The following is a 72,089-nucleotide window of genomic DNA, read 5'->3' as shown; positions in this document are numbered from 1 at the left end:
GGTTATAAAGTATATTTATATAACAATGTTGATTATGCAAAGCTGAGAAATGGGTAGTAAATACATTATCTATCTTTTTAAACAATAAAACAATCAAGTAGACTGTCACTTTAAATCAGAGAACCCCCTTTTCAGAACACAATATACTAAAAGTAAAGACTGCCTTCATAGTATCAAGATTTCTTAGAAAGTCTCACAAACACTGGGAGCTTTAGATTATTGGAACCTAAGGCACAGCATGAAGGGAGATAGGAAGGAGAATACAAGTCAGAATTATTTTTCTTTTTTGGATGCTTGAAAGTTGGCACATGGCAACATACAGTCCAATTTACCTCTTTCTTACTGAGGGCCTGATGATAAAAGATTCTCCTGCTTGGGGGGCGGAGCCAACTTCCACTGAGATAAGTCGCACATTTCCAGAGCTCCTAAAACATTATACAATTTTTAGGACTCTATCAGCTATTTTTGCCCTATTTTTACTCCATTCTACAGACACATGGAAAAAGGTATCTACTTGTTATCTTAACAGCAGCTCAGCAGAGCTAGATTTTTTTTCTGGTCCCTGCCCTTGGACTTTAATGCTACGCCACAGGTACAGAGCTATGGCTACACTAATCCTCAACCAGATGACGGAACTGCTGGGTCGTCACCACGAGGCTCTCTCCAACGAAATGGCAGAGGCTTTCAAGCCCTCTGCTGCACTTATTGGCGCCTCGGGCACTATGGCTGTTCATGAGGAGAAGAGATCAGAGGCAATAGCTGCGCCGCGAGAACCGCCATCCCTGATCGCAACATCGACAAACTACACATTGCCCTATGGTTTGGATGAAGTGAGGGGGCGGTATGCTGGCGCTGCAGCGGTTACTACTAAAGATCCTCACAACCCACCATCGGGAATGCCTTATCAGTATCAGGATCATGGGCGTACCGGCAGAACCCTCATGCTGCATAGTGCACAGCTCCTCATCTCAACACCGGACCCGCATGTTTCCCGTAATGCCTCAGAGCCTCTCTTACTATCTCCGGCACAAGACCGCACAGGTTGGAGGGGACATTTCATCCTGCTACTGGAACTTCTCTTACCCCCGGACTACCTTACTTGGTGTAGCTCACTTGCCACCCTTCAGAGTTTTAACATGCAGACTCAGAGACTTTGTTCAACTTCTCGGTCCGGTGTGGGGTATGGGAATTCCCTTCTTAGACAGCGATTCTCAGAGACACAGGCTGGAGTGACCCATCGCATCTGCTATAGTTAATTCCAAACTCCATTCTCCATAGCCATCTGCCCAGCCTGCCTTCAGTTGCAGCCTACAGGTTGAAAGACTATGGGGACTTAGCTGCCATGTTTGTTTTGTTTCTGCTTTGACATATGTTTTCTTACAATTTATCAGTATGCGTGCTTACTGCCTGTTTTAGACATTCTATTTTCATAAGGTTTGAGATTTACTGTGGAACTGCATTTTCCTTATTATCGCATACGTAGCATACCTATGTTATAGAAATGGACACAGTTAAGTTCACAAAGCTACGGCCATCTTTTCTCAGTTTGCTTGGGTATTTCTAACATCACAGTATCTGGCAGTCTGTTTATGTATCTCAACAGCCATTTTTTGCTAGTTTTTTGATATATTAATAGATTAAAGGAGTCCTTACATATAAGTTAAAATAGCCAATTCAGCGCCATCTCACCCAAGGACGCTGCTCCTTAATAGGGTCACCTACGTTGACTGGTGTCACATTACGCCCTGATTTATATGCCCCTATAGACCCTATTTAGATTGAGGGACATTTTATACCTTAGTTCTTTTAGTCAAATTCTCTTTTGCTGTTAGCTTACTCTTGATGTTATACTGATTACACATTTTCAATGCTTTCTGCTCATTTATTGTGGGTTATCTGTGTACAGACATTGAGAGTGAATCTGTATAGTGTATGTATTTCAATGCACCTTTTTTAGCTTCAAGAACTAACTGTTTGTAGTACTCTCTTAATAACTTTAGAGGTTGTTTGCTTTCAGCTATCCTTGTGTTTATGTTAACATGTCCACAACCTTAAGACCTGGACACTTCCAGTTCCCTATCCATATATGTGTATGATTTACACTCTTAAGCTCCCTGCATTTTCACACACTCTATAATATAAATAGCATTTTTTATAAAATGGTATCTTTACTACACCCCCATGTCTGTTTGGGCAAGGCTGGACCTTTGCCTTTCCATGTACTACCCAATTCTGAAAAGATCTCTACTGTAGAAGTCACACTTTTGGAGCTACTGTGCTGCCTATACTTAGGACACCCTTCTGCTAGCTGCCGAAGCAGCGGGGGCCTATTTTTTTTGCAAGCATGTAGTTCCATAGCGGAATTTTAGCTTTTGCTACTTATTGTTATTAATGCATGGTTCACTGCTATGTAATTTGAGCAGATGCATATGATTTATGCATTTACCCTTTCCATACTTGATAAGCGATCACCCACTGAGGTCTCCTATTCATATAAACAGACTTGGTTTGTCCCGATAAATGTCTACTATATCCCTCTACTATGAACTGTCTCCCCTACCTTATCTTGATATATATCCTTGTAACACTATTTATCCTAGTCCATATTTAGTATCTACAGGTCCTCATTATAAATTAGGCTACACGTCTCTATTATTATTTGCCCTTACCAGATGTTTTAATAATGCAAAGTATATTTTCTCATACCCACCTTACTCAAATGCCCACCTCCCCCCCCCCCGTTAATGTACCCCCCTTCTTTGGGAGGGATAACTACGCGGTTTCTCTTGCCTATACCGCATCATAGATTGTACACCATACTTAGTTACCATACTATATTATCTTAATTTATAATTGGCGCCTTTATTTTTGATACCATTTGAATCTAATTATTGCAGAATGTCTACATACTCTAGCATTATATTACAGCAGTTGACTGGCGCTTACAGTGTTCATATCTCATGGCACACTACATGCCAACCTATTCTAGATTCCCTTTAATCTCTATCTTGTGTTTTGTGTGTTGTTCATATAATTGTAAAAAAAAAGGTTCCAAATTCTTCCATAGTATTGCCTATGCTGTAAAATGTATCTATTAAGATGGAAGCAGTATACTTGAAAGGTACCATTTATATTTGCTCCGTATTATATTACCTTGCATATGTTGTATTGGTTTCAGCACAACCTTAATAAAAATCTTTAAAAAAAAAAAAAAAAAGATTCTCCTGCTTGCAGAGGGGCTGAACTCACTGAATGCTATAATAAAAAGGTGAACCCTCCAGCACTGTAAGATCTCACAAGATTTTACACGGGAACATTTTGCTATACTTGTGTTCTCTGCATTTCTGTATGTGAGGGAGAGACAAGCCCAGTACAATATAGTGCATGATACAGTGCATGATATTTGAGTTTTGTTACACTTACACTTTTTGCTTTGTATTTTATGTTACTTTACACTTCAGGTTGGGCCCTTTTAGTATTATTACATTTAATCATTGCACTTTCTCTTTTATATTTTAATACATTTAGATTTAGATCCAGCAGTGATTCTGATTCGGTTTTGAAAGTTTCTGTGTTACTTTAACATAGTAGGATGCTACTTGCTAGACACTTTAGTCTAGCAAGACTAGATAGACAAATCCTTTTGAATAAGAGCAACAAAAAAGCTCAAAATAATACGCAAAAATTAGTGAAACAACCAAAGAAGAGATATATTTCATGACAAAGTACAGTAGCCAATTCTATTCTATCTCCAACATCATTAAGAAATACTTACCGATATTAAATGGTGACATCTCTTTAAGAAACAAATTTGAAAACTGTATAAAATATGCGGCCAAAAGAGCGCCAACTATCTGCGACATGGTCACTAAGAAATTTCATAAGAGAGTAGATATCACTACCAATTGGCTGTCATCCATTAAAGGCAACTACAGATGTGGACGAGTCCCATGCAGACGTTGTTCATACACTAAGAAAAGTTTGGCATTCAGTTCTACTCAAACAAATTAAATATATCACATTAGACAGAGAATGGATTGCACATTTACACATATAATATACCTCATCACATGCAAACAATGTTTACAACAATATACAAACATAACAACTCGTCCATTGAAGTACAGAATTAGAGAACACCTCAATTCAATAGAAGAAGAAATACCCAGGACCCCAGTAGCTAAACATTTTCATTTACATAAACAAGGTATATTCAATTTCTCTTTTACAGCCATAGAACACATAGAAAAAGATCCATTGGGAGGCGATCTTCTAAAAAAGCTTCTCAAAAGAGAAGTATACTAGATTTTCACATTACAAACTAAAATGTGTATTTGCGCACATTTCAGAGGATCGCCAGTTTGCCCTACTTACGCCAGTTTAGCATCTAACGGCGCAATATATGTAATACCCAGATGTGCGAGGTGAAAATTACGGGCGAAGCGGGTTCCCACGCTTGTGCCGAAACCTGCGCCGTACATGTGATCGCGCTCATAGAGCACATCTCTGTTAAACTTAGGGAAATGTTTGTAAACAAAAAATTAAAATACTATTTGTGTAATATTCAATAGTATATCAGTAAGTCATAATCTTGTCATAGTAAGAAAACACTTACAAACCTTGAAACATTGTTTATTATTCAATATAATGCCCCTTCAACTCAACAAACTTCTGTAAATGATGTAGCATTTTTATGCTGAACAACAAAAGTTTGTTGTTCACTGTCCAGCTCTCATTAAAAGTCCCATAACTTTATAAAAGATTGCAAAATCCGTTCCTTGCAAGTGATCCTTCAAACTTGGGAATAGGTAATAGACGACCCTGGGGGCAAAGTCTGGTGAGTATGAGAGGTGATCCAGCAATTTGAATTCAGTTTCAGCTGGAAATTTTTCAATGAAATTGGCATAGTGTAAACTGCTTTCCTGGCTGGCATCTGTCTTCACCGACATCAGGTTAAAATTTTGCCATTTTACAAATGTCAGGACGTTGGAATCAATGGCTGAGAGGTCTATCTTACCAAATACTCTCAATACAATCAAATTATTACAGAAAAAAACACAGATATGGCACATAGTAGTCACCTGTTATGGTCTCTCTATTTTTCAAGAAGTCAACATTCAACCTCCCCCTCCTATATTTTAAAACACAAATTACACAACCTTGCCTATACTTGACCTGATGCAACATTTCTAAGGAGAAGAGCTATGATGCTTTTACTGTTTCAACTGTGCTTTGAATTCTTGTTAACAGTTCTTGTAAACTCCTCATCTACTGTCTATTCTGGTCTTCAGACATCATCCAGGGTACCCAATAGCCATCATGCTGACAATATTCTCATGTCAAAAACACCCATGAAAATTGACTGTACTGTGCCATGTGACATCTCTGTGGCTATTTTGTTAATTGCCAATCAGTCATCATTTATCCATCACCATGTCATTTTTTTCATGGTAACATTAGTGAAAACTGTTTTTGGTTGAATGGAGCAATAGGGACTTTCATATGACTGCCAACACCACTTTTTATAACTGTATGTATCATGGCATATTACTATGTTCATTATATATCTGATGACTGCACAGTATTCACTTTGCTCCCTTTTCTACAAATATCAGCTCACACAACGTGTCCTGTAAATAAGCAAAGGTTAACTTGAAATATGGCATCTGTACCCTGTAAATAATATAGAACAATATACTTTCACTGCAATATTGTAAACCCAGAGCTTCCCAGTTAGGATTTATTGATCTACCTTTGTATGTATGAGTATATATAAGTATATATAGTGGTTATGAAGTTTTAGTAATATGCTCTAAATATGAAACACTTTCTGGACTTTGTGCCAGCGTCATAATTGGTTTGGAACCTAAAGAACTTTCCTGATATACCTTCTGCATTATATCTGCATAGTATTGAAAGGGAAAGTCCACTCCTGAATTTGTATTGTTTAAAAAGATAGATTATCCCTTTATTACCTATTCCCCAGTTTTGCATAACCAATACGGTAATATTAATACTTTTTACCTATGTAATTACCTTGTATCTAAGCCTCTGCAGACTGCCCCCTTATTTCAGTTCTTTTGACAGAGTTGCATTTTAGCCAATCAGTGCTCTCTCATAAGTAACTCCACGGGCATGAGCACAATGTTATCTATATGGCACGCATGAACTAATGCGCTCTAGCTGTGAAAAACTGTCAAATGCATTTAGATAAGAGGCAGATTGTTGCATCCTGTGACAGAAGCAGTGACGTTGCTGGCTATTTGACAACTGCACTCGAGGTTTGGATTAGCTCACACAATAGAAAGCATAGGAGATAAATTCCAAGAAAAGCACGGAGGAGTGGCCTGCAGTGGCATAGAAATAGGCAATCTCAGAGGTTATAAAGTATATTAATATAAAAATGTTGGTTGTGCAAAGCTGTTTAGTAAATGAATTATCTTTTTAAACAATAAAAAAAAAATCAAGTAGACCGTCACTTTAAGACATTCAATTGATCTTAGGTGGTGGTTAACACTACAGACAACAGCTCTAATTTCTCTTGAACTAAAATGTAACGCTAGTGCAGCAAAAAAAAATGTTTAGCCTATATCAATAGTACATATTGATTATTGTTAAACAGTGGTATATTTAATTTTTTATGCTGCTGTAAGCACTGGAAAATCTGTATCCCCCAGACCTCCCCACCCACAGCAATGTTAGTTCATATTTAACTTAAATATTTCTCCTAACCAGAGACCAGGGATTTGTGCAGAGGTTATGCACTATCATAAGAAAAGCAACCATCACTGATTTGTAATACTATTAATAAATACAATATTTGAGCATATCAGTGGGAATGCATAATGACACAAAACTATCTCTCAGAATGTGCTGCCTCTGTAAATCCTGCTTCCTTAGCCACAAGGCTAGGTGCCCAAGGTCAAAATACACCTTGATTTTAGAATATGGACCCATATGTTTAAGTGTGAGCTTGTAGGGTGTAGCTGAATCCTAACATAAGCAGAGATCTAAACTATCTTGCATACTGCAGGACTGTCAAGGTTTCCAAGGGCTGCCCAGACCCATAACCCAAATAAACCACAGCCAGCTCAATCTCACTCAACATGTCCAACCCACTGTCATGGTTCTGCCCACATAACACTACAACTCCTCACACAAGTCTCACTCTTTAAACCTATTCTTCCGAGCCTTACTCTCCCAACATATGCTTTCCAGTCTCACTAGCTCAACCTGTGCTTCCCAGCCTCACTCTCACAAGCTATGTTTCCCAGTCTCACTAGCTCAACCTATGCTTTCCAGTCCCAGGTGGCATAAGGTAAATATTGGGAACTATGCTTTAGAGCTGTGCCTCATCTGACCGTGATTTTCTTCCTCTTCCCCATGGAGAAACTTGGACAACATTTCATTATGAGCTAGCATTTGCTGATGTTGTTTTCCTCAATGAACTTGCTCTTTGGGATGTCAACCTTTCAGGCAGCATAGTTTGTGTTTCTACATGGGTTACTATAAATTTACTTAACATCTGAACTATACTTGGTCACCATAGTCAGTCTTCTCGAATGATCTTTCTTACATTTTGTTGTACATTCTTCGCCTTCCTTCTGATCATTGACGCGTTCTGTTAAATAATGCCAGTTGTACCCCTGTGCTAAAAATGTATTGGCCATCTTGCTTAATTGTTCGTCTCTTTTAATCGGGTCACTATTATTGCGAGGGACCCTAGATAGCTGTGCCTGGGGTTTAGCCTTTAAAAGTGACGTAGTGTGACAGCTTGTCGCATACAACAATGAGTTACGGTCCATAGGTTTAAGATATAGTGTGGTGCCCAATCTATTACCATTCTTGAATATACATAAATCAAGAATTCAATCTGACTTGTATGGTATTTCATTTTGAAGGTTATTTGTTGGTATTGATTGTTTAGGGTATCAAACCACTTACAGACCTCTTCTGATGTTCCTTCCCAGATAATGAATAGGTTGCCGATATAGCAACAGTAGAAAGCCACTTCTGCTTTTTCCATTATATGTATAGTATTCAATTCGTGTTGTTCCATATATTAATTTGCAAATGAGGGTGCCACATTCAACCCAATTGCTGTCCTGTTGACCTGCTGGAAGGATTGGTTTTCGTACCTGAAGTAGTTAAGTTTGAGACTCAAATCTAGCATTTCCAAAAGAAATGATACTGGTGGCCCCACATAAGGGTATCTGTTACCGCTCTTTTGCCATCCAAGTGTGGAATTACAGTAGAAAGGCTGTTAACATCTGCGGTTACCAATAGCCATTTATTTTCAATCTCAAATTCCTTCATCTTATCAATTAGATCCATGGAGTCACATAAATAGGACTTTATGTTCTTCACTATGGGTTGCAACTAGTGATCCACAAACTTGGATAGCGGTGTTGTGATGGACCCTCTCGCTGAGACTATGGGCCTTCCTGATGGGTGTGTCAGATCCTTGTGGATTTTTGGTAAGGTGTATAGCATAGGGCATTTGGGATACCTTGTTTACTTTGGATACTTTTGTTGCGGAACGGGGTAATGCCATCATCTTCATTTGTCATCTTCCTAAAGTACTCTTTAAGGCGTATTGTCCGCTGGAATTTCTGTAGGTCAATGTGTAAGTCAAAAGGATTGTGTTTTTGTGTGGGCACAAACTCTATTTAACAGGCTTTCCTCTGTAGATGTTAAACTCTGATCACTGATGTTAATGACCAGGTTCTGTTTGCTTTCTTCGTCTAATGGGGGGAGGGGGAGACAATTGTGATGAATTGTTGTTCATATATTGTTTGTGATGATAGCATGTTTTTGATAACACTATGTAACAAAACTAATTATATTATGGAATACACAGAGAGTTGCTATGGTTACTTTTTTCCTTCCCCCTGTATCAAGTGAAAGCCATCAGCCAATCACAAAATGCATAAATGTATCTACTTTGAAGTTTTGCACATGCTTAGTAGAAGCTGGTGCCTCATAAGGTGTGCATATAAAAAGACTGAGCACATTTTGATAATGGAAGTGAATTGGAAAGTTGTTTCACAATTGCGTGCTCTATCTGAATAATGAAAGTTTAAAGGGACATGAAACCTATTTTATTTATTTTATGATTCATTTTAAAACAACTTTCCAATTTACTTGTATTTTTAATTTTCTTTTGAATTTTTTTATTGAAGGAGCAGCAATGCAATACTGAGACATAGCTGAACATATCGGTAAGCCACAGAAAAAAAGGCATTTATGTGCAGCCACCAAACAGCAGCTAATACACAGTTCTTGAGCCTACCTAGGTATGGTTTTCAACAAAGGATACAAAAAGCAAATTAAATAATAGAAGTAAATTAGAAAGTTGTTTAAAATTGTATGATCTATCTAGCTCATTATGACTTAAGTGCTCCTAAATTATGTTTACATTGAAATGAAAAGTAATGTACTGATTTTGTACTTCATTCTAAACCTCATTGGCTGATGACAGCTGATACTTTAATAGTGGAGTGGAACATGTCTCTGCAATAATGGCAAGAAAACATTGATTTATTCAGTACAGGAACATGAGTTTTACAAACAAAAACAAAAAAATGAACTGCATTTTATGTCCTCTTTTAGATGAATCAAAGAAAAAAGTTAAATAATATGTCCACTTTTACTGTGCTAAAATTGCTCCCAGAACAATGGAATCTAGACATATGAATGAAAACTCAAATTGTTGGTAGATATAACAATTTGTCTATAGTAGCAAATCAGTAAAAGTGTGCCAGAAATCCTTAATATAGCATCTATTCACTCTTGTCATCATAAATCTTTTTTGGTTTAAACTTTTGGTTGAATTTGAAATTTAAAGAGATATACAATTTAAGCTTTAGCTGTACAACTTCAGAATACTATCATGAATAGGCTGCTAAATGCTGAGATTGGCACCATGTGCAGTACCCAAATTTTATCAATTTCAATGCTTACTGCAGCACTGGTATATATGATCTTCTGACTGGGTAGGGCTCCTATATACCAATCAACACCCTGTGAGCAAAACATTACATATACCTATACTCTAAACTATATGCTTTTTTAATAAGCAAGCCTAGATAACTATGGGCTAGATTACAAGTGGCGTGCTAACTTTCTCATGCGCAATGTTAAAATATTGCACCCACTTTAACTTGCGCAAGTATTACAAGTTGAAAGTATACGCAACCGCAAACTAATTTGGCGTTCGTCTGGTTAGCGCAACTGGAAGCCTCATGTAAAGGGTTAGGGCTAAAAAAAAGGCACATGGTATATGCAAAAGGAAATAAAATAAAATAAAAAAGGGTGCTATATATTCCATTTTTTGCTGTTTATATTAAACATTTTGGGCCAGATTACAAGTGGAGCAATATTTAAAGGGACATAATACTTATATCTGTAGACAACATAAGAGGAAAGAAGCGCCGCATGGCCCAATATTGTATGATAAGGTATGTAAGATAATAGCAGTGTAAAAACGCACTCACATTTGGTGAGACACCCCTAGTGGTGTAGAAAATGCGGCCTGGGATCAATACAGTCACTCAGCAGACTAATCTCCAATGACTGGTCAGCAATATTTGGTGAAGCACCTCCCTTGATGCACTAGAGACAAGCTGGGATCAAACAGTCACCCAGTAGACTGATACCCGGTAAGGCAGGAACTCCCAGCAATCCAAACATAGTTTAGTGGCTAATAAAGAGGTCTGGCAGCAAGTATAACAACTTTCTTTATTAAAATATAAAATGCTAGCAACGCGTTTCTCATCCAACCAATGGATGTTTCATCAGGCTGATGAAACATTCACTGGTTGGATGAGAAACGCGTTGCTAGCATTTTATATTTTAAAATGTCCTCTTATGTTGTCTACAGATTTATGATCCAGGATCTGGACCTTGATCCTTTTACAGACAGCTGCCTTGACCCTCATTATCATCTGTACCTGTTTGACATCATCGTGTCTGGTTACTTGGGACTTTGCATTTTTTTATAAAGTTATCGTTGTATTACTGTATTATCATATGTTTTTGTATTATATGTGTTTATATATGTTCTGATTTGATCTGTTCACACCTACTATATTTTTCATTTAAGTGTTAATATACAGGGAGTGCAGAATTATTAGGCAAGTTGTATTTTTGAGGATTAATTTTATTATTGAACAACAACCATGTTCTCAATGAACCCAAAAAACTCATTAATATCAAAGCTGAATATTTTTGGAAGTAGTTTTTAGTTTGTTTTTAGTTCTAGCTATTTTAGGGGGATATCTGTGTGTGCAGGTGACTATTACTGTGCATAATTATTAGGCAACTTAACAAAAAACAAATATATACCCATTTCAATTATTTATTTTTACCAGTGAAACCAATATAACATCTCAACATTCACAAATATACATTTCTGACATTCAAAAACAAAACAAAAACAAATCAGTGACCAATATAGCCACCTTTCTTTGCAAGGACACTCAAAAGCCTGCCATCCATGGATTCTGTCAGTGTTTTGATCTGTTCACCATCAACATTGCGTGCAGCAGCAACCACAGCCTCCCAGACACTGTTCAGAGAGGTGTACTGTTTTCCCTCCTTGTAAATCTCACATTTGATGATGGACCACAGGTTCTCAATGGGGTTCAGATCAGGTGAACAAGGAGGCCATGTCATTAGATTTTCTTCTTTTATACCCTTTCTTGCCAGCCACGCTGTGGAGTACTTGGACGCGTGTGATGGAGCATTGTCCTGCATGAAAATCATGTTTTTCTTGAAGGATGCAGACTTCTTCCTGTACCACTGCTTGAAGAAGGTGTCTTCCAGAAACTGGCAGTAGGACTGGGAGCTGAGCTTGACTCCATCCTCAACCCGAAAAGGCCCCACAAGCTCATCTTTGATGATACCAGCCCAAACCAGTACTCCACCTCCACCTTGCTGGCGTCTGAGTCGGACTGGAGCTCTCTGCCCTTTACCAATCCAGCCACGGGCCCATCCATCTGGCCCATCAAGACTCACTCTCATTTCATCAGTCCATAAAACCTTAGAAAAATCAGTCTTGAGATATTTCTTGGCCCAGTCTTGACGTTTCAGCTTGTGTGTCTTGTTCAGTGGTGGTCGTCTTTCAGCCTTTCTTACCTTGGCCATGTCTCTGAGTATTGCACACCTTGTGCTTTTGGGCACTCCAGTGATGTTGCAGCTCTGAAATATGGCCAAACTGGTGGCAAGTGGCATCTTGGCAGCTGGACGCTTGACTTTTCTCAGTTCATGGGCAGTTATTTTGCGCCTTGGTTTTTCCACACGCTTCTTGCGACCCTGTTGACTATTTTGAATGAAACGCTTGATTGTTCGATGATCACGCTTCAGAAGCTTTGCAATTTTAAGAGTGCTGCATCCCTCTGCAAGATATCTCACTATTTTTGACTATTCTGAGCCTGTCAAGTCCTTCTTTTGACCATTTTGCCAAAGGAAAGGAAGTTGCCTAATAATTATGCACACCTGATATAGGGTGTTGATGTCATTAGACCACACCCCTTCTCATTACAGAGATGCACATCACCTAATATGCTTAATTGGTAGTAGGCTTTCGAGCCTATACAGCTTGGAGTAAGACAACATGCATAAAGAGGATGATGTGGTCAAAATACTCATTTGCCTAATAATTCTGCACTCCCTGTATATATATATATCGCTGTGTTCAGCATTGTTAACATTTTTTAGTTTGCTAAGGGCGCCCCTAGATATTTCTTTTTTCATAATACTTATATGTTAAATCATTTGAAAGTGATGCAGCATAACTGTAAAAAGCTGACAAGAAAATATTACCTGAGCATCTCTATGTAAAAAGGGAAGATACTTTTCCTGAAAATTTCTTCAGCTCACCAGAGTAAGTGCTGTGTGAACAGTTATATTTCAGCTGCTGTCCAGCTGCAAGATGGAAAAAAAAACAGAAGCCAATCAACATCAGCCGTGCTGAGGTAATAATTTGCCTTTGCTGTGATCTCATGAGATTTTACTGAAATCTCATGAGATTTTATAGAACTTTCTTAAACTGAATAGTAAAATAACAGGACTGTGCCTCGCTAGCTTGTCCTGGGACAAATATCCTGACTGACTGCTTAACCATTATTGGTTCAGAACCAGGAGTTATGCTTGCTTATTGGTGGCTAAATGTAACCACCAATAAGCAAACGTTATCCAGGGTGCTGAAGCTAAAATGGGCTGGCTTCAAAGCTTTACATTCATGCTTTTTTAAATAAAGATAGCAGGAGAACAATGAGAATTTGATAATAGGAGTAAATCAGAAAGTTGCTTCAAATTGCATAAATCATTAAAGAAAAAAATTGGGTTTAGAATCCCTTTAACGTCTCTTTGAAGTGGGGTGTGAATACTTAGGACATTTTGATGTAAAATATCTTCCTTTTATACATAGAGATGTTCAGGTGATATTTTCTTGTCAACTTTTTACAAATATGCTTCATCACTTTCATGTGCCTCAACATTTGGGTAACGTGTCCCTTTAACGCTCCCACTCGTGAGCTAACTCCACTAGAAGTAAGCATTTTTAAACGCGTTGGGTAGCGCTCATATTACAAGTTGAAAGTAAAAAAAGTTTCCGCTCGAGCGATAACCTGGTACACACAAAAAGCCATAGTTAGAATATCGCAAACACGTTAACATATTCCCCATAGAAGTCAATAAAGCAAAGAAAGTGGCCAAAACCCTACTCGTGTGTAAACCTGATCGCATATTCTCAAGTGCGCTAACCCGACATGAAAATATTAATATTTCATATTCCAATGTTCTTCACATAGCAGTCAATATATGTATACAACTATACATATGTATGGGTTTATATGTGTATATATATATATGTCTGTAAATACACACATACCTATATTATATATAGGCATACAAATAAACATATTTGTACCTTTGCTTTTATAACATTAAATTAATAATACAGTATTTTTAAATAAATGCTTTACAAATTCATATATTGCCTAGTAAAAGAAAATATGTCTTTTCATGTATTTAACAACAGATTTAGTATGCACCTCATTGCCTGGCACCTGCATAGAGCAGTGAACTAAAAAAGTGAGTGGATTAAAAAAAAAAGAATATTCTTTTTCTATAGCTTGGCTATCCCTGACACAGCCAGTTATTATTAGTACTCCTCTGCACAGAGCCCATAGAGGGCTGCCCAGAACTGAGAGATGGGGCAGGCTCCAGCAGGGAAGGGGTTACCCAGGGTCGGTGTGTGATTGCACATCTGTCAGATTTTAGGCTGATGACGTGTGGAAGCAGGAAACTGGAGTGTTTGGGACTAAAATCAATGAGACTTAGCTGTGGGCTGGGAGCAGTCGCAAGCTGGGCAGTAATCTCTGAAGAGGGAGCGATCACAATAGGACTGTGGCTTGAAAACGCAGGAGCAGCGGAGCTCATCTGCAAAGCAGAGCAAAGAAAGGCAGCTTCACCAACGGAGTCAGCTGAGCTCTACACAACACGGGATCTTGCATGGATGAGTAACAGCTCCTGATTTGTATCGGGACTAGTCCAGTAGAAAGGTAACATTTCATGAAGAACTTTATAGTCAAGCAAGAATGGTCTGCGTGCCTTTAGCATACGTTCCGGTTATAGGTCAAGGTTTTAATGTAGTTAGAGTCTAGTTTGGGTATTATATGTGTAAGCATTTTTAGCAGTTTGCTAAAAAATTAGACAATCAGGACTGAATTCATGCGTTGCATTTGGTTTGTTTCTGTAATCTAACAATTGTGTTACCTTCATGTGGCTGTTAAGCACAATCTAAACAAAGACAAAAGACAAACAGAATCCTGATACATTTTTTTATTGAAAAGCTGAATGATTTACTTAGATCCCAGACTGTGGTTGTGCTCAGTCAATTTATTGTAATGATTAATGACCACAAGACTAGATAAAGAAGATAATGCAGTAGCCTGAAGCCATGAATGTCCATTTGGGTTTGGAAAATTCTGAAGATTTGTCCAGCTCAGACCAGGAGCTAATGCACTCCCAAGGCAGGACTTTACATCCCCCAGTTCCAAGACCATCTCTTGTGTCCAGCATGACCTCTGTGTTAGATGGAAATGACTACCATCGCTCAGAACACCACCTGGCTACCTCTCTGCACCCTGGACTTGGGTTTGGGGGAGATTCCCCACCTACATCTACCAACAGTTACACTACTCTGACCCCGCTTCAGCCTCTCCATGAAAAGTTCCATCACCACCAGCATCACCAATGTGTCCCAGTTGGGAACGTAATTGGGAGTTTCACTCTCATGAGAGAAGACAGAGGACTGGGGCCACATAATAATTTCTATAGCCACTATCCCAAAGATATAAGCATGGGTCAAAGTTTATCTTCCTTACCCAGCCCTAACCTTACTACCATGCACAGCTATGGCCATGCGTCTGGGCACTTGGCTAGTGAGAAGATGGTCACTGGAAATAGCTATGATGCCCACCATACTATGTTCAACAGAATTGATCAGCACTTTTCCAGGGAGTTGTCCCCACCTCCTACCTCAGGAATGGGGTCACCCAACATGCACCAACACCATTATGTCCATCACAGAACTGAAATGAATTGCAGACAAAACCCCTCCATTTCAACACAAAACACTGCCCTTTCCAGCCAACTGGAAGAGATAAACACCAAAGATGTTGCCCAAAGAATTATAGCAGAGCTGAAGAGGTATAGCATCCCACAAGCCATCTTTGCAGAAAGGGTATTATGTAGGTCGCAGGGTACACTCTCTGACTTACTAAGGAACCCAAAACCATGGAGCAAACTGAAATCTGGGAGAGAGACTTTTAAGAGAATGTGGAGATGGCTTCAAGAACCTGAGTTCCAGAGAATGGCAGCTTTAAGGTTAGAAGGTAAGACTTTTTTATCAAGCATGCTGTCTACCTGGACCAATACAGGGAACTGTCCAACTAAAATAAATTGCAAAAGGTAACATTCACCTATGACCCCTAGAACAGATAACTTCAAAAAATCCTCAGGTCTTTAATTTATTATACAGCATCTAGTTTTGTGTTTACAGTGACCAGTGAATGCGTTTGTAATATCATTGAAGGCCTGAATTTATTATTTAATTATTATAAGACCATAAAAATAATAATAATACCTATTTATTTCTATGCAGCCTTTAAAGTCAAATTTAATTTAAGGATTGGTGAAGTAAAATCAGGAGCACATATTACATGGTGATAAAGTGTGATATAAAAGTCTTTAGAGGAAGATATGTTTCTCTTGGTATGCAAATTCTACATATTCTTATTTTTTTTGTTTGGAAAATAGCTATTTCATAGCGAAAAAAATCGAAACACATTTAAAACTTACAATTTGATCATTTTGTTTTTCCCTGTATTGCTTATGGTAAGATATTTTTTAAAATATATTTTACTATTCATATTGATAAGTGTATTAACAATATAGCTTTTATTTCATTATTTAAATGTGCACGTCTATATTGTTTTCTGTAAGTCTTATATGTCTATTTTTCTGGTAAACTATTTGTCAATAAGTGCCATTACCTAACTATACATAAAAATATATAATTTTTATTTAAGAACAATTTTTTTTAATCAAATATATCATTTCACTAATATTTTTATTAAATGTATTTTAATTATATATTTGGCTAGTTTTTTGTATTATTAGTGCCACAAGCACAAGATCGCTAGCTAAATACTAAAATTGGGATCTTTGTAAAATTTGTCACCATTAGTTAATATTTTTCTTGTATATTATAAAGCATTAAATATGCTGCTCATTTCCCTTTGTATAATTGTTATAAACAATTTAGTAAAATAATAATACAGTGTTAACAGAGAAGGGTAATTTTGTCAAGGTTAAAAGATGAAAATGACTTCTTTATGCACAATTATTAATAGAACATATTGATAGTTATTACTACAATTAAAATACTTTCATATATAGCCACCAGATTATTTTACTTCCTCATAAATCCTTTGAAATGTAAAAAAAGAAAAAAATAGATACAAAAAATATGTAATGATTGATATTTGCTTATTATTATGAAAAAAATCTATAGTTTTCCAGACATTTGTAATATTATTATAAAGCAAAAATAATAAAAATAAATCAGTTGCAGATGCTTCGACAATTTTGTTGGTCTATATGTCATGTATATTTAAAACCTCAAATATTGTTGGGCTTTGCTTTTGATGTTGACTGTAGCCCTATAGCAACCATTTTATAAATAATTGTTGCACATTGCGGTTTTATTAGTGGCAAATTAAGACTTCTCTATTGAACAGAACACACCACTGTGGCTCCTAATAAAATGTCTCTTGTAATACTAGAAATACTAGAAATTACATTTTTTATACTTTTTTTAATATATATGAATTTTAAAGAATGCACAAGTTTTAAAATGTAAAAATACCAAAGCAATGTCAGCATTAGAATGTGTGACCAAATATTGTGATTAATAGTGTATTACTTTTAATCTCATTTTATCTTTCAGTAGAGTATAATAATTACAAGGATGATATTGGTGTTTTTATTTGTAGAATTTTTAGGAGCAGGGCTTTCAACATAAGTTTAACTCTTTTCTACACATCTTGTGTGATATTAGAGAATTATTATTATTATTATTATTATTATTAATAATAAATAATAATTATAATAATAAATGCGTTTTGCACCAGGTAGCTGCCAAACTAAAGTTAGTTTATTTTGTATTCTTAGCTTTACGTATAAGTATAACACATATAAAGATACGATTTGTAATACGAACTAATGAGCACTGTAATTTTATAAAGCATTTCTGGTTTTTGAAGACGTATTACGAACTATAAGATATGTTAAAAAGCAAAAATCACATTGAAATACGTGCTTTTTTTTATTGCAGACAGCGTACCTGTGAAAGTCCTATTATGCTGAGTGAAAAGTTTTTATATTTTATTAACAAGTGGATGTAAAATAAATGCACATTAATTAGTATGTTTTTGAGCTTTATCACAACCAAAATTTAATTTTAGAGACCCAAAAAAAGAGAATGTTTTTAATATCACTAAACCTATCAATGGTATTAATTTCCATCATTTGAAAGGTTTATATGGATCTGTGCTTTGTATACAACTTTATGTTTGAGCTAATATCCATTTTCAAGGAATCTGTTCTTATTTGTCTCATATTAGGTATATCAAACCATTTATAAATTAAATTATATGAATTAGACAATGTCCTATGAAATTTTAGGTATCATACTTATCGAGGGTATAATAGGTCATACACTTTGATGAGTAGGGTCGATAAAACATCAGTTTTTCCTAATTTATCAGTTTCCTAATTTATCCTGCTTGAAATATAGAAGCTCAGATTCTTATAAATTGTTAAACATTTGTACAACAACAATAATTCATTTCTTCAAACTAGATGGCAATATTTTTCAATATTTTTTACCCCCAGAAATGTTGAGATGGTAGTAAAGGCGATAAAAAACAGATACCACAATTATTTATTGTGATTATTGCTTTAAAGTGTATTGTGTTGAAACTCACCCAATAATATTGATCTTATGTGTTAAACTGTTACTTCTGCATCTAGTTTAAAACAATATTGTGCCAGATATCTGTTGCATAAGTGCAAAGTGTTAACCAGATTATTAATTTTCATTAGTAGACGTGTTGCAGAAACATTGCTATAAAAATAATTCTCTGTGATTTTCTCAGTAAAAAAGAATAATATATATATATATATATATTTATATATATATGTCTGTATGTATATAAACCATGACATTTAGATACAGTTGTTTAGATAAACACAACACACATGCATTTTTTTAATTTGAATGCTGTATGCTGATAAGTTTATAAACATTTATAAAATGTTTATATAATTGCTATATTTATTTAATTGAAGCAAACATTTATTACATGTTTATTTAAATGTATGGTTTTGACATATTTTTATATTTATTTTTTAAAATATTTTTTCTATAACAAAATAAGTGCATTTTAATTTACTCAAATTTTCCACTGCAGGAAAAATAAAATATTGGTATATTTGTACTCTCTAAAAAAGCGATAAGTATCTTAATGTATATTGTATCTTATTTTAGATTACAGAATACAAGGTGGTGAATTCATGAAAAAACCTTCAGGTAGAATAAATATTAGTGACTAAAATTTTGTGGCAGATTTAATGCTGAGTTTATACTTGATCACAGGGCTAGTCGTACAGGCCGTTTGGAGTGATCATTATGTTAAAATAATCAGCATAATTAACTGGGAAATCAGTATTGAAAAACAACCTGTTTAAATCAACATTTTAAATAAAATAATGTTTATAATAAGAGGGCTATGATAAAGAATCTGCTACGAGTGAGACTAGATAAATGTTATCTGAGTTATAATTAGGCATTGCATGGGCCTACTGCAAAGATCTTTGAATAGTATTGTCTGTCTTATATATATATATATATATATATATATATATATATATATATATATATATATGTTTATATTGCATAGTGTAGCTGTTGGCAAAGATCAACACTCACAGGTTTTAGAATATGTTTTTTAAGGTTTCTAAGAACTGTCTTCTTATGAGGAAGGGGACTGTTAGTTCCTTGAATTGTCAATAAATATGTCCTAAATCATTTGAGTTCAGATCTCATCCAACAATCTTACACTATTATGCTTTGTATGTTGCACCCAGCTAGTTGTCTTATTATATTTAAATGAGTAGATTATTTTTATGACTCCTTAAGTAGTGAATGAATGTGTGTGTGTGGTTTATATTTATTTATATATATATAATATAATATATATAATTTTTTTATTTCCCTGAAATGCTATTAAATTGCTATTATGAATGTTAACCCTTTCGTTACTGTGCTATATAATAATAAATAATATAATTAATTTAAATTTCAGTGAGTGTGGTCTGTCTTGAGATATATATATATATATATATATATATATATATATATATATATATAAATAAGCAAAGATGATGCACTCTCAGGCTTTTCACAAATAAGTGTTACATTTATTTGATGACGTTTCAGATCTACATAAGACCTTTCATCAGATAAAACAGTGCAAAGTATACAAACACAGCACAATATATAGTGTCACAAATAAGTGTATAAATATATACTGAGTCTTTAAATAACATTATAATAAAATTCACAATGTATTCTGTTACCACATATAAACCCATACTGAGATAAACTTGAATTTTTAGTGCATAAAATGGTACAGTGACTATGGTCCAGACTTCACTGGGCGGACAGTGGCATACATGTTCGTCCCTGACCGCCCTGCATCACATCTGCCTGCATTTATGATTGCACACTATGGCTAGTGTGCAATGCTTCTCCCTGCTCAGGCGCAGCCAATCGTACACAAGCAGGGGCTAACAATCTCCCTGGTGGGAAAAATCGGGGTGATTGAGATATGCTACATAACAGTTGACGTAATAGGTTAAGAAGCAGCGGTCATCAAACTCGTGCAAAACTGCAGCCGAACGCGCTCCGAAGCTGCCATCGCAGCTTCATAAATGGAGCCCTATATATTGAGTCTGTTACCTTTTATTTATTATTATTTTTCAGCTGTAACTAGTACTTTGTTAATAATAACTTTGTTATTTTCAACATATTAAGACTTTTTTTTATTAACATTTATATATTAATTTTCATAGCACTCTTTTCCTTTTCCCATACATTTGGCGCCTGACTCTACACTACACCCTCCAAACTCTTTTCCTTTTCCCTGTGTTTTACACACATCCACCCACCCACACACACACACATATATATATATATATATATATATATATATATATATATATATACTGTATATATATATATATATATATATATATATATGGTCTGGGGAAGGGGAGCTGTTCCCTAAAACATCACCCTTGAATAAATTCCCTAGTTTTTTAATTTAAATTCCAGTGAGAGCTGTCTTTCCTGAGGTTTATATATATATATACTTAGTCTTCAAGTAACTTTATCATAAAACTCACAGTATATTCTGTTAACACATATAACCCCATGCTAAGATAAAACTGAATTTATAGTGCATAAAATGGTACAGTGTTACTATATTTGGAGACACTATTAGTATTTATACAATAATTTTTGCCGCACTTTTTTCCTTTTCCCTGTGTTATACACACATACACACATATATATATATTTCTTAAAGGTTTACATATATATATAGTCTTTAAATAACTTTATCATAAATTTCACAGTATATTCTATTAACACATATAAACCCATACTGAATTTTTGGTGCATAAAATGGTGACTATATACGGGGTCTGTTATCTATTACTATTTTTCAGCTGTGACTAGTACGTTGTTGTTTTCAACATATTAGCTTTATACTTTATTAGCATTTATACAATAGTTTTTGCAGCACACTTTTCCTTTTCCCTGTCAGTATATATTGTTGCAAGCTACTATAACATATTTTAGTACCCCTGTGTTCAACACTATTTTAGGTTAATGTTCTTTCATAATAAATGAATACAATAATATTAATATAATGATAATATATAAAACAATAGAGGCCTAGCATTTGGTAACTGCATGAGCCTGCTGAACAGAATTATGGACAAAAATGGCTATATCCATACTGGAGAATGTGCTGTTGCACAATGCATGCGACTTTATCAATACTCAGTCTGTTAATATGATTGGTAGTGAATGTAAACTGTATGTAACATGGTGAATTCACAGAAAAAAAAGGAGATAACTGAAAGCCCATGGGAATGCTTTGATTTTCATATAGCAACAGTAAAATGAATGGGGTCAAACAAAATTCTTTAGAAAAACTCATCTAATGTTTTTTTTCTACAGATAATCACCATTTATGTCTTTAGGGATTTTTTTTATAGGTAAATCATCTGATAAGATTCCCTAAAGCAGGGCACTAACTCGGGGCCACACTTAGTTGATAGTGCAACTGCCAGTAATTATGCATTCATGTTGTGTATAGAGGCCATGGGGTTAGTTAATTATACTTGTGTTATATTACTGGTATTACCGATTTTTAGTTTGTTTATATAGTAGTATACAGCGCTAAGGAATTTTGTGGCGCAATACAAATAAATTATAATAATAGAATATAGAGTTTAATAAATATATATAGATATATGATAATAATAGTATATAGAGTTTAATAAATATATATATATAATAGTATAAACAGTTGAATATATATATATATATATATATATATATATATATATATACAGTATATATAATAGTATATACAGTTTAATAAATATGTATAATAATAATAGTATATACAGTTTAAAAAAATTATATATAATAGTATATACAGTTTAATATATACTTTTATATATATATATATATATATATATATATATATAAACACACAGAGTTACAGCACTCACTTGCAAGCTCTCAGCTAAATTAAAAGCAAAAATGGAAGGGTTAGTTACCGCATTTGGCCAAATGGGACAAGCCCAGGTTCCACGTCAAGGTCCCTTCCAAAAACTTGGGACCCTAAATCAGCCACACAATGCAAACTCTCAATCCAACAAACTGGGAACAAGTGAAGGGTGCACAGGCCTATGCAATGACCTCAGACATATACATAACACGGAAGGGGACTGCACTCTGACGTGGTACCTGGGCTTGTCCCATTTGGTGGTAACTAACCCTTCCATTTTTGTTTTTAATCTTAGTTGAGAGCTTTTAAGTGAGTGCTGGACTTTCTCTGTGTGTTGTATTAATTGGTTTTGTAAATTTCCCTATGGTCCTTGCACCCAGACCTGTCCGGGGTAAACTGGGGTTAACTGCCTGTGACTCTGGGTACAGCACAGCTTCCCATGAGTGCCAGTGAGCACCCAGGGCTGAGCATGTTGCAGGGTCATGGGATGTACAGTCCCCTTCCGTGTTTTGTATATATATATATATAAATATATATATATATATATATAAATATATATATATATATATATATATATACCGTATTTTTCGCTCCATAAGACGCACTTTTTCCCCCCCCTCAAAAGTAAGGGGAAATGTCTGTGCATCTTATGGAGCGAATGCATATTGAGTCTAGGCAGCCGCCTTAGGGCACTGTCTAACTGAGTTCCACTTCCTGCGAGCGGGGCGCGAGTTATCTGTCAGTCACTGTGAGAAGTGAATGAGGAAGCGCTGCGCAATGAGCAGAGTGCAGACTATAGGACAATGAACCCACAAACAGTGTCTGCGGGACTTAGGAGCAGGGCAGAGCTTTTCAGCCCAGACTGGGGGTTGATCTGAGTGAACCGGAAGCTGCTGTGTGAAGACCTGGGGATCTGCTGCAGCTAGTGCTAATGTGGAGCAGAACTTATCCCAGTGAAGAACACTGGCAACAGGTGAGCCATATGCTGCCAAAAAATGCACTAATAGTGACCTTTTCCAGTTTTCCTGATTGTGGGCTGGAGCAACAGGTGATTTTTTTTATATATATAAGAATTTAAATCTGGCCCTTAATGTTTTAAAAATTGGCACCGCCTAAGTTGGGAATCACAGCTTTACCCGCCCTTGGGGTATGTTGTCCTGCACTACTTGGATTAGGACCTGAGGGACACACATGAGACGCCTGTAGATGTCTGGAGTCCTGCCCTGATGAGAAGCAGACTCTTAAGTTAGTTTAACCTAAGCACCAAAAGGGTTAAGGTTATGCCTCTGGCATCGGTGTAATTAAAGACTTAAAGTTCCCCTTACTGACATTGCCTTCTTTTCACCTATGGGGGTACTACACCATTTGATTCAGAATATTTTTTGTCTTGTTTTCCTCCTCTAAAAACTAGGTGCGTCTTATGGTCAGGTGCGTCTTATGGAGCGAAAAATACGGTGTATATATATATATATATATATATATATATATATATATATATATATATATTTATTTAATAAACTATACTTGTTACCTTATTTGAAAAAGTTTAGAGAAGCCTCCCTCTGAAAAGATTTGGAGGAAAAATGTAATTCATTTTAAAATACTCTTTTTGAATAAAACATAGACAAATTGCACAAGGCCTATTAAAGGGGTCACTGATTCTCGGATCTCTCATCAAATGTGCTTGTGGATTAAAGTATTTTATCTATATAACCACTTCCAGACTGATCTTAAAGGGATAGTGTATCCTAATTGTTTCTCCTATTCAGGGCTAAATTATGAGTGGAGCGCTATTTTGCGTTCCTGATTTGCTAAAAGTAAGCTTTTTGCATGCTTGTATTATTAAGTTGAAAGTAGAAAGTTATCATTTGCACGTTAACCTGATGTGTGCAAAAATCTGAGCTTAGAATATTGCACGCCCCTTAATTAATTCCCCCATAGAAGTCAATAGAGCACACACGCAAATTCTCAAGTGCACTAACCCGACATGAAAATATGAATATTTCACATTACAATGTTCTTCACATACAAGAATATATTCTCTTTATTCATAAATACATATTTCTACATATATCTGATGGTATTTTGGTACTATATACAGTGGGGCAAAAAAGTATTTAGTCAGCCACCAATTGTGCAAGTTCTCCCACTTAAGAAGATGAGAGAGGCCTGTAATTTTCATCATAGGTATACCTCAACTATGAGAGACAAAATATGGAAACAAATCCAGACAATCACATTGTCTGATTTGGAAAGAATTTATTTGCATATTATGGTGGAAAATAAGTATTTGGTCACCTACAAACAAGCAAGATTTCTGGCTCTCACAGACCTGTGTCTTCTTCTTTAAGAGGCTCCTCTGTCCTCCACTCATTACCTGTATTAATGGCACCTGTTTGAACTTGTTATCAGTGTAAAAGACACCTGTCCACAACTTCAAACAGTCCAGACCAAAGAGCTGTCGAAGATCACCAGAAAATCACCAGGCTGGGAAGACTGAATCTGCAATAGGCAAGCAGCTTGGTGTGAAGAAATCAACTGTGAGATCAATAATTAGAAAATGGAAGACATACAAGACCACTGATAAACTCCCTCGATCTTGGGCTCCACGCAAGATCTCACCCCGTGGGGTTAAAATGATCACAAGAACGGTGAGCAAACATCCCAGAACCACACGGGGGACCTAGTGAATGACCTGCAGAAAGCTGGGACCAACCTAACAAAGGCTACCATCAGTAACACACTACGCCGCCAGGGACTCAGATCCTGCAGTGCCAGACGTGTCCCCCTGCTTAAGCCAGTACATGTCCGGGCCCGTCTGAAGTATGCTAGAGAGCATTTGGATGATCCAGAAGTGGATTGGGAGAATGTCATATTGTCAGATGAAACCAAAGTAGAACTGTTTGGTAGAAACACAAGTCGTGGTGTTTGGAGGAGAGAGAATGCTGAGTTGCAACCAAAGAACACCATACCTACTGTGAAGCATGGGGGTGGCAACATCATGCTTTGTGGCTGTTTCTCTGCAAAGGGACAGGACGACTGATCCGTGTACATGAAAGAATGAATGGGGCCATGTATTGTGAGATTTTGAGTGCAAACCTCCTTCCATCAGCAAGGGCATTGAAGATGAAACGTGGCTGGGTCTTTCAGCATGACAATGATCCCAAACACACCGCCCAGGCAATGAAGGAGTGGCTTCGTAAGAAGCATTTCAAGGTCCTGGAGTGGCCTAGCCAGTCTCCAGATCTCAACCCCATAGAAAATCTTTGGAGGGAGTTGAAAGTCCGTGTTGCCCAGTGACAGCCCCAAAACATCACTGCTCTAGAGGAGATCTGCATGCAGGAATGGGCCAACATACCAGCAACAGTGTGTGACAACCTTGTGAAGACTTACAGAAAACGTTTAACCTCTGTCATTGCCAACAAAGGATATATAACAAAGTATTGAGATGAACTTTTGATATTGACCAAATACTTATTTCCACCATAATTTGCAAATAAATTCTTTCCAAATCAGACAATGTGATTGTCTGGATTTGTTTCCACATTTTATCTCTCATAGTTGAAGTATACCTATGATGAAAATTACAGGCCTCTCTCATCTTCTTAAGTGGGAGAACTTGCACAATTGGTGGCTGACTAAATACTTTTTTGCCCCACTGTATATCTATACCTAAATACATACATGATTATATATAGGTTTAGATACATACAGATATATATATACAAAGAGAGAAGCGCTCTACCAGGAACGAACAACAGCTCAGTGGCTTGTTCTATGGCGATTTACCACCTGGAGGCAGCCTCTTTTAGACCAGTGTGCTTTTCACAGAAGAAAACTTTCCTGAAGTATATCAGTCTGATCCCGCCAAGTAAGGTCAGTCCAGCCCTGAAATACCAGGCAATTCTCCTCTGAACAAGGAACATGACAACCCCAGACGATCGTTTCGGCCTCCTATGGGCCTCGTCAGTGAGGTGCAGCCACATTCCTCTAAGCACACTGGGCAAGGAGTCCACGTCTGGTTTCCCCATCACCCATAGGGAGACTTCCCCAGGGTCATAATAATTTGCATACGGATATATATAGGTATATCTATTTAAAAATACATAATTAAAAATGTATTGCACAGTTGACTCAAGAACAGTGAGTGCCTATTGTTTCTTGAAGTTACGATGATATTGAGAGCACCCTGGTGGTGGGTGAATTTATGTGAGAGTGTATCTACACTACAATTTTATATATACATATCTATATATTTAAACATGTATATGTATGTCTTTATTAGTTAAAGCCTTTGTCTGCCTTTTTTTTACAACACGTGAGATCTCATATCTTTGAGCCCTTATAACATTTTTGTGATTTAAATTTTTTTTTTTTATTAGATGGTGTTATTGTAACTGTACTTTTACATGTATTTTTGATGTGTTTTGTGACACTTTTTACTTGAGTGAAACAGTTAAACAGAGTTCGGAGGTCGTGCTAACCCAATGCTTGTTAACTTCAATTGTGCTCAAGCGATCGCGTTTCCTTTCAACTTGTAATATGCACGCTATTGCCGACGCGTGCAAATAGGAGTGATAAACCCGATATGGCTTGCACTTGACTGATAGCACGCCATTCATAATCTGGCCCTTAGTTTATTCCAAATGATTCGTTTTCGCTGCTGGAGTGTAATTTTTTTTTTTTTGCAAATTGCGAATTTACCTTTATTTCAGCATTTTAAATAGCTATTTTTGTCTGTGGTGTGGTATCCATACCTATACTGAAAGTTTCTATACTTCAGTATTGGCTATAGAAAAGCTGTGTAAACTGAGCAGAAGAAATTACATTCCCAGTGTGGTTTGGGAGAGGTAAGCTTTGGAGCTTTAAGTATTGAGCTTTGGTATACAGACATAGATAATATAAATGCATGTATGTGTGTACAGAAAGTGATAAAATATAGAGATCTGATTTCCCTGCAAGCTCAACCCATTTTAATCGGTTGTGGTTTTAAAGAGAAAAACTGCTATTTCATATACAAAAACAAACCCAAAGAAGCAATTTCTCATACATTTTATAATCTGCAGATAGTCAAACAAGTTATTGGAAACACATTAAGGGGAAAACAATTTTACAGTACACTGTCCCTTTAATATTCCTGTATATATTTTATCATCATATGTTTTCACGGACACAAATAATTTTAATATTGTAATATAAAATTGTAATTGTAAAAATTGTAATAAAAAATGTTTTACTGTATGGAACAAAACAAATTTGCAATAAATATTCATTATATATTTTGTTACCTTTTCCTTTAATTTAACTTTCTAAAAAAATGAAGAACATTCCAGTTCTAAGAATTGCCCATGACAGGCATCACAAGCATAAACCTACTACATATTCCCTACATATTTGGTCTCCACTAGGGGATCAGATAAGCAAAAAAAACAATGATAGTTTTGCCAATAAAATGACAATGGCCATAACTACTCCAGTTTCAGTCTGGATTATTTCCTTTAAAGGCAAGTTGTGGGGGAGTTTTCATATTGGAAAACAATTGCAGCAAAAAGGTGTGAAAGCATCCAAAACATTTTCACAATCACCTTTTGTGTTAATTATTTGCAAGATTGTAGGAAAAAAATGTAATGACTGGCTGCAGTAATGAGTTACAGCATTATATATTACCCTATTGCAGGGGCGTATTATGGCCTAGGCCAACAAGGCCGGTGCCTAGTGCAGCAGATTTGGGAGGGTCAGCACATTGGCCCTATCCTCTCTCTAAAAGCCAGCACACAGTACAGTGATCAATAAAGTGCAGGCTGTTACAGAAAAGACAAGGCACGTGCGCTGATTAAGGTTGCTCTTCACAGGCAGTGCTCCTTTAAACCAGTGCTTCATTTAGAGCCGCCGGCATTTTTGCAGTGGAAGCGTTCTTGGTGAGAAACTTGCCCGGGGATATGCTTACAAGGTGAGGCTGGAGGAGAAGACCTTGTGCCGATATTCTGCCTCCCCTTATCAGCTGTGGTGGGTCTGCGAGCGCAGTGCTTATTGCAGGTCTTAGTAACTAACAGACTGGATGCATCTGTGCACTGCTTAGATCAGCTTGTGATGTCTAATCATAAACTCTCAGCGCTAATGTATGTTAGCTACTAATAGCTAGCTTTCTCTGCATTCATGTGATGTCTAATCATAAACTCTCAGCACTAACGTATGTTAGCTACTAATAGCTAGCTTTCTCTGCATTCATGAACCCACGCAGTAAATAGTAAACAGACACTTCATTCCCTTTCTCCCTCCCTCCCTCCCTCCCTCAACTCACTCCCTAAACTCCCTCCCTCAACTCACTCCCTCCCTCAACTCACTCCCTAAACTCCCTCCCTTCTTTCTTTCCCGCCCTCCCTCCCTTCTTTCCCTCCCTCCCTTCTTTCCCTCCCTCCCTTCTTTCCCTCCCTCCCTTGCTCCCTTCTTTCACTTCTTTCTTTCCCTCCCTTCTTTCCCTCCTCCCCTTTCTCTCCCTCACCACTTTTCTCTTTATCTCTCCCTCCTTTCTTTCCTTCATCTCCCTTTTTCCCCTCCTTCTCTCCTCTCCCTTCTCTTAGGGAGAAAATGGTATGAGATGCATGCAATTTAACCCACCTACATGCAATTGTTTTGCTAGTTCATTTTCTTTTGAATTGTTATGAAAATAAAAAAAATTTACACACTGACCCAAAAAATATTAAGGGGAAAAAAGGCCTAAAACCTTTGGGTGTGTGTGTGTGTGTGTGGGGGGGGCGGTGGCCAGTAGAATTTTGAGTGCCTAGGGCAGCACGCCAGAATTTTGAGTGCCTATTGCTATGATATACCTATGTTTTAACCCCCACAAAGAGGCTCTGAAGCTGCAATACACTGCATATCCTGAGGTAAACACAGCCAATGATTGGTAAATTCCCAACAATAGGCCACCCCTGATTGACTCAATGGTCCTGTTCAGCTCTGGACCAGGGGTGTATTGTCAGTCTAGAGCTGACTTTAACTGTGTGCTTTACCCATTTGCAGGGGTTAACGCGTAGATATAGGTAAGTGGTAGTGCAATACGAAACGTATTAAAGGGACATGAAACCCAATTTTTTTTCTTTCATGATTTAGAAAGAGCATGTTATATTAAACAACTTTCTAATTCACTTCTATTATCTAATTTGTTTAATTCTCTTGATATCCTTTGCTGAAAAGCATATCTAGATAGGCTCAGATTGGTGGCTGCACATAGATGCCTTGTGTGATTGGCTCATCCATGTGCATTGATTTTTCTTCAACAAAAGATATCTAAAGAATGAAGCAAACTAGATAATAGAAGTAAAATAGGATGTTGTTTAAAATTGTATTATCTATCTGAATCATTAATGAACATTTTTGGGTTTAATGTCCCTTTAAAGCATTTTTTAATGTGACTTTAACATCTTACAATAAATTCAAAATTATAAGCCTGGCTTATCATATACATGAGGTTTAACAACTGATTTGCCATTTAGTAAATGGCCAACATCAGTACGTCCATAAAAGAAATGGGTCTGTTTTTTTATGTTTCCCACATAAGGCTAGATTACGCATGGCAAATTAACCGTTGCACGTCGGAAGTAGCATGCGCATTACAAGTTGAAAGTAAATGCATTAGCTCGAGCGCAATTGAATTTGGGATATCGCAACTTCAGAGCTCTGGTTAACTGTCACACTGGACTAAAAATCTGCATAAAAAAACATTAAAATTACAGTTACACTCATAATAACATATTTATGCAATATTAATATTTAACAAAGTGTTTCACTGTGTATTTACTGTAAATATTTCACATTCCAATTTTCTTAACATAAGGGAATATGTTCTAAGTATATATAAATAGATATTCCTTTTTATATATATATATATATATATATATATATATATATATATATATATATATATATATATATATATATATTTGTATATATCTATACCTATATACGATCATAAATATATGTATATATATATATATATATATATATATATATATACAGAGGATAGATAGATAGATAGATAGATAGATAGATAGATAGATAGCTATATATTTTACCAAAAAATATTATATATATATACTGTATATATATATTTATAAATAAATAGAACATATTCTGCTATGTGAAGAAAATTGGTATGTGAAATAATTATATTTCTTATCTGTTTAGCACACTAGGTTAATCGTGATCGGGTTTGAATGATTTGTTGGGTATTTTTTTCCTACTTTTTGCACTCCATTGAAGTCTATAGGAAATACGTTAACATTGTCTCAATATTCTAACTGTGTATGTTGGGTTAGCACGCAAATTAAACTTTCTTTTGTTTTAACTTGTAATATGTGTGCTACCCGACGCTCGCAAAAATCCGAAGTTGAGTGGAATTAACGCACAAGCGGGCGTTCAAACTACCGCTCCACTCAATCTAGCCCATAGAGGGTTAATTATTTTTAGCCACAAGGATGAAATTAACTGTCTATTCAGAAACACTCTAAATAAGCACATTATATTTAATAGCATTTGATAACACCATTTATAAAGCGTATCTTGTGTCCTGGCAGATTTCACTAATGGATCAGACAGACCAATCACTTAAATGGTTTTGGTAATTTTTAATGAACAGTTGATCATCGATTAATGAGTGGTTAAATTAACAGCAATTATTTACTTATCACAAATATAAATATGTTTTTATTGTGCAGGCATTGGACGATGACCTTAAACATAATATGCATTTATTTCTGAATATATTTTTTGAACAATCGTCTTGGATTGAAGAGAGTAAATAAATTGGCAAAAAAAAACAACTAGTGTTGTGGGATATGTTGGCGCATTACAAATAAAGATAATAATAATAGTTCTCTGCATGTTTAACATGATATTCTGTGTTGAAAAGATACCTAGGCAGAAGTCTGGAGAACTACATGGCAGGGAATAGTGATGTTAGTGCTCTTGCAAATGAATAACATCTTGCAAAACTACTGCAATATAGTGCTCCAGAAAGGGGCCGGCTCCTAAGCGTACTGCTTTTCAACAATGATACCAAGAGAACAAAGAAAATTTGATAACAGTAAATTAGAAAGTTGTTTAAAATTGCATCCTCTATCTGAATCATGAAAGAAAAAAAAAAAGGGGTTTCATTTCCCTTTAAGCAGTCTCACTCCTTACTTGGTTTTATACTTATTTCTTTCCTAGTCCTGGATGTCTCTGTCCTTTCTTAACCTATTAAGTTGACTTGGCTGTCTATCTCCTGTTATTCTGATCATCCCTAGTTCTCCTTGCCCTGGTAATCTCAACCACCACTATCTGTTTCTTTGCCATTGTTAATACTCTCCTACCTTTGCCTCGTCTCGCTTTCAATGGCTTCCACTCTCCTTCTTTTAACCGTAGGCTGTCCATATTGCCGATTTAAAAAGGGACACATGAAAAATACATATGTCAGGGTTCTTATACAAAATATGTCTTTAAACAGCCCTGAAAACAGCCCTGACATATGTATTTTTCATATGGTCACGGCAATATGGTCACCCTATTTAACCACCATGAACTGTTCTCCATTGTATTAAATGTCTCACCTCTCTATCACTTGCTAATCTTTCTTCTTTTGTGGCCTGTCTCTCTCATCATCTGACCTAGTTGTCTCTATTTCTGTAACAGCATTTCCCTGCAGTACAATTATTACCTCAGTGAATACCGACCAGTAATTATGGATAGATGCAGATCTGTTGGTCACAAAGAATCTTTTTTTTTTTCTTTTTGCTTTTTATAGATTGTCTGATAAATATGCATTCTTGTAAATACAAATTTATCATAAGATAGGGATCTTAAAACCACAAAATGTACCATCTACCAATCCACATATGGTTAATAATATTGAGGCAGAATTAACCATTTTGTTTTATAAGAAACTGCAGAGTCAGACTTGCAGTGAGTTCTGGCAATGCAAGGGTAACAGCAAAAAAAAAATTGATTTTTTTACAGCCGACTCAGTCAGCGCCACTCACACACAATCCACTCATAAACTACCCACAATCCCTTGCGTATGATCCCCAGGGGAGCGAGCTGTGAGCAAATTATTGATTTTTGATTTTGCAAAAATAACCCCCATTTTCACCCTATCTTATTTATTTTTAATTTAGCCTTTTCTTACAACCTATATATTTTTTACACTTGTAAAAAAAAATAGATTAAATCAACGTGACCTACAGTATATGTTAGAAGAATTGTAATACAAATATTTAAAGTCCGTGGAAGGGGTATCAATAATATGTCTATGTAGAAATGAAATGGTTTGGTTTATAAATAAATAAAACAAAAACACTTGTAGCACACAGTCATATTTCTACGGTATGGTTATCAATTAAAGGAATCATTTTTACAATGATTATTTTTGTTGAACAATTCACATATTACACCAAACGTCAGTGCCTTAAAGGTTGGGTACTAAAAGGTAATTTTCTGTGAACAGTTTTTAATTAAATTCCCCGAGGAAGTAAAGCACATTCTATTTTTTTGGTGTTTTAAAGAAATACTAGAACAGTCTGATGCCATTATAGATACAATTTATTTAAAGGGCATTAAAGGTTCTATTTATTAAAACATAAATAGATTGTTTAAAATTGGATTGCAGTTTTTGGCTTTCTAAATTTGATGTCCTTATACTGAGAAACATTACAAAAACTGGCCACAAATAGAACGGACAGTTTTGCTTATCAGCCAACCCTTTAAAGGGACATTATCCACTCATTTTTTCTTTGCATAAATGTTTTGTAGATTATCTATTTATATAGCCCATGATTTTTTATTTTTTTTTAAATGTATAGTTTTGCTTATTTTTAAATAACATTGCTCTAATTTTCAGTCTCCTAACCAAATCCCAAAGTTTTAGGAGAATACCGACGTATGCCTACTCCAGCTTGCTCTTGTTTGTGTAAATGGTCTTTTCATATGCAAAAGAATGGGGAGGGGCAGAGTGTCTTATTTCCCACGTGCAGTGGGCTTTCCAGCTACCTTTTCAACAGAGCTAAACTGAGAGCTTCTAAGTAAGTTTTTAAACAGTTTTATACTGGATTTTTATATCAGTATCTGTGCATCTTATTCTTAGTAGTGTCTATTACATGCAGTTATATGAAAATTGGTGCATACTGTCCCTTTAAGCACAGTTGTACCCAGATATGCAATCACACACACTTACCCACACACATATATATATATATATATATATATATCCATACAGTATATATGTATAGCGTGTTTCAATAATGTGCCTTCAAATGCATGGTCTACATTTTTTACCAGCCCTTTACATGAAGAAGAGAAGAAGAGAATAAGCTAAAATGAGACAAGCAGTATTTATTGTGATACAGGCATCATTTGGGAAACCCCAGCAGGATTCTGAGATACAGAAAGGTATTAGCAGCAGAAAATTAGAGGTAGTTATACCACTTAATAGATTAGCAAACTGATCCTAGACTCCAGGGCATTAGATTTGATGCCTATATCTGCATGTTAGTTTGGGGATGATAGTTATTTGGTCTGTTAACTGAATATAAAGAGGTGAGAGGATCATGCATGCTCTGAGTTCTGTGCATAAATTTTAGATGTCCTCATGATGGTGAGTTTAAAGGGAGTATGGGTGTATTAAAGGAATGTGCGCTAATATATATATATATATATTGCTAAATAAGACACACTTGTTAAAATGTTCCATATAGATCCTCTACGTTTATGTATATCTTATATATGACATACAAATGAAGTGACTGGATTGTACATGGCACAGTGATTTTGGGGAAGGGATAATTAGTTATGTGTGACTATGGTAAAAGTTGAAGAAAGAGTGCCTGTCCTTCTGTAGTATGTGGCTGCCAATTGGGTGTTCCAGTGTTTGTTTTTGAAAAAGATGGGATGTGTGATGAGAATGGGAGGTGACGTCACCGGATGGGGGCGTGGCTTATAGCCATTATTGTCTATGTCGCAGTTACTAAGTTAAATGAGTTGTACAAGCTGTATACTTCTATGCTCTGCAATAAAATAGCGTTGTACCTTCTATGCTGTGTCCTGCATCTCATGACATGGTGTCAGAAGTACTTGCCTACGCTTCTGTTTCCTGAGTAATGACGATGTTGAAGTTTACCCCACCTGAGCCTTTTGATTTCTCTCAGCCTGCAGCTTGGCCCACATGGCGTCAGCGGTTTCAACGCTTCAGGATTGCTTCCAAGCTGGATAAGGAGAGTGGTGAAGTACAAGTTAATTCTCTTTTATACTCTATGGGGAAAGATGTGGAGCTAGTGTTCAATGTCTTTACTTTCCAAGAAGGGGAAGAATTTGTCTTTGAAATAGTTATGAACAAACTCAGTGCTCACTTTGTGCCCAAAAGAAATGTCATTCATGAGAGGGCTTGTTTTCACAAATGTGCTCAGCATGTGGGAGAATCTGTGGAGTCATTTGTGCGCAGCCTGTATGAATTAGCTGAATTCTGTGATTTTGGTGTTGCTAAAGAAGAGCAAATTAGAGACAGAATAGTCATAGGAATTGCAGATGCTGAGGTCTCACTGAAGCTACAGTTGGAGGCTGAATTAACGTTAGATGGGGCTATTAGTATGGCCCGCTAGAGTAAACTGGTGAAAAAGAAAAGTGCTGATCTGAGATCTGAGAGTATTGTGGATGAAGTGCAGCAGTTCAGAAGAGTTGCAGGTGAAAGGCACAGTGTGAGCGGTAGACCAAATGTAACAGATAGGCCCAGAAGCAGATGGGCAAAGCAGACTCGCTGCACGAGGTTTAACCGTACCCATGATCAGAATGTCGTATGCCCCGCTAAAGATAAAAGATGTACAAAGTGTAACCGACTGGGCAATTTTAAAGTGGCACATAAAACTGAATACATTAAGGAGATGAAGGTGTATAGTGACCAAGAGGGTCAAGAAGTGTCCTTTGTAGGGTCTTTTTTTAAACGGTCTGGTTCAGACGAAGATTGGCAGGTTACCCTTACTGTAATGGGAGCCAAAGTTGCCTTTAAGATTGACACAGGAGCAGACATCACTGTTATGTCCCTTGCAGCATTCATAAAACTGCCTCGACAGCCTCAGCTGGCGAAAGTTACAAAGAAAGTTCTTAGTCCTGGTAGCCGCATCGATTGTGCAGGGAAATTACTTGCCAGCTGCGAGTACAAGCAGAGGAAATTCACCATGTGGGTACATGTGATTAGAGGTCAGTGTGTTAACAACCTATTGAGCAGAAAAGCAGCCTGTGGTTTGGGCCTGGTCACCAGAGTGAATGAGATTTCGGAAGACATGTCTGGTAAATTGGGCCTACTGAATTGCAACCCAGTCCGTATATCACTTAAAAGTGATGCAGTCCCATACAGCATTACCACTCCCCGTAGAATTCCGCTCATGCCTCAAGTGGAGAAGGAACTTCTGCGTATGAAGAATATGGGAGTTATTGAAGAGGTTGTTGAAGCAACTGACTGGTATGCCCCCTCTGTGCCTGTTGCGAAGAAAAATGGGAAGGTACGCATCTGCGTAGATTTGAAAAGGCTGAATGGGGTGGTGAAGAGAGAGGGATATATGCTGCCGACGCTTGAAGACATAGCTCCGAAACTGGCTGGGGCGAAGTTCTTCTCTACACTTGATACTTCCAGCGGCTTCTGGCAGATACCTCTAGATCCACAGTGCCGCAAACTGACTACCTTCATTACACCGGTAGGTCAGTTTTGCTTCTGCAGACTCCCCTTCGGGATATCCTCTGCTTCTGAAATCTTTCAAAGGGAGATGAGTTCCCTCCTAAGGAACCACAAGGGCACGGCAGTCGTCATGGACGACATTTTAGTTTATGGGTCTACATTGGAAGAACATGATCAGCGATTGAGATGTGTGCTGCAGACCATTAGAGAGTCCGGGCTGAAATTAAATAAAGAGAAATGCAATTTTAGAAAATCTAAATTATGTTACTTTCGGCATATCATCAATGGAGATGGCATCAAGTTGGACCCTGATCAAATCCTTGCTATTGAGCAGATGAATGTACATGAGCTGAGACAAATATTGGGCCTTGTGAATTATGTGGGAGGTTCCTTCTAGATCTATCCACAGTATTACACCCTATGACAGAGTTGTTAAAGAAAGATGTTGCCTGGGTCTGGGGTCCTTCACAGGAAGAAGCTTTTGTATAGGTCAAGTCCTTGCTGGGGTCTGCCACAGTGTTAGGGTTCTATGCTGTGTCCTGCATCTCATGACATGGTGTCAGAAGTACTTGCCTACGCTTCTGTTTCCTGAGTAATGACGATGTCGAAGTTTACCCCACCTGAGCCTTTTGATTTCTCTCAGCCTGCAGCTTGGCCCACATGGCGTCAGCGGTTTCAACGCTTCAGGATTGCTTCCAAGCTGGATAAGGAGAGTGGTGAAGTACAAGTTAATTCTCTTTTATACTCTATGGGGAAAGATGTGGAGCTAGTGTTCAATGCCTTTACTTTCCAAGAAGGGGAAGAATTTGTCTTTGAAATAGTTATGAACAAACTCAGTGCTCACTTTGTGCCCAAAAGAAATGTCATTCATGAGAGGGCTTGTTTTCACAAATGTGCTCAGCATGTGGGAGAATCTGTGGAGTCATTTGTGCGCAGCCTGTATGAACTAGCTGAATTCTGTGATTTTGGTGTTGCTAAAGAAGAGCAAATTAGAGACAGAATAGTCATAGGAATTGCAGATGCTGAGGTCTCACTGAAGCTACAGTTGGAGGCTGAATTAACGTTAGATGGGGCTATTAGTATGGCCCGCTAGAGTAAACTGGTGAAAAAGAAAAGTGCTGATCTGAGATCTGAGAGTATTGTGGATGAAGTGCAGCAGTTCAGAAGAGTTGCAGGTGAAAGGCACAGTGTGAGCGGTAGACCAAATGTAACAGATAGGCCCAGAAGCAGATGGGCAAAGCAGACTCGCTGCACGCGGTTTAACCGTACCCATGATCAGAATGTCGTATGCCCCGCTAAAGATAAAAGATGTACAAAGTGTAACCGACTGGGCAATTTTAAAGTGGCACATAAAACTGAATACATTAAGGAGATGAAGGTGTATAGTGACCAAGAGGGTCAAGAAGTGTCCTTTGTAGGGTCTTTTTTTAAACGGTCTGGTTCAGACGAAGATTGGCAGGTTACCCTTACTGTAATGGGAGCCAAAGTTGCCTTTAAGATTGACACAGGAGCAGACATCACTGTTATGTCCCTTGCAGCATTCATAAAACTGCCTCGACAGCCTCAGCTGGCGAAAGTTACAAAGAAAGTTCTTAGTCCTGGTAGCCGCATCGATTGTGCAGGGAAATTACTTGCCAGCTGCGAGTACAAGCAGAGGAAATTCACCATGTGGGTACATGTGATTAGAGGTCAGTGTGTTAACAACCTATTGAGCAGAAAAGCAGCCTGTGGTTTGGGCCTGGTCACCAGAGTGAATGAGATTTCGGAAGACATGTCTGGTAAATTGGGCCTACTGAATTGCAACCCAGTCCATATATCACTTAAAAGTGATGCAGTCCCATACAGCATTACCACTCCCCGTAGAATTCCGCTCATGCCTCAAGTGGAGAAGGAACTTCTGCGTATGAAGAATATGGGAGTTATTGAAGAGGTTGTTGAAGCAACTGACTGGTATGCCCCCTCTGTGCCTGTTGCGAAGAAAAATGGGAAGGTACGCATCTGCGTAGATTTGAAAAGGCTGAATGGGGTGGTGAAGAGAGAGGGATATATGCTGCCGACGCTTGAAGACATAGCTCCGAAACTGGCTGGGGCGAAGTTCTTCTCTACACTTGATACTTCCAGCGGCTTCTGGCAGATACCTCTAGATCCACAGTGCCGCAAACTGACTACCTTCATTACACCGGTAGGTCAGTTTTGCTTCTGCAGACTCCCCTTCGGGATATCCTCTGCTTCTGAAATCTTTCAAAGGGAGATGAGTTCCCTCCTAAGGAACCACAAGGGCACGGCAGTCGTCATGGACGACATTTTAGTTTATGGGTCTACATTGGAAGAACATGATCAGAGATTGAGATGTGTGCTGCAGACCATTAGAGAGTCCGGGCTGAAATTAAATAAAGAGAAATGCAATTTTAGAAAATCTAAATTATGTTACTTTCGGCATATCATCAATGGAGATGGCATCAAGTTGGACCCTGATCAAATCCTTGCTATTGAGCAGATGAATGTACATGAGCTGAGACAAATATTGGGCCTTGTGAATTATGTGGGAGGTTCCTTCTAGATCTATCCACAGTATTACACCCTATGACAGAGTTGTTAAAGAAAGATGTTGCCTGGGTCTGGGGTCCTTCACAGGAAGAAGCTTTTGTATAGGTCAAGTCCTTGCTGGGGTCTGCCACAGTGTTAGGGTTCTATCACCCTTCTAAAAAGACTGTGGTTAGTGCTGATGCGAGCAGTTATGGGTTAGTGGCTGCCCTTCTACTGCTGAATAAGAACAAACTTCAGCCCATCGCCTACTGTTCCCGTACACTGCCGGCTGCTGAGTCGAAATACGCCCAAATTGAGAAAGAGTGCCTGGCTGCAGTTTGGGCCTGTGAGCGCTTCCAGCGTTACCTAGTGGGTTTAGAGAAATTTGGTCTGGAGACTAACCATAAACCGCTAGTCCCTCTAATCAACTCCTATGATATTGACAAAACACCCCTAAGATGCCAGAGACTTCTGATGAGGCTGCTCAGGTTCAACGTTCAGGCAGTGCATGTGCCGGGGAAACAACTGGTAGTGGCAGATACACTTTCCAGGCTCCCGCTGGCTGCTGCTGAAGTATCTTCAATAGAATCAGATGTGAAAATGTATGTGGATTCAGTTCTGGCATCCAAATCCGTTTTATCAGGGAAGCTAGATTAAATTAGAACGATACAGACCTTAAAGACCTTAAAGAAGTTATTAAGTACATAAAAGAAGGTTGGCCCGAGAGCCAGGCAGCCTGGATGTCTTTAAATTCTTACCAGTCAGAGAGGTTGCAGCACACGGAGCTGGATGGGTTGGTACTGTTCCAGGACCGCATTGTTATTCCAGTTAGCATGCGACAGGAGATGTTAAGCAGCATTCATGATGGCCACTTGGCACAGCTGATGCTTGGACGTCAGATTTGCACCACTTTACCCTCTGTGGGTGTCTTCCAGCCAACCAGCTCTGTTCCTCTGGACGAGGTCCTTAGGAGGGATGAAGAGGCTTTAAGGGATTATCGATTCGTCTACAACAGAAAACACTCTATGAGGCCCTTGCAGGAGCTGAATGTAGGGCAAAGTGTCAGAGTTAAACTGGATGATGAGAAGAAATGCAAGATGCCTGCTACGGTAATTGGACGCTCTCCGGAACCAAGGTCTTATGTAGTCCTTACTGATGGAGGGACAGTCACACGTCGAAATAGAAGACATCTTCAGCCAATACCTTAGAGTTTGGGACTGGATGCCTCAGAGCCCCCACCGGTGGGATCCCCTGTTTTAAGAGAGGTGCCTTCCCCTCAGCAAGATCACAGCGGGGATACTTCTTTGCTTCCAGCAGACTCTTAATCACCTTCTTGGACAGTTCGTGTAAAATGACATCAAGTGGAGTGGTGAAACTTCCAGCCCGATATTGGGATTAGCACTAGTTAGAGCAGTGACCGGAAGAATGGGTAGAATAATCCCATGGTCACTGTGGACTAGGGTAGTCTACCCCAATGTTCAAGTCAGGATTGTATTTCTTGTTGTTCATATATATTCTCTTTAACTTGTTATTTGTTATACACTAAACAAAACTATTTTTGTATGCTTCTTGTATAATATACCTTGTTATTTGATGTACTCTAAAAAAAAATGTATGCTTTGTCTTTTGAAAAAGGGGAAGATGTGATGAGAGTGTGAGGTGATGTCACTGTCTGGGGCGTGGCTTATAGCCGTTATAGTCTATGTCGCAGTTACTAAGTTAGATGAGTTGTACAAGCTATATACTTTTATGCTCTGCAATAAAATAGCGTTGTACCTTCTATGCTGTGTCCTGCATCTCATGACAAGATGTATGGGGTATGTGTATTATATGTGGTAAACAGTTATGTTTGAGTATAATGAAGATTTAAGAGACACATGTTCTCGTAGATTTGCATTAAAAAGGTGAGAGAGATTCTTGGTTCTCTTTGTATAAGAAACAATTATAGTTTGCTGCCCATGGAGGAGTTTTGTGTCCAGATTTGTGCATTAAGAGGAACAAGTCCACCTGTCCTGTTGGTCGTCTTATGTAAAGATGGTTTACAGCTTACAGTGACTCAAGGGAAGTGCCCTCTAACCTTGGTTCATGTAAATGTCTTCTGATTATTGCACACCACAACTGTATACTTAAAGGGACATGAAACCCAAATTATTTATATTACCAGCGGTGCATTGCTGTTCCTTTGACAAATGATACCAAGAGAATAAAATAAATTGGATAATAGAAGTACATTGGACAGTTGTTTAAAAATGCATGATCTTTTTGAATTATGAAAGAAAAATGTTGGGTTTCATGTTTTTGTAACAAAGGTGAGTAATATATATTTACTTTTACTTATCTCTGTGTATTACAAAGGAAGATGCATATACTTATTCCTGGTTATTGCAACAGGAGTTTCATATACTTATGCCTGTATATTATTAAGGGAGGTGCATATAATTATGCCTGTGTATTACAAAGGTTATGCCTGTGTATTACAAAGGAGAAATAGTCTCTTAGCCTGTTTGTTGTACAGAATAAGGAGACAAGAGGTATATACCTATTTATGCATTTGGAAAAAGTCAAAGATTAAGGTTCTTGCCCTAATTTTGGAGGATTAGGTAGATAATAAACATTTGTTTATCTGTGATTAGGTTATTATATACAGTATAGGTAATGTGGCCTGATGTAAATTTTCTGTTGCCTGTGAATTAGAAATACCTGTCCTGGTGTCTGCAAATTAGCTCGCTTGAAGATGTGGAATTATTAAGATATGGAAAGAGTTATGTATTTGTTAAGGCTCAGCAAAGAGGGGTGAAGGTTTCACTGAAAACATTTTCAGCCATTTTTTATTATCTGGGCAGATAGCACTGGAATCATTGGGGGAGGCAAGTGTAAACTATACCCCTGTGGCTATGGGAAGCTAAGGAGATAAAATAAATGCCTTATCTTAAGTGTTGCTGGCGCCTATGGGTAAAACCATTGGTCTGTATTTCTTACATTGCTCTGTGTATACTGGCACAGAAGGGGTGCCAAATCACTGCTTAGTAGTAACTCAGGGCAGATGTCACAGTTTCCAGAGATTGCCTGTGCTTATTTACACCACAACGTGATGATTCCACTCAACTCAGCCCATAACGTGCCTGGCTCTGCCCATATTATTATTATTATTATCAGGTATTTGTAGAGCGCCAACAGATTCTGCAGTGCTGATCACACAATTTCCATCCAGTTCTGCCAATAAAACACAGGTGGGTCCCCCTCACATCCCTATCCCAGAGACCCTCCAGGAAATATTAGGAGGTACAGTATGGATATATAGTAGGGTTGGGATGGACTTTTAGGCAGAATTTGGGTGTAGCTTAGGGTGGGTTTTGGGATAAGGCCATTAAATGTAGCCCCTATTTTTTGTACCCTGCTTTGCCTTCTGACAAGTGGTCTTTCCAATAAGCAATTGAAAATTCATAAAGGGAATTATTTTTTGTTCTTAGCTTTCCCTAAGACTTTACTGACAATATTCTGTAGACCCATCAGTAGATTAACATAAGGTTAAAAAGCACTAGGCTTCACCCCACAATGTGAAAGTGAAGCCCAAAGTTCCAGTGGAGATTTAGGAGACATATAAGATGTTAAAGGGACAGTTCACCCAAAAACTTTCTCCCCTTTAAATTATTCCCAATGATCCTTTTTACCTGCTAGAGTGTATTAAATTGGTTGCAAGTAGCTCCTTTACTTCTATTTCAGCATTTGAAATAGCTGATTTAGCTTGTGGTTTCCCAACCTATACTGAAAGTTTTGATACTGGAGTATATGCTATTGACAAGCCTAAGTAAACACAGTCAGCAGAAGAAGTTACACTCTCAGTGGGGGTGCAGGATAGTTAAGTAATAAAATGATAATTTTCCATTGTTCTCTCTTTGTATTGAGCTATGGTGTTCCAGACAATTATAAGATAAGGAAGCAAGTGTGTGTACATAAAAGTGATAACATAAAGAGATCTGATATTACCTGAAGCTCAACCCATTGTAATAGGCTGTGGTTTTAAAGCACAAAACCAGCTACTTCATATACACAAATAAACCTGAAAATGCAATTTCTCAAATATTTTATACTCTGCAGGTAGTATAATCAGTCATGTAAAATACATTAATGGAAAAACAATTTTACAGTGTACTGTCCCTTTAAGTACTGGAAAGAAAAAATGTAATTTAGTGATTACACAGACCCCTATCATAATTACCATTTAAGACATATATAAGGTGTAGGGTGGGGATGGATCTGATGGTAAAACATACACTAGTCAAGCAGAACCTTAACCCAACTAGGCATCAACTGTAGATTGTGAATGTGAGGTCAAAAATTAAATAACCCACCCAGAGCACTTATGGTGAACTTCTTGTGCAATGCCGCCCCCTGCAGATTTGCGGTTGCTAGCAGGGGGTGTCAATCAGCCCCATTGTATAGGATTGGGCGGATTGCAGACCACAGCCTCAGAGGCAGCGGACCAGTTATGGAGCAGCGGTCCTGAAGGCTCGCACGGAAACAGGGGCATCAAGCTCCATTCAGAGCTTGATAATTCAGCCTCCATGAATGTGGTGATGGTGAGATCCATAAATACCAACAGTAATATCCATATATTGTGCTAAAGCCTAAAATTAAAATTTCAATCCCATTTCATCAGATACAACAAATTTGGGTCTTGTGGATGCCTAGTTACCAAGGTCTAATTTCCAGTCTGTTAGCCTGAAACCTTAGATAAACCAGGTACGTCCTAAAGGTTTTCTCATTCAGCATTAAACTACAATAGATAACACTTTACAATAAAAAGATAACATACAACTTTGGGGTTGAAAAGACAACATAATACCATTAATCTTAATCATTTTTTTCAACCAGGAGAGTTGGATCCCTGTATTGCAGTTCTGTATTGCTTTATCCTAAAGGGAAATTCTAGTCAAAATTAAACTTTCATGATTCAGGTAGGGCATACAATTTTAAACAACTTTCCAATTGACTTTTATTATTAAATTTGTTTTGTTCCCTTGGTGGTATTTTTGAAAGCTAAACCTAGGTAGGCTCAAACTGATTTCTAAACCGTTGAAAACCACCTCTTAGCTTAGAGCATTTTGAAAGTTTTTCACCGTTAGACAGTACTAGTTCATGTGTGTCATATAGATAACATTGTGCTCGCTTCCGTGGAGTTATTTAGAAGTCTGCACTGATTGGCTAAACTGCATGTCTGTCAAAAGCACTGAGATAAGGGGGCAGTCTGCAGAGTCTTACATACAAGGTAATCACAGAGTTAAAACATATATTAATATAACTGTGTTGGTTATGCAAAACTGGGGAATAGGTAATAAAAGCATTATTTATCTTTTTTAAATAATAAAAATTCTGGTGTAGACTGTCCCTTTAAGCACCTACATATGTTGTTTATGTGTTTTTTAACTCATTTACTTTAGTTTATTTTAAAATTTGAGATTCTTTTAAAAAAAATAATGACTACAATATGGTTTTTAAAACAAAAAAGGGAATAAATTACAGCATTTTAACGTACACATTTTTGTCCCCTCTATTGGTGGTGGGATGGAGTAATTTGACAATAATCTCCATGGGTTTTGTCCCTAGAGTTCTCTATATTGGGTAGATAAGTCCTCCTATTTTTTTTCTCTGCATTATTATCACGTTTTCTAAATATAGTGCTTTATCAGTCAACCCAATTTTTTTTATTTCTGAATAATATGTATGTTTGTCTATCCCCATTTCAGGGGGGGGGGGGGGGGGGGTTATTCGCTGCTCTACTCCAAGGAAGATCATTTAGCCTGTAAGACACTGAGAGTTGAAGGTTTATTCTTGTTATTTCCTTCCTCATTTTTCTAGTTCACCTCTGTTTGCAGAGTGTTTCTTATTTTATGGTTATGTCCTAGGGGCTAACATGGTTAATTTTATAGAAGCAAAATTGTTTGGATAGACATATATTTGCCATTTAAGTGGAATATGAAGAAGAGGTTAATTAAAAGGGACACTAGTGGAATACGAATTAGTTAATTTAAAGGGACATTGAACTATTTTCTATGATTATGAAAATTATGAGTATGATGTAAAACATTGTTTCAAATTTAATTTAATCTAACAGACCGGTATTTGTGTATTTTGTTTTTCCTATTGCTTATTAACTTACATATACTTTATACAACTATTTAACAGACATTATAATAAGTACCTATCAACCAGTGAAATATTAGCAAATGAGCATTAGTTGAGAGTGCCTATTAGCCAATGAGCATTAGTTGAAAGTGCATATGAGCCAATGAGCATTAGGAGGAAGTACAAAACTGATACTACTGCATTGGTTTCACTTTAAATGTAAACATATTTTATTCATTTGTTTTTTCTTAAAAATAAATAAATAAACAAAACAAAAAACAATTACAACAGTTTAGACACTGACAAATGACAGTCATTTTTTTATAGTACAGTGTCCCTTTGAGTTTTCATATTTGGGTCATTTTTTTAACAGCCTTTTCCATAGAAATGTCCATGATAACCAGCAGACACAGTTTTCCTGGGATAGTGTTATATATTATATGGCATCACCCTAAAATCAATTTTGTGGGCATTTACCCTTTATTTATAGATCATTCCATAAAATATATATGTAGACCTTGCTGTTAAGGGTGTACATCAACCAAATAGCTTCTTTTATATAGATCTTATTGCCTCATATATGGTGCAATACCTAGTTCTTTTGGGGGTCAATAGATTTTTTATTTATTATGACCCTTAGTATTTCTAGTTCACGAGAAGCAGTGTTTCACTGTGATAGGTGTTCCATTCTTGCAGGAATCAGGAATTTTTATTGGGAAGCCCCTTACCAAATTGATCTTTGGTATTTTATGGTGCTGACCTTTCATTAGTGAAAGCTGTAAAGTCAGCAAGATTCATGGTCATCAAGCACACCTCATAAGCTTCCCACATTTGTCATGCGGTTGGCATAAACCATTGTTTTAGAACCCTGTACTGGCCAAAAACCAACCGTCAAGAAATTCAGGATATCGCAGCAACAGAGCAGGTACCATTCTTAAAAGATTTGAGCCACTGATTACTTAACAGTGCTCAAACAGACATATCCTGATTTTGTGGCCAGCAGATGTTCCATTAAGATAATTTTAAGATCATTAAATGATTTTATTAAATTACATGATAAGTATTTAACTAAAGTGATATTTACCAAATTACCTTCTAAAAAATATATTGTAAGAAGAAATTCTCTGCAGTTATACATCCCTTTATTCAAACAATGAGTTGTGTATTGCCGGCTGTTTGTGGGTTAACATATATATCTACATCGCTGTATGCAGGCCGCACAGCTGAGTTGTGATCAATATTTTTCCTGTCCGTCTGCAGCATCCAAAACCGAACATGGGGGAGGGGAAGGAATGGATCAGAAGACATATGGGGATGAGGCAGGGATATATTTTAAATAAATACATATATATATATATATATATATATATATATATACACATACACACACACATGTATATATATATATATATATATATATATACACTAGGTCTGCTGACATAGCTGAATATTTACACTATATACAGGTTCGCATTTATGTAATGTAAGCTGAATACAATTTTCAAATGTTTATAGAATGTATTATTCCAGTTGGTAAATAGGGACAGTAAACACATTGAAATTACTACATTTTTGTGCAGTCCTCCAATAGATTAACAGATTAGCAGAGTCTAAACATTATTAGAACAGATTAACACCTGTTTTGCTGCAATTGTTTCTCAACAGTCAAACTCCACCCCCCCTCCCATTTCCTTATTTGGAAGAGCCAAACTGAACTTAAAGGGACAGTCTACACCAGAATTTTTAATGTTTAAAAAGATAAATAATCCCTTTATTACCCATTCCCCAGTTTTGCATAACCAACAAAGTTATATTAATATATGCTTTACCTATGTGATTACCTTGTGTTTAAGTCTCTACAGACAACCCCTGCTTTTGACAGACATGCAGTTTAGCCAATCAGTGCAGACTCCTAAATAACTCCACTGGAGTGAGCACAATGTTATCTATATGACACACATGAACTAGTACCGTCTAACTGTGAAAAACTTTCAAAATGCTCTGAGCTAAGAGGCGGTTTTCAGTGGTTTAGAAATCAGTTTGAGCCTAGCTAGGCTTAGCTTTTCAAAAATACCACAAAGGTAACAAAGAAAATGTAATGATAAAAGTCAATTGGAAAGTCGTTTAAAATTGCATGTCCTATCTGAATCATGAAAGTTTCATTTTACTAGACTAAAGAGGAAAAAAGAAGGGCGCCTCCTAGTGTAGCCAGTACATCGATATGGACATATGAGATGAATGCAAAATGGGTACTCACAATGTATGAAGGCAAAGATAATGCCTAGAAAAGCAGACTGAGAGCTCACAGTGTCTCAGCTCACTGTGCACCAAAGCGGGCTGCTCGTTCCAGAACCAGCAGGGGACTCAATGATCTAAAAATAAATATAGAAAGGGCGCCTCTTAGTGCAGAGCATTTTGAAAGTTTTTCACAGAATAGAAGAGGGTACTCACATTTATAAAAGCACCTGACAGTGCTAATCAAGCCTACTGGACTGTTTTAGTGGCCCAGCTCACTAAACATCAAGCAACCTGGTAGTAAAACCGAAGGTCCTCTGGTATTGACAGAGGCAGAGAAACGCGTTGCAATTTAGTGCTTGTTTTTAAATATATTGTTTGAGCACTTTTTTGGAGTCTTTTTTCCACTATCGATCTGTCAATACCAGAGGACCTTCGGGTTTTACTACCAGGTTGCTTGATGTTTAGTGAGCTGTGCCACTAAAACAGTCCAGTATGCTTGATTTGCACTGTCAGGTGCTTTTATAAATGTGAGTACCCTCTTCTATTTGGGATATACTGGGTCTTGAAAATTCTGTTGATCTGCACTAGGAGGTACCCTTTCTATATTTATTTTTACTAGACTGCCCCTTTAAGTCTGGAGATAACAGGGCTTACTACTGTCATTATGTTTACAAAGTCTCTATAGTGTGGCATCAGCAGAAATGATAACATAACAAACTTCAAATTAAGGACAGAGATGTGGCAAAGTTAGGCTTGACATGTGCTCTTTCAGTTTTCAGGACTGGCAAATCCACAATTTTAAGACTTAAATTACTGAGGAAGGGGGAAAAATACCAAAAAGTTATTCACAATTAAGCATTTTATATTACAATCTTATGATGTTTACTGTCCCTTTAAGACTCTTGATTAATTATCTTCATATAATAATGTAGTAGATTGTGCATAACCTGTCAGTGCTCAGATATGTACACAGGATTTTTTTTTGGATGTGTCTATGGTAGGGTTGTGTGTGGGTGTGTTGTAGGTGGGGCAAGGCATGTCCTGTGGTAAGCTGTGGTAGTCGCTGAAAACTGTGACATTTACCCAGGTCCAGAAGCTCTGGGCGGAAGTCGGTGAGACCTTTCAAACCATGACAATCCCAGGTTAGTTGGAATCAGCCAATCAGATTGAGCTCGCATTCTATTGGCTGATCGGAACAGCCAATAGAATGCGAGCTCAATCTGATTGGCTGATTCCATCAGCCAATCAGATTTTTCCTATCTTAATTCCGATTGGCTGATAGAATCCTATCAGCCAATCGTAATTGAGGGGACGCCATCTTGGATGACGTCCCTTAAAGGAGCCTTCATTCGTCGTAGTCCGTCGGTGAAGAAGGAGGTTCCGCGTCGGCGGGAGGAAGATTCAAGACCCGGCTTGGAAGATGACATCGCCCGGATAGAAGACCTCTTCAGCGCCTCTTGGAAGATGACATCTCCCGGATCGAAGACTTCTTCAGCGCCGCCTGGATGATGACTTCATCGGATGGAAGATTTCTTCAGCGCCGCTTGGAGGATTAACTTCTTCCGCTCCGGATGTCCACCTCGGTTCCATCGCTTCTCGGCTGAGTGAAGACGACTCAAGGTAGGATGATCTTCAGGGGATTAGTGTTAGGTTTTTGTAAGGGGGGTTTGGGTTAGATTAGGGGTATGTGGGTGGTGGGTTTTAATGTTGGGGGGGTTGTATTTTTCTTTTACAGGCAAAAGAGCTGAACTTTTTGGGGCATGCCCCCACAAATGGCCCTTTTAAGGGCTGGTAAGGTAAAATAGCTTTGAACTTTATTTAATTTAGAATAGGGTAGGGCATTTTTTTATTTTGGGGGGGTTTGTTATTTTATTAGGGGGCTTAGATTAGGTGTAAGTAGCTTAAAATTGTTGTAATATTTTTAAAATGTTTGTAACTTATTTTTTTATTTTTTGTACTTTAGTTAGTTTATGTAATTGTATTTAATTGTAGTTATTTGTAGGTAGTTTATTTAATTAATTTAATGATAGTGTAGTATTAGGTTTAATTGTAACTTAGGTTAGGATTTATTTTACAGGTAATTTTGTATTTCTTTTAGCTAGGTAGTTATTAAATAGTTAATAACTATTTAATAACTATTCTAACTAGCTAAAATAAATACAAAGTTACCTGTAAAATAAATATAAATCCTAAGATAGCTACAATATAATTATTATTTATATTGTAGCTATATTAGGGTTTATTTTACAGGTAAGTATTTAGTTTTAAATAGGAATAATTTAGTTAATAATAGAAATATTATTTAGATTTATTTAATAATATTTAAGTTAGGGGGGCGTTAGGGTTAGGGTTAGACTTAGGTTTAGGGGTTAATAATTTTATTACAGTGGCGGCGGTGTAGTGGGGGGCAGGATAGGGGTTAATAAATTTATTATAGGTGACGACGGTGTAGGGGGGGCAGGATAGGGGTTAATAGGTTTAATATAGGTTGCGGCGGGTTCAGGGAGCGGCGGTTTAGGGGTTAAACTATTTATTTAGTTGCGGTGAGGTGCGGGATCAGCAGGATAGGGGTTAATAACTTTATTATAGAGGGCGACAGTGTAGGGGGGGCAGGATAGGGGTTACTAGGTATAATGTAGGTGGCAGCGGTGTCCGGGAGCGGCGGTTTAGGGGTTAATACATTTATCAGAGTTGCGGCAGGGTCTAGGAGCGGCGGTTTAGGGGTTAGTAACTTTATTGAGTTGCGGGAGGCTCCGGGGGCACCGGTATAGGGATAGAACAGTGTAGTTTAGTGTGAGTGCTTAGTGACAGGCTAGCAATAAAGCTGGGAAAAAGTCGAAGAGCAGCGAGATCGGATGAGTGATAACTCTCACAGTCCGCTGCTCATCGCCCCGCGGCTTTTTGACAGCTTTATTTGTTAACTTAGGCGAACGTATTCAAGGTCCGCGGCGGCGAAGGTAGGAGAGCTTAGGCGGGCGTATTGGGCCGGCGAAGGCAGAAAAGTAGACGGCTTGATAACTACCCCCCTGTATGTGTTTGTGTGCAGACATTCGTGTTTTACCGTTTTTCACTGTTTCAATAGTAAGCTAAAGATGCCTCTTTGCTTTTATTATTATCAGTTAATGTAGAGCATCAACAGATTCAGCAGCGCTAAAGACATGGGTCTAATATGCAAGGTAACAATTATGGGAGACAAAGGGATAGGGGGCCCTGCCAAGAGTTGCACTGTTGTAAATCAGCTCTCATGAAGGTGATCTACAAAGCAGCTGGGCTCATAGGCTTACATACTAAAGGGGGTTCAAGGGGATGACAAAAGGAGAAGAGGAACTAATATAAGAAAAAGTTTTTGTATATTATATGCATTCCTTAACACTGGAGTCTTTAAGGAGCACCTGAAAGTTTGAAAACTAGGGGAGAGTCTTGCGGAGTGAGGCAGAGAGTTCCAGAAGATAGGGGCCAATCTGGAGAAGTCTTGTAGATTGGAATGTGAGGCGGTAACAAGAGAGGAAGAGAGAAGGAGGTCACAAGCAGAGTGAAGGGGACGGGAGGGAGAGTATCTGGAGACAAGGTCTGAGATATAGGGGGAGCAGTGTTTTTGAGAGCCTTAAATGTCAGTCAGGATTTTGTGTTTTTTTCTGGAGGTTAGAGGAAGCCAGTGAATGGATTGGCAGAGTGGTGCAGCAGATGAGGATCGAAGTGTAAGGAAGATCAACCTGGCAGAGGCATTCATTATGGACTATAGAGGGCAACTAGGTAGACCAGAGAGGATGTAGTTGCAATAGTCAAGGCAGGAAATTATGAGAGATTGGTTTAAAGTCGTAGTTGTGTCTTGTATGTCTTGCTATGTAGATCTGTTACTTCCATTATTTAATTACTACCTTGCATGTTCCAGGTTTTGCTATTTAATTCTGTAGATGTTAATAATACTAAAACACAATAATAATTATCTATACTAGACTATAAATATTTTAACATATATAGTGATACAGGGCTTGATGTACTGAGGTGCCAGGTTCACAGCAGTGGGACCTAGAAAATAGTCTTTGGCACCAGGGAATGTGACTTCTAAAATTTTTAAATTCTAGATGCTGAACAAATTTGTCAAGCCTTGTAGTAATACAGATAATCAGCATCTCACAATCTCTTAGACTTGACAGTGGCACAAGTTGTCAAGTATTTAAATAATTAAAGGTACTAAACCTTGCATTCTGTACAAGAAAAAAAACTGCTTCTCAAGTAGCACAGCTTCTGTAGGAGACAGTGAGGTTTTATATGGGAGCATCTGGCTTTGCTAAGACTAATTAAAAACAGCATTTTTTTACTATGGCTTGTATTTGCTTCTAATACAATGTTTTATCTGCACCTTAGACCGTTTGACTTCAAAAGTTTAGATCATGCCCAGTGAAGCATTATACCATAGAGTCACAAAGAAGCTAATGTTAAACTTTATTGGTTACATGAATTTGGCAGAATGGGGTTTTGTTACTGATCTTTGTGTGTATAACACAGAAGTGTTAGTCACTGCTGTAAATCTAATAAAAATGATTTATTCTTTTCTGTCTGTCTGACATAAATGGGTTACTAATTAACAGTTCAGTTGTCAAAACTGTATATGAGGCAATTATGATTTTAAATTATTAAATGGAAAGAAGCAGATTTATCTGTATCTAAGGCAGCACAAAACCTTAATACAACACTGTTGAAAATAAAACATCCGAGTTCTAAAAAAACTCATTTTGGAAAATATTGACTTATGATACATGGCCAAACAATACAGCATTCATTCTACTGCACATTAACAGAGACTACAACACATAGTTATACACAACAATATGATATTCACTGTTCAGTAAACTGAAACATTTTCTCCAGCCTCCTCAATTACCACTCTTTCCATAAGGTTTTATAATTTCTCCATCTTATGTGAAACATAGTGAAAGATGGTTTATGCTGTTTGATTTTTTTTTTCTCATTAAGGATGACAGCAGTACCACCTTGTAATGTTGGTCACTATCAATAGTGCAGAATTATATTTATACATAGAAAATCTACCAAACTTGTTTACACGTTTAAATTTAGTTCTCAGGATGAACTTAGCCAATTACAATGTGTGTGTTGCTCATTTGTTTATAAATCATATATGTAGATACATTTCATATGTTTATAATACATATCTGTAGATAGATCTATTCAAATACATGATAATAATAAGTCAACACTAAAGGCCATATCCATAGAAACTATAACCAAACAGATAAACTACATATGGACTGGCTTTTGTTGGCCATTAACAGATTGCAATTACAAATCAGATGAATTGTATTTGCCCCTGGCCTTAACAAAAGCTTGGGCAATAATGTGTCAATCACTGATATTATTCAGTACTGTGTACCAAGGTTCATCCCACTAGGGACCAGAAAGATTGAGTAGAAGCTATGGCATACTGTATACCCACTTATCTTTACTGAGTATAAGCTACTTATATCACTACACATTTGTTCCTATGCAGAAAATATCTAGCCCACATAACTTTCCAACGTCCAGGAGTGTGGGGTTGACATACATTAATACGATAATAGATTGATAGCACAGTAATAAATACACCCCTACCACACATACAGATAAGCATCATGTACACAGATGCATACATGAACCCTCATTAGATTCTAAAAATGTGTGCTTAAAGGGACAGTCTAGTCAAAATTAAACTTTCATGATTCAGATAGGGCATGTAATCTTAAACAACTTTCCAATTTACTTTTATTATCAAATTTGCTTTGCTCTCTTGGTATTCTTTGTTGAAAGATAAACCTAGCTAGGCTCATATGCTAATTTCTAAGCCCTTGAAGGCCGTCTCTTATCCCAGTGCAGTTTGACAGTTTTTCAAAGCTAGACAGAGCTAGTTCATGTGTGACATATAGAAAACACTGTGCTTATTCCCATGGAATTATTTATGAGTCAGCACTGATTGGCTAAAATGCAACTCTGTCAAAAGAACTGAAATAAGGGGGCAGTCTGCAGAGGCTTAGCTACAAGGTAATCACAGAGGTAAAAAGTATATTAATATAACCATGTTGTTTATGCAAAACTGGGGAATTGGTAATAAATGGATTATCTATCTTTTTAAACAATAAAAATTCTGTAGTAGACTGTCCCTTTAAGGTTTATAATTTTCTTACATAAAGTTAGTATTGCATATGATGTCCTATTAATGTATAATGGTAACAATATATGTTCTGTTCATATCTGTGCCCACAGCCTGCAAAAGGAAAGAGCAAGAGCAAAGCAAAGCAGAAAGAAATACCGTTCCCAAGAGACACCGCCTAGTTTTCACTGACATTCAGCGACGAACGCTTCACGCCATCTTTCATGAGAACCAACGGCCCTCCAAGGAACTACAGATCACCATTGCACAGCAGCTTGGTCTTGAGCTTTCAACTGTTAGCAACTTCTTCATGAATGCCCGAAGGAGAAGCCTGGACAAATGGATGGATGAGGGGCATAACCGTCCACCATCCTCCGGCTCATTAGTGTCCAAGGGAGGTTCGGCCATCGCTTGCACCAAAGCATGAAAAGATACCAATACTGCTACCGACCAAAGATAGGAGCATACAAGCCCCCATGCTCTTGAATTCTACAATGAGTTACAAAAAAATAACGTCCCAGACATTACATCTTTTCTTCAAGATCTTTTGTTTGAGACGGCCTGCTGATACCTCTTCAATTGTGTTATTTGGGTGCTGATGTATCCATAGTTGTTCTTTATTTTTATATAGTGAAGTACAGATAATACAGGGGAAAAAAACATTCCCAGGCCTTATAAATGCCATTTTGGTCCCAGATATTGTGTTACATTTTAGTCACCATTGGTAACAATCAAGTTTTAAACTGCAAACTTCTTTATCCAATCAGTAGACAGTTTCTTGACCTCTTGAAGTTGCATATTAGTCTGTGATATTTGGAAATGCACCCACAATACAAGGCAAATAGCCTACTCTACCCTTTAAAGGGATACTGTACTTAAATAAGTGCTATTATGCATATGAAAAAAGTAATCTGCAATTAAATATATTTAAATATATTTGCATGAGGGGGTTTATTAAAATCTGTTAAAATTGAAATGAGGCATGCTTGTACACAACTGAACTGCAGTACTGATGTGATGTTCATTGGCTGATACAGAAAACTGGCACAGGAAATAGGCCTCTAAGCTTTTTTAGTCTAGAAAGCTTTATTTAAAAAAAAATATATATACAATACATTTTGGAAAGTTGTATTTTTTTGGTGGCACAATAAGAAAATGAGTACAGTGTCCCTTTAGGGAAAATCATAAAATGAAAGAAAAAAAAATGAATACAAAGATCATACTGTTTTTAGTCAATTATTCTCATTTTCTTTTCCCACATTTCTAATGTGGTATTAACCATATATGTTATATCATCATTTGTGGTGGATGTCAATGAAATTGCAACAGGTTAGTGTGAATTTTTAACCCTTGAACAAATCAGGATAAAAAAGTAATTAACAGAATATATAGATACCAAAGATTATGAAATTGAAATATGAACTTTGTTTACTGGGCATTTTTTCCCCAGAACACTAAAGGCAAAATGGTTTTGCCTTTTGCTGTTAACCTTTTTTATTTATTTAATTGTAAATTAAATATTAACTTATTTAGAATTAACTTATTTAGAATAAAAATTTTGATGAATTGAGTGAACAATCAGGTGGAAAAAAACTGCTTCCTGCTTTCAATGCATTCTTTGTGGTTCTTTTTAATCAAAATAAATAAATACGTGTTTTGGCAAAACGTAATCAAGAAATTTATATCATAAAAAACAGCAAAATTTTTTGTTTCATACTTAAAGGGACATTGTACAATAAATCAAATACTACGGCCATTATCATTTGTGGGCCAAGTGATGATGAGGGTATATCTTCTGTATTGTTAAAGGGACAGTCTACTCAAAAATTGTTATTGTTTAGAAATATAGATAATCCCTTTATTACCCATTGCCCAGTTTTGCATAACCTACACGGTTATATTAATACACTTTTTACCTCTGTGATTGCCTTGTATCTAAGCCTCTTCAAACTGCCCCCTTATCTCAGTGCTATTTACAGACTTGCATTTTAGCCAATCAGTGCTGACTCATTCGTAACTCCACAGGAGTCAGCACAGTGTTATCTATATGACACACATTAATTAACACTGTATTGCAGTGAAAAGCTAATAAAATGCACTTAGATAAAGGTGGCCTACTGGCCTACAGGGACTTAGAAACAAGCAGATATTTAGAGTTTTAAAGGTTTTAATGTATATTAATGTAACAATGTTGGTTGTGCAAAGCTGGGGAATGGGTAGTAAAGGCATTTTTAAACAATAACAATTTTGTAGTAGACTATCCCTTTAATAACATTAAAAAGCATTTGAAAGATCAGCAATTCTTTAAAATATTTTATGAATGAAAAAGATTTTAAAGGGGTATAGTACTCAAAATGTTTATATCATGTATATGAAAAAACAGCAGTTACATGTGTTAAGAATAAGGGTAATTAAAGGCTGTTAAATTGTAACATGTATCTAACAGTAAGTGCATTACTGTGTACAAACGTGGGGATATGTTGTTCACTGGCTGAGAGGGTCAACTTCCACAGAAAAAGTTGGTTTATTCAGGAACTTCAGTATTTAAAAGAATACAAAAAACCATAGTGATACATAATTCAATATTCTCTTTTAGGTATAACAGAATAATATTTTCAGTGCAATGGTCCATTAAAGAGATAGTAAACTTTAATTGATCACTTCTAATGAAGATGCACTGTAACTTACTTTTTAATCTAGCCGTGCCATTCTAATACCCCGCACTCCAGCCGCCCACTTTAAAACTCATATTTTTGTGAGCTAACGATTTGCATTGTTCTCCAATCATTACTCTAGGCATACGGCTTTGACTGAAGAACAGTTCAAACTGTTAGCTCACACAAACTATGAGTTTTGAAGTGGGCGGCCGGAGCACGGGGTATTAGAATGGCACGACTAGATTAAAAAGTTAATTAATAAAGTTACAGCGCATCTTTATTAGAGTGATCAATTAAAGTCCATCTAAAATCCCACTTAGATTCCAGACCGGTTTATAAAACATGTACAGTTTGCCATCACTTTAAAGCTGCTTAACTTGATATTGAAGCTACCAAGAAGTTGCTAACGCCGTTCTATGTGCATTCATATGCTTGAAAACAAGTTAGTTTTAATAAAGAGACATTGTGATGTAGAAATGACTTGCTCTAATTCATTATAGCATGTCATTTTTGCACAATACTGCTTTGAAACTCTGTGTTTAAATCCCACAAATGGGTTAAACACATAGTTAAAATCCCACTCTAGAGCCGCAGCAGCAGTCACATGACCTCACCAAGGACCCCAGGAGCTGAAGTGATTGTGGCTTACAATCAGGGCTTTGTGAAACACACAGTACATGCACAATGTAATTTTTCCACTACAATGTCTCATAAAATATAATTTTACTTTAAAAACATCCTCTTATACATGCAATAATGACAATTATTTTTATGTCCCTTTAATAATGTGATTTTTAAGTATCATCTATTCTTTTCATTGTTCCTCTGTCTCTGTTTTCCTCTGTCTTTCGACTTGAAAACAGTGTGTTGTAAAGTACTGTGCTGCAAAGAGAGTGCTTAGTCACAAAAAGGTTTCAGGGGTCTGTAGTCTGTATACATGGCAAATAGATGTCTCTGGTCATGTTCATACATTCTGTCTGTTTGAAGATGTTGTCTATGAGATCTACATGCTGATATCACAGCTGGAAAGATATACTACATGTTAATGTATTCAGAGTTCATCATACTCAGTTTAGTGAGCCATTTGTGTGCTACTTTCCCTTTAATTAGATCAACTGAATGCGCAGCATAACAGCCAAAGTCCGTAAATAAGGGGAGCGATCTGTGACTCTCTATTTGTGCAATTTGTTTAACCCCTTCACTGACAGATAGAACACTACAAATTGACATATTTGGAGAACGTATGTGGGAATAAGATGAATATTCCCATGCCATTAGCTACACAACTGTATGACAACCCTCTGGGTATCTATCAAGTCCATTGATCAAAGTTGTTCTTTTCTTTGACAGCTGTGATATTTTAATCTGATAGGTTTCTAAAAATAATACTAGTATTAGTGGGTAACACAAACTAATATTATTTTGTCCTATAAGCCTTTAATAGCTAATAATACAATTTATAGTGACTTTTCTAGGAAGCTGCCTCTACCATAAATCATTAATTATTCCAGCTGTAGGAGTTTCTATCATCAGTACCGTCTCTTGTTGAGTTGACCCTAACCACACCACCCGTCATTCAAAGACTTTCCATGTAACTTTGAAGAAGCATTGACCTTTCTGCATTCAAAAGCTATGGGCTTTTGCTTGGACCTCCGCCCCTGCTCTCTTCAAGCTTTATATTTTTTTCTGCACAACTGATGAGGAATTAGAGAGTTCAATAGAACAGCAGGAGGTGAGAAGAGGTGGAGGTTGAAAGGCCACAAGCGTTCTTCATTTATATGGACAGCCTCAGATCATGGCCTCTGGAAGAACTTTAACTCCTTTGCTGCCAGAGGAGCCTGCAGCCACAAGCCTTCTTCTCAATGAATGGCTATGTAATAGAGATTTTACATCTAATCCCAAGACTAGAGTGCACTAATGGCAGTAATGTTTCTAAGTGTCTCATAGTATCTATGGCACTTAAAGGGGTAATTCTAGACTAATTACAAAACCTAATAATATGTTTTAAGTATTTTGTTTAAACCAGCAAAGATAAATGTATCTAATGTGCTAAAATATTTTAATATGGCACTGTTAATTTAACAACATGTTTAACCCTGCATAGGAATTAAACACACAGTTAAAGTCAGCTCTGGACCAACAATGTACTACTGTTTCAAAGACAAAACATGACCTCTGAACCAATCAGGGTCTGCATATGCATAGTATCTGAAATCTAAGGGATAAATTAAAAACATTGAGCATGCTTAGGGCAGACGGTCAGAAATACATTTGCCTCTGAAACAGAGATTTGCAAACGGTGAGCCTGCAGAGCTCCATGCAGGACCAGGCATCTGTATATTAAGACATAAAGACCTGTGGGTGGAGTTACAGGTGTTCTGTGGGTGGAGTCAGGGAATGGCTATTTATTAAGTAACAGCAGCACAGAGAGGCAAATTTCGACCTCCTAGGCTCTACCAGCCCAACGGGTGCAAAATAAATGAACTGCCAAATAAAAACAAAAATAATTATTTCTCTCTTCCCTCTCTCCTCTCCCCTTTTTCTCTCTTTCCCCTATCTCTCCTCTCTCTTTCATTTCTCTGTCTCTCTCTGTATATATACAGTATCTCACAAAAGTGAGTACACCCCTCACATTTTTGTAAATATTTCATTTTATCTTTTCATGTGACAGCACTGAAGAAATTACACTTTGCTACAATGTAACGTAGTGAGTGTCCAGCCTGTATAACAGTGTCAATTTTCTATCCCCTCAAAATAACTCAACACACAGCCATTAATGTCTAAACCATTGGCAACAAGAGTACACACCTAAGTGGAAATATCCATATTGGGCCCAAAGTGTCAATATTTTGTGTGGCCACCATTATTTAACTGCCTTAACCCTCTTGGGCATGGAGTTCACCAGAGCTTCAAAGGTTGCCACTGGAGTCCTCTTCCACTTATCCTTGACGACATCACAGAGTTGGTGGATGTTAGAGACCTTGCGCTCCCCGACCTTCTGTTTGAGGATGCCCCACAGAGGCTCAATAGGGTTTAAGTCTGGAGACATGCTTGCCCAGTCCATCACCTTTACCCTCAGCTCCTTTAGCAAGGCAGTGGTCGTCTTGGAGGTGTGTTTGGGATTGTTATCATGTTGGAATACAGCCCTGCGGCCCAGTCTCCGAAAGGAGGGGATCATGCTCTGATTCAGTATGTCACAGTACATGTTGGCATTAATGGTTCCCTCAATGAACTGTAGCTCCCCAGTGCCGGCAGCACTCATGCAGGCCCAGACCATGACACTCACAACATCATGCTTGACTGTAGGCAAGACGCACTTGTCTTTGTACTCCTCACCTGGTTGCCACCACACACGCTTGACACCATCTGAACCAAATAAGTTTATCTTGGTCTCATTGGACCACAGGACATGGTTCCAGTAATCCATGTCCTTAGTCTGCTTGTCTTCAGCAAACTGTTTGCAGACTTTCTTGTGCATCATCTTTAGAAGAGGCTTCCTTCTGGGACGACAGCCATGCATACCAATTTGATGCAATGTGCGGTGTATGGTCTGAGCACTGACAGGCTGACCCCTCACCCCTTCAACCTCTGCAGCAATGCTGGCTGCACTCATACATATATTTCCCAAAGACAACCTCTGGATATGACGCTGAGCACGTGCACTCAACTTCTTTGATCGACCATGGTGAGGCCTGTTCTGAGGGGAACCTGTCCTGTGAAACCACTGTATGGTCTTGCCCACTGTGCTGCAGCTCAGTTTTAGGTTCTTGGCAATCTTCTTATAGCCTAGGCCATCTTTATGTAGAGCAACAATTCTTTTTTTTCAGATCCTCAGAGAGTTCTTTGCCATGAGGTGCCATGTTGAACTTCCAGTGACCTGTATGAGAGAGTGTGAGAGCGATAACCAAATTTAACACACTTGCTCCTCATTCACACCTGAGACCTTGTAACACTAACGAGTCACATGACACCGGGGAGGGAAAATGGCTAATTGGGCCCAATTTTAAAATTTCCATTTAGGGGTGTACTCACTTTTGTTGCCAAGGGTTTAGACATTAATGGCTGTGTGTTGAGTTATTTTGAGGGGACAGCAAATTTACACTGTTATACAGGCTGTACACTCACTACTTTACATTGTAGCAAAGTGTAATTTCTTCAGTATTGTCACATGAAAAGATATAATAAAATATTTACAAAAATGTGAGGGATGTACTCACTTTTGTGAGATACTGTATATGAGAAGGACAGTTTTCTGTAGCTATCAAATTAAATTGGAGTGGTGGTTTTGTCATTTTTAAGCAATAGAGAATTTGACCTTCTCTAAGACAATTCCCTTTTATGCCCTCCAGCTCTCTTATGTCCTTCTGCTATAATATCATAACTGAAAACATAAACACCCTATTGATTTTGAATATTGAACTGTTTTTTAGGATGCTATCACATAGTACAGGTGGAAATGGCTGTTTATATGAAGCAATGTAATCTTAAACCAAGATAAAATTATCCCATTACGCTGTTAGGAAGAGTCAATAAATATGTGTATAAAACTGAAAGCACTTTTATGTAAAACTAATAGCTTCATATTAAGTGTCTTCTGGATGACACTAAACTACTATACACGGTTTAATATGAACATCTAATTCCTAGTATAGCGGAGAAAGGGTTAAAATGAAATCAGAGTTTGCTTGGGAGAAGAGATAAAGTTACTGTAGGAAAGAGGAGGGGGAATTATATAACCCCCAGAATATTTAGTTATACACTAAAGTGAAACTGCACAAATCCTCTAAATAAATGTAGTTGTGGTCTATATAACTTTATTTGTGAAGCATCTGAGCATGTCTCATTACATATTGCCCATATCAGGTAATGTGACATCATAGCATATTCTAAGAGCTGACTCATGAGTTATTGTATATCTCAGTGCAACAACACCTGCTGCTTTGTGTAATAGCATGTTAACATTGCATTTGCTCATAATTTTTATATATATATATGTGTGTGTATGTGTATATATATATATACTGTATATATATATATATATATATATATATATATATATATATAAATATTTGTAACTTGGCCACTGTCACCTAAAAGCACATGGAACTCCTCATTTGAAAGAAGGGAGGTTCCCTTTTCATTTCACCAAAATCACTTCTATGTATTACATAACTCACCAAAGAATGGTCTCTGCGTGACAATCTAGATAATTTTTTAAAAGAAAAATGGTCACTAGATATATATCAATATTGATTACACGGGTCTCAGTCAGTGGCATATATGCGGTCAACTAGACCAATTCTAGTAAGAAATTAAAATGAATGCCTAAAAATGTAGTCTTTTTCCTATATTTAACATTAAGTGGACAAGAAACTTTTTTCTCTTTGGACTATAGTAAGTTTTTTCCCTGCCTAAAACATCATTGTGGCATTTTTTGCCCCTGTATACAACATACAAGTCATTATTTTATTTTATCCATTTTTTTATATATTTTTTTTAAAGAATTGACGTAAGACAATATTTCTACCTCATTTTCCTGAGATTTAAAACTTATATCTGCAGGGGGTTTGTAACATAGTTACTGGGTATTTTTGTTGTAAAAGTTAATGAGGCTTTACTGTTAACTAAAAGATGAATAAAGTGTTTAATGACTGATATGCATATTTTTTTCAGGGCAGCCATCTTGGTTTGCCATGTTACTTCACCACTAGAAGCACATTATTCTCTTACAAATATGAAAGTTCCAACCTGGCAAGCATTCATGACAATACACTATGCCTATGCATCTTTAAATGTAAAATATTTCAAATGGCTTTCACTGACTTAAAAAAAATATTAAGAAACTTTAAAAGTTTCAAAATGGCTGCCAAAATAGATTAAGCATAAATGTGTTGTCTGAGTACAAGTATTTTTTTCTGTTGCTAGACCAAGACAGAAATCTCTGCTTTAAGATATTTTAAGAATATTCTGTGCAAAAAAATAATAATAATAATAGATTGCCTTTAGGGGGGGGGAAACAAACCAAACACATCTCTTTCTAACTTAAACCAAAGATTTTTTTTAATAAGAACTGAATGTGTTTGTGACAATTATTTTGTAAATCTTAGCATGGCTTTTGTGAGCTCATTCAGATTCAGATATTGCTTAATGCAAGAATACAGGGTCAGAAGATGAGTTTTAAATATTAGTGCTTCTCTGCCCATCAGGTCTGAAGTATAATAATACAGAGCAGCTGTTCCCAAAGTGAGTGCCTTTTGCAGGTTAAGCTGTAAATAGACCTGTGAGAGTGAGCAGACACAGGTGAAAATTAACCAATGGGCACTCAAACTGGAATATCCTTGGAATCTTCTCTGAGGTGGCTCAGGAATGGTTTGGGCTCCTGTAAAAGTAATTGTGTTGTACTAGGCTGACAATTTAAAAGGATTCTGTTGCAAATATTGTGAGCTTTTTCTACAAAGAACTGTGTTACTGTTTTTTAAATAGCTTTAATGATCAAAAAGCTAAACAATCAGAATTGCTGAGAGACAATGGAGTGACAATTGTGTATTTATTTGAAGCACTATATTTTATTGTATTATAAAATGCAGTCTTGCTATACCAAGACATTTCTGAGTGAAATATTAGTTAAAAAAGGCAATACAACCATGCATTATTGAGTGGCCATTTGTGTACTACTTTGCCACAAATTTAGTTAATGGGTTGCCTATTGTATGGAAAAGACTGGATGCTTTTTATTTTCCTGAAATCATCTACTGTGATGTTGCAACTCAAAGAATTCCCTTCCTAAGGGTTTACCTTCCATAGACGGCTTGGAATTCTTTAGGGGAAAACGGCAGTGCACCTTTAAGGACTAATGATTAAAAGGAACAGCTGTTTTATCCCTACCCCAATCAAATTCAGTGGAAATTAAAGTGGGCTATTTGAAATACCCTGGTTAAAATGATTGTTATGTCAACAACTAATCTGCCAGAAATAGTAAAGTGAAAAACTCAGTCTAAAACCTCTTGACATGTTTCTTAATTCATTGGTTTCACATTGATATGACCATTGTACATATTATAAAGATAACACACATATATTAAACTTGAATGTTTAACAACTTTGTTATATGTGCTAATTAACCAAAGTCTTTTTGCCTGTACACATTTTAAAACATGTATATTTTATACCAAAGTTTTCTTGGATACCTCATCCTGTGATTTGTCCGTGGTGATGTTACACAGAAATTAAATGTCCTTTACTGAAAGATTAAAGTCTGGTTTCTGATGTTTCTTTTTTGTTTTTGTTGTAGTTCATGAGAGAATATATTTGGATGAACTGATTATGAGAACTGAAAGTGTAATTGTACTTAGATTTAGTTATATCATTTCTATAGAAGTGAAGCAATAAAGGGCCAGACAACAAGTGGAGCACTATTTAACGCTCCTACTCGAACGTTAACTTCGCTTGAAGAAAGCTCTTTGCACTCGTCGGGCCGTGTTTGTATTACAAGTTAAAAGTACAAGTTAAAAGTATTACAAGTTAAAAGTAAACTGTTTTGTTTATGCGCTATCCTGACGTGCGTAAAAAGCCAAACTTACAATACCGTGCGTGTAATAACATATTCCCTCATAGAAGTCAATGGAGCAAAAAAAGTGAAAAAAAAACACCTAAATCGAGTGCAAACACGATTGCGTATTCTCAAGTGCGCTAACCTAACATGAAAATACATTCAAAAGAATGAAAAAACAGGAGAAGCGCTAGTCAAAGCTGAAGGTGCTACAATGAAAACTAAGTGAAATGAATGACTTGCTATGCAAACGAAATGAGATGAAATAACTTGCTTTGCAAATAAAATGTAATCAAACAGTCATAGAGGTACAAATCCTGCAAAAATAAAGTGCATAAATGTAGAGATATTAATAATCGGACGTCTCCGATATATAAAAACACAAAATAAAAACAAATGACTACTGTTGCCAATATAGACCTTGTCTCTGTATTATGTAGAGGAAGTCGACATAATAACTAAAGTCCTCAGAAGAGATAAAAAAAAAAAGGGAATCAAAGCCGGGTAAAAGTAAACCCGTTTTACCTTCAGGCGTACCGTCCGTGTATTTAGAATCACCTCCGTGAGGCGTATGTATATCCCGTGACGTCACTGATCGGGAGGCGTTGTCTCTGTAGGGAAATCCTATTGGTCAGGATAACTTGACAGATGAACTATAGCGGCCGCTATATTGTAGATGTTAAACCCCGCTCTTAGTGCAGGATCGCACGCAGGGTCATAGTATATCCAGATCTCTCTTATAGACCTTGTAGTATACGGACTTTGATGTGCAACTTGAAACCGGCTTGACTTAGGTGCGTGGCCCTTCACAATGCGGTCCTCGTGCTCTCCGTGGGTAGCTGAAAAACTTGTCACTTCAACAGAGTATTCAAGTCCTTAAAGACAATATATGAAGTGTAAGGTAGCTGTAACTTTCATCAACGCGTTTCTCCCTCTTACAGGGCTTTCTCAAGATGAATTAGCTCCAGTTACAGCCTCCTTTTAAACAGTCCAGACTCATACCTATTGGTCATGTATGAATATTTAGGCATATGTAGATATATTTTTAACTTGTATTAGTGAGAATGTTTATTATTTTTTAGAAAAGTCTTTTGTCTTTTTTTCTAAGTTGCCAGTACTGTTGCCAATAGATCAATTGTAATAAGCACACCTGTCAGATAAATTAATCTAACCTCATTTCGTTTGCATAGCAAGTCATTCATTTCACTTAGTTTTCATTGTAGCACCTTCAGCTTTGACTAGCGCTTCTACTGTTTTTTCATTCTTTTGCATATCTTTTTCCCTAACTTGAGGGACTTTAGGGTTGGAGCAGCTTGGTGCCTCTTGCGCACACTTTAACACACCTACACACATATGAAAATGTTCTTCACATAGCAGAACATGTTCTATTTATTCATAAATATATATTTCTAAATATATATGTCTGATGGTTTTTTTTTGCACAAATATATAATTATACCTATAAATAGATGTTCATATTTAGGTATATATATATATATATATATATATATATATATATATATATATATATATATATATATATACAGGGAGTGCAGAATTATTAGGCAAGTTGTATTTTTGAGGATTAATTTTATTATTGAACAACAACCATGTTCTCAATGAACCCAAAAAACTCATTAATATCAAAGCTGAATATTTTTGGAAGTAGTTTTTAGTTTGTTTTTAGTTTTAGCTATTTTAGGGGGATATCTGTGAGTGCAGGTGACTATTACTGTGCATAATTATTAGGCAACTTAACAAACAACAAATATATACCCATTTCAATTATTTATTTTTACCAGTGAAACCAATATAACATCTCAACATTCACAAATATACATTTCTGACATTCAAAAACAAAACAAAAACAAATCAGTGACCAATATAGCCACCTTTCTTTGCAAGGACACTCAAAAGCCTGCCATCCATGGATTCTGTCAGTGTTTTGATCTGTTCACCATCAACATTGCGTGCAGCAGCAACCACAGCCTCCCAGACACTGTTCAGAGAGGTGTACTGTTTTCCCTCCTTGTAAATCTCACATTTGATGATGGACCACAGGTTCTCAATGGGGTTCAGATCAGGTGAACAAGGAGGCCATGTCATTAGATTTTCTTCTTTTATACCCTTTCTTGCCAGCCACGCTGTGGAGTACTTGGACGCGTGTGATGGAGCATTGTCCTGCATGAAAATCATGTTTTTCTTGAAGGATGCAGACTTCTTCCTGTACCACTGCTTGAAGAAGGTGTCTTCCAGAAACTGGCAGTAGGACTGGGAGTTGAGCTTGACTCCATCCTCAACCCGAAAAGGCCCCACAAGCTCATCTTTGATGATACCAGCCCAAACCAGTACTCCACCTCCACCTTGCTGGTGTCTGAGTCGGACTGGAGCTCTCTGCCCTTTACCAATCCAGCCACGGGCCCATCCATCTGGCCCATCAAGACTCACTCTCATTTCATCAGTCCATAAAACCTTAGAAAAATCAGTCTTGAGATATTTCTTGGCCCAGTCTTGACGTTTCAGCTTGTGTGTCTTGTTCAGTGGTGGTCGTCTTTCAGCCTTTCTTACCTTGGCCATGTCTCTGAGTATTGCACACCTTGTGCTTTTGGGCACTCCAGTGATGTTGCAGCTCTGAAATATGGCCAAACTGGTGGCAAGTGGCATCTTGGCAGCTGCACGCTTGACTTTTCTCAGTTCATGGGCAGTTATTTTGCGCCTTGGTTTTTCCCCACGCTTCTTGCGACCCTGTTAACTATTTTGAATGAAACGCTTGATTGTTTGATGATCACGCTTCAGAAGCGTTGCAATTTTAAGAGTGTTGCATCCCTCTGCAAGATATCTCACTATTTTTGACTTTTCTGAGCCTGACAAGTCCTTCTTTTGACCCATTTTGCCAAAGGAAAGAAGTTGCCTAATAATTATGCACACCTGATATAGGGTGTTGATGTCATTAGACCACACCCCTTCTCATTACAGAGATGCACATCACCTAATATGCTTAATTGGTAGTAGGCTTTCGAGCCTATACAGCTTGGAGTAAGACAACATGCATAAAGAGGATGTGGTCAAAATACTCATTTGCCTAATAATTCTGCACTCCCTGTATATATATACACACACACACAAACAGTAGTGATAAGCCCCTTTTTGCTTGCATGCAACTGTTAGCGCACCACTCGTAATCTAGCCCAAAATATGTTGGAATTATCTTTTTGCCTTAAAAAGCTGTATAAATTTAGGCTGAAATGAATACAGCAATATTTCTGAGAGGTACTCACTAACTACTAATGCTTATTGTCTTATAGGCACTTACAGCAAACGGATGTTGGTTAATATGTATAATGAGTGTTAGCAAGAGTTTCACAACTGATACTGCTTTATTAGTTACTAGTCCTAAAGCCCGTGTACACGGGCCATTTTTTGCAGTACAGCGGTTCCACCCCTTGCTCTCTCTCTCCCCCTCTCTTCTGCTCTCTCCCCCTCTCTATTTTGCTCTCTCTCTTTCCCCCCTCTCTTTTGCTCTCTCTCACCCTCTCTTTTGCTGTCTCTCCCTCTCTCTTTTGCTCTATCTACCCCCTCTTTTGCTCACTCTCTCCCCCTTTCTTTTGCTCTGTCCCCCCTCTCTTTTGCTGTCTCTCTCCCTCTCTTTTGCTCTCTCTATCCCCCTCTCTTTTGCTCTCTCTCCCTTCCTCTCTTTTGCTCTCTCTCCCCTCTCTTTTGCTCTCTCTTTCTCCCCCCTCTCTTTCCTCCCCTTTCTATTCCAAACTCTCTCTCTCCCCTCTTTTGCATCCTCCCCCCTCTCTTTTGCTCTCTCTGCCCTCTCTTTTGCCTTTTCTCCCCCTCTCTTTTGCTGTCTCTCTCCTCTCTTTTGCTCTCTCTCCCCTCTATTTTGCTCTCTCTCCCCTCTCTTTTGTTCTCTCTCTCCCCCTCCCTTTCCCCCCTCTATATTGCACACTCTCTCCCCTCTTTTGCACTCTTCCCCCTCTTTTGCTCTGTCTCTCACTCCTCTCTTATTCTCTGCCCCCCTTTCTTTTGCTCTCTCTCTTTCCTCCCCTCTTTCCCCCTCTCTTTTGTGCTGTTTCTCCCCTCTCTTATGCGCTCTCCCCCTTCTCTATTGCTCTGTCTCTCCCCCTCTCTTGTGCTCTCTCTCCTCTCTTTTGCTCTCTCTCTCCCCCTCTCTTTCCCCCCTCTCTTCCCCCCCTCTTTTTTGCACGTTCTCTCTCCCCCCTCTTTTGTGGTCTCCCCCTCTCTTTTGCTGTCTCTCTCCCTCTCTTTTGCTGTCTCTCTCCCCTCTCTTTTTTATTCTCTCTCTCTTCCCCCTCTCTTTTGCCCTCTCTCTCCCCCTCTCTTTTCCTCCCTCTCTTTTGCTCTCTCTCTTCCCCTCTCTTTTGCTCTCTTCCCACTCTCTTTTGCACTCTCCCCCTCTCTTTTGTTGTTTCTCTTCCACTCTTTTGCTCTCTCTCTCCCCTCCTCTCTTTTGCTCTTTCCCCCCTCTCTTTTGCTGTCTCTCTCCCTCTCTTTTGCTGCTTTCTCTCTATCCCCCCTCTTTTGAGCTGTCTCACGGCCCCACCCGGCCCCGCCCACAGCACACCTGACCTGCCTGCGTCACGTCTGGTCCCGTCCGCGTCATGCCCAGCCCCACCCCCGCCACGTCTGGCCCCGTCCACGTCTCACACCCGGTCCAGGTGCCAGGAGGTCAGTATGTAGAAGGACAGCTGTGTTTGTCATCGCACAGTCTCTACTGCGCATGACAGCTTCGGACAAACACACTTGGCCTTTTATATTATAGGATATATTCTAAACAAAAAAAAACATAGGCCAGGGGCACATGGAGGAATCATATATTAGACAACTATCAATCAATAAATTATAATGAAATGAATACCTAAAATGTCTGAAGAGCAAAGGCTAGGACTAGGATTTAAAATTTGCTGCCACCTAAATCCTGCTGCCCTAGGCACATGTCTAGTTAGCCTAGGCCTAAATGCACCCTGAGTGAGTAGTTTAAGTGATGATAAATTTGCATAAATGATTTTACACAATATGAATCTACTGATAAATATATACATATTGATGTCAGTAGTTTGAATAAAATGCAAGTACAGTTCGCTACGCTCTTAGCGCTGCTTAAACAGTGAATCTGATTTACTGTATCAATTCACTTGCGCAGATCTACTTCAGGCACATGCAGCTTCAAATGACCAGCACGGGAGAGTAGTGGCAGTAGTTTACATAGGACCTATGATGCAGCCCCTATTGGATGAACCAGCCACCTGTCAAACTCAGACATAAGAAAAGACATCAGAATGAAGCAGCCTTGAAGCAGGTAATGGAGTCACATGAAAAAGTAAAATGACAATGCATATATTGATTTTTTATTCAAACTACTACACCTGTTGTACTACTACACCTGGAGTTTAATGTAACTCTGAGGTGGTTCACTGCTACAATATCCATTTGATCATATGCAGAGTGCATGTTTCGTGCTTTAACCTTACCTCATATGATTGAGGTTAGACTTGTGAGCGGGAATTTTTTCACTTAATGTTTGTGTGATTTGTGTAATAAAATGTACTTCACTATCTGTGGCTATTTCCCATCCTTTCTCTCATATATATATATATACACTGAGACGAACGGAAAACTGAATAAGGAAGCACCCTGTGGACATCTGTTGGGGACACCTCAGTATATGCATAGCTGAGCAACTGTTTGTCGTTTACCGTTTATACACTGCGGATTTGGAGACATCAGTGAGCTGGGCTTTTTTTCTGATTATACGGCGGCTACTTACCTCATATAGATTGAGGTTTTCAGAAGTAAGTGTGTGGACATAGGGGACATAATACCCCAAAATTTTATATTGTCATCTATTGTCATCTTAGTCCTCATTGATCACATAAGAAAGGCGCTGACACCTAGTCTTTTTGATATATATATATATATATATATATATATATATATATATATATATTAGTAGATTCATGTATGCTAAAATTGTTTATGTGAATTTACTATCACTTTAACTGTTTAGAGTAAACTACCTTTATGCAATGTGATCTACAGGAAAAGCTTAAAGGGACAGTATACACCAATTTTCCATGTAATAGACACTACTATAAAGAATAATATGAACAGATACTGACATAAAAATCCAGTATAAAACCCTTTAAAAACTTACTTAGAAGCTCCCAATTTAGCACTGTTTTGGTGAGGTTGGACTGAGACACCCACTGAAAGGGGGAGAGAGCAGATACCCTCTCCCCCCTGCATATAAAAAGATCCATTATACAAACAGAAGCCTTCTGAAGTCTGTATACACCAGTATACATATACAACTTTGGGGCTTGGCTAGGAGTCTGAAACTCAGCATAATGTTATTTTAAAATAAGCAAAAGTTATACATTTTTACTAAAACACACCCAGATGGGCTATATAAATGGGTCATCTAAAAAACATTTATGCAAAGAAAAATCTAGTGTACAATGTCCCTTTAACTATTTAAATAAACTGTAAATTTATAGTTGTACAGTTGTACACATAGTAATTGCTGTTCAATTGCGTAAATAAGTTTGTAGATATTTACATAGCTATGGGTATTGGAATGGTAGAAATGTTTCAATAAATGAAATGCCACATTGTAAAAAATGAACAACAAATGCTACATATATTGTAACATTTCATTTAAAACACACTGGAAACATAGAAATTAACTTTCAAGCGTTTATTTAGAAATATTAATATCTCTTGAAACTGCTTTCCATTTACCATTTGACTGCTACATTCACTATATTGAAATGTAACATTTGTTGGCAACACATTTAAAATTAGTTTAGGGGAAACAAAATGGGTAAAAACTTTTGTACTTTTAACAAATTTGTTGAAACAACAGACCAACTTTACTGAATGGATATACTAATTCAATTGTAAAATGTGTTAATGCACTAGAGCACTTTACTAAACCACTACGGTGTGCCCCTGACTATGTTTAATACATAGTTTACCCCTTAACGACCACAACGTACCCTGTACGTCGCTGGTCATTAAGAGTCTGTATGGTTATACTAGTGCTATTATACTATCTCTCCTTCATGCTGGCCAACAGAAAAAGCTAGACTATTAATAATGCAATCCTTATAGAAAGGAGGTAAAGGTGCAGTCTACTCCAGCATTTTTATTGTTTTGCATAACCAACACGGTTATATTAATATACTTTTTAACCTCTGTGATTAACTTGTATCTAAGCCTCTGCAGACTGCCCACTTATTTCTTTTGCTAAACTTACATTATAGCCCACTCAAAAGCAACTCCACTGGAGTGAGCACAATGTTATCAATATGGCAAACATGAACTAGCTCTGTCTAGCTGTGAAAAACTGTTAAAATGCACTGAGATAAGAGGTGGCCTTCAAGGTTTAGCTTTCAACAAAAAATACAAACAGAACAAAGCAAATTTGATGATAAACTTAAATTGGAAAGTTCTTTAAAATTGCATGCCCTATCTGAATCATGAAAGTGTAATTTTGACCTGACTGTCATGACTAAGAAAAACAAAGTTATATCACTAAAGTTCAAGAAATTGTGCTTCCAAACACTAGTATTATTCCATACAATAGTAGGATTGTATGATCTCTCAGACCCCCACAATGATAAACATTAAGCATGACCTACTCCTTACTATTAATCCTAACCACATTTCCCCCTTAAACACTACTCAAGGGAAAATAAACCAGAGTTACAAACTATTACTCATATTGTGGGATTGTCACAGCTCAGGAGCACTTCTGCCGCTTTTTCCCTTCTGCAGCTGTCTCAGTTATACATTTGCTGGTATCCAAAATAAAACCAGCTTGGAAAGATGCATGTATCATCCTAGCCCCACCCACTGCAGCCCAACCTAACCCACAGAGCATCCTTGACTCCACCCCTGCTCATCATAACCCCTCCCACAGGTCTCTCTGAATCAGCTGTATCCTCCTGTTCCAGATGACACCTGGCAAAAGTTGGAATTCATGATAAGGTATTTTTTTATTGCAAGCATCGAATATATACCAGTAATTAAGCTTTGCACTGCTACACACATGCATACAAAACATGTTTTAAATGCATTTAAAAGTGATAGTTGTAAGAAAAAAGCACATTGTTTTGCAGGTGACATACCCTATGAAAAGCCTCTCAGTGTGTTTATCTTATCTGTTTGGAGCATTAACTGAGTCTGGATCCTGCAGTATGCACTCTAGCTTTACTGGTGGCAGAGGAAAAAGAGTTCAGAGCTAAAGTATAAGAAATTTAGACAAATTAAAATGTACTTTTTACTAAGCATAATTACAGTCTGAGTTTACTGCCCCTTTAATGCTGGTATCTTAATGACTATAAACCCTAACAGTAACAGTGTACCCAAATGCAATTAACCAAAACTGAATCCTATATAGGGCCAGATTACAAGTGGAGTGGTATTTATCGCTTCCGCTATAGTGCTAATTGTGCTAGAAGTAAACTTTTAACGTGCATCGGATTGCACTGGTATTATGAGTAGAAAGTAAAAAGTTATCATGCTCGTGCTAAGCCGACATGTGCAAACAGCTTACTTCTAGCGCAATTAGACTGTCACATAAAAGATGGAAGTCGATGAAGAAAAAAAAGGGAGGGAAAAAAAACTATTACCCGACTCGCAAGCTAATCCAAACTCATAATCTCATATGCGCTAACCCAAC

The 72,089-nt window shown here is 37.4% G+C and overlaps 1 protein-coding gene across 1 annotated transcript; it reads left to right on the top strand.

Moving 5' to 3' along the window:
- The first annotated feature begins 14,965 nt into the window (after positions 1-14,965).
- On the top strand, positions 14,966-53,639 carry LOC128643079 (hepatocyte nuclear factor 6-like). Its single transcript, XM_053696020.1, has 2 exons — positions 14,966-15,902; positions 53,284-53,639. The coding sequence occupies exons 1-2, from the start codon at positions 14,966-14,968 to the stop codon at positions 53,595-53,597; spliced, it is 1,251 nt and encodes a 416-aa protein (XP_053551995.1). The 3' UTR covers positions 53,598-53,639.
- The last annotated feature ends 18,450 nt before the right edge of the window (positions 53,640-72,089 follow it).

Source organism: Bombina bombina, chromosome 1 (genome assembly GCF_027579735.1).
Source record: "Bombina bombina isolate aBomBom1 chromosome 1, aBomBom1.pri, whole genome shotgun sequence".
Taxonomy (NCBI): domain Eukaryota; kingdom Metazoa; phylum Chordata; class Amphibia; order Anura; family Bombinatoridae; genus Bombina; species Bombina bombina.
The sequence above is the reverse complement of the archived record's forward strand: the minus strand, read 5'-3'. Positions and strand labels throughout refer to the sequence as shown.

What these genes read in the sequence shown, in the direction of transcription:
- LOC128643079 (XM_053696020.1), top strand. Translation starts at nt 14,966, where the DNA reads ATGAATGTCCATTTGGGTTTGGAAAATTCTGAAGATTTGTCCAGCTCA. An exon ending in GGCAGCTTTAAGGTTAGAAG is followed by an intron (nt 15,903 to 53,283) that starts GTAAGACTTTTT and finishes CTGTGCCCACAG; the next exon opens with CCTGCAAAAGGAAAGAGCAA.